The sequence below is a fragment of the Phoenix dactylifera genome, unplaced genomic scaffold, assembly GCF_009389715.1.
Source record: "Phoenix dactylifera cultivar Barhee BC4 unplaced genomic scaffold, palm_55x_up_171113_PBpolish2nd_filt_p 001513F, whole genome shotgun sequence".
NCBI classification, from domain to species: Eukaryota; Viridiplantae; Streptophyta; class Magnoliopsida; order Arecales; family Arecaceae; genus Phoenix; species Phoenix dactylifera.
In genome coordinates this window covers 1-72,089 of record NW_024068823.1, presented here as the reverse complement: position 1 = coordinate 72,089, position 72,089 = coordinate 1, and the positions used below count along the sequence as shown (strand labels likewise).

Here is a 72,089-nt window from a genome sequence, read left to right as displayed (position 1 = left end):
TCATGTTAGGATTGAGTCTTCTTTGCATTTCTCGGGTGGGCTTTGCATCATCTTCGAGATGAATTTGATGCATACAAACAGAGGGGTCAACCCCTTTCAAATCGGCTATAGACTATCCTATGGCATGTTTATTCTCTTCTAGCACCCTTAAAAGTTTACCCTCCTGTTCAGTAGATAAGTTGGCCGCGATGATTACAGGGAGGGTATCTTTTGGTCCTAGAAAGGCATACTTAAGAGTTGTCGGAAGTGGCTTTAACTCAAGTTTAGGTGGAGAATCAATGGAAGGACAAAGTGATGCGCTAGCAATAGGGGGAAGAGGTTCAGGTCGGATCTTCCAAGGAAGGGAACTCATGGGAGATTGATTGTCGAGTAAGATGTTAACTTCTTCTACGGCCTTGTCTATATCAAAGTTGTCAATGTCAAAATGGGCCAAACATGCCTCTAAGGGGTCATTTGCTAAGATATAGAGAAGGGCATTCTCTACTAGATCATCCATTTCGTCAATTAGGCAACACTCATCTTCCCTCACATGTTGGTCAGCGGCATGAAACACATTCAACTTAATTTTCATGTTCCCAAATGATATATCCATTGCCCCAGTTATACAGTTAATACATGCATTGGCTGTCGCTAAAAAGGGACGACCAAGAATCACAGGGATTTATTTTTTAAGGTTGGGCACATGTTCCATGTCAAGAACGATAAAATCTACTGAAAAATAGAATTTGTCTACCTTGACAAGAACATCTTCAATCATCCCCCTTGGCATCTTCACCGATCGATCAGCCAATTGTAAAGATACGGAGGTAGGTTTCAATTCACCCAACCCAAATTTTTTATAGATTGAATAGGGTAGAAGATTCACACTTGCCCCTAGATCTAAAAGTGCTCGATCAATGAAGTTATCTCCTATGACACAGGAAATAGTGGGAGCGCCAGGATCTTTGAATTTTGGAGGGGTGTTGTGTTGGAGAATGGAACTTACCTGTTCAGTAAGTATTTTTAGGCACATGTGTCCTAGATTTTCGCTTTTGGGTGCAAAGATCTTTGAGAAATTTGGCATAGGAGGGAACTTGTTTGATGGCATCAAGGAGTGGGAGGTTGATTTTAACTTGTTTGAAGACCTCCATCATCTCTTCTAATGAAGTTCCCTTCTTGCCAAAGGGAGAGTGTGCATTAAGTGCTTCAGGAAATGGGGCCTTTGGAATGTGGGTTGTAGCAGATGGTGAACTAGTTGAAGAAGGTTTTGGATTTTCATGTGATATGGTCTGTTCCTCTTCTTCACCTTTCTTATTGTTACCCTCCCCGACCTTATTATCTATTATACAGCCACTCCTCAGGGTAGTCAAAGCATTGGCTTGCTCATGATTTAGTTGAGTTCCTTGAGCCACGTATTGTCCCCTTGGATTACTCATTGGTTGACTTGGAAGCTTACCTTCCTCTCGTTTGTTTAATGCATTGGCTAGTTGACCCATTTGGGATTCTAGCTTAGCGATTGAATGCGTGTGAGAGTGCAATAGTTGTGTGTTTGCCTCCAAACCTTGAAGGGTAGTCAACACCTTCTCCTCAAAGGCTGTATTTCTTTCGGTTGGAGAAGGAGGGTGTTGAAATTGATTTGAGGGACGGTAGAGATGAAAATTTTGAAGGTTTTGAAAATTTTGGGAGAAGGGTTGGGAGGTATTAGAAGCTTGCTGCCTCCAAAAAAAATTTGGATGATTCCGCCAACCCGGGTTATATGTATTGGAAAATGGGTCATTATCCGGTCTGGGCTGTGTTTGGGCAGCATTGATGTGTTCTTGCACAAGTTCGGGGAATTGGGGCGCTGAGGGGCACTCATGAGTAGGATGCGATGGGCTAGAACAGATAGCACATACTTGTGCTTGGGAAGAGCTAACGACATGTCCTCCTATCATTAGTTGGTCAATCTTATGGGACAATGCATCTACCTTGCTAGACAGGTCCATAGAATGACTTATTTCACAAATGGCCCCTTTTTTTTGAAAATTCGGGGGTGCTTGACGAGAACATGAAGCATGGTGGAGGGAGTTTTCATTAAGATTTTCAAATAGTTGCCATGCTTCATGCTCATTTCGAAGCATGAAAGTCCCCCCGCATGCAGCATCGATCATCTAACGGTTTCGTTCAGTCAAACTGTCATAAAAACATTGCACTAGCTGCCACTTAGATATTTGATGATGAGGGCATTTACGGATTAGGTCTCGAAATCTCTCTCAAGTTTCATGAAATTCTTCTTCTTCAGTTTGGGAGAAGCTTGTAATGGCACGTCTAAACTGGTTCGTTCTTCCTATGGAAAAGTATTTTTTAAGGAATTCTTGTTGCATTTGATCCCAAGAACGAATCGAGTTGGCTTCTAAAGAATTCAGCCATTATTTGGCTCTATCTTTAAGGAAGAAGGGAAATAATCTAAGTTTTAGAGCATCATCAGTAAAGTTCTGAATCTTGACAGTGGTGCAAATCTCAAGGAATTTATCTAAGTGTTTATATGGGTCTTCATTGGTGAGCCCATAAAAAGATGAGAGCATTTGGATCACACTAGATTTTATTTCATATTGTACAGCTGCTACTTCAGGTAATCGAATGCAAGATGGGGAAGTGTAAATAGTGGGAGTAAAGTACTCCCTCAGGAGTTTGGGTTGTTCTTCAGCCATCTCAGGAGGTGGGGATGATCCTAATGTTTTGATCTTAGCTCGAATGTTCCTAAGGGTTCGTTCTATTTCAGGGTCAAAAGGTAATAGGTTTCTTACTCTAGAACGACTACCTTGCATACACTAGTGCTCGATCAATCAAGCATGCAATAAAAGAGAAAAGCATATCAATCCTAGTCTTTGTCCTAAAATCACTAGACAGCTCCTAACTAGTTTGAAGAGGGCACCTAAGCCTCCAATCCGGTCTAATGAACCGAGTTGACCAGGTAAGCTCCCAGGTAAGTGGAGGGGTCACGATGCGTTCGCAAAGGTCCCACTTAAAACCCACTTGCCTCGAACAGATGAACTGTCTCCCTTATAGGGACAAAGCTTGCCTAGACATCAACTAAGCCACAGAGCGAAATTAGTGCAACTTTCGGTGATCTTCGTCCTATTAAGCTCGAATGTCCCTAGGAGCCAATGTCTAATTGATTTTAATTAAAGTGACACTATGTGAGATTGAGTTCACCTAAGTTGGGCAAGAGTTCGGTGATGAAATTCGGCTCTTATCTTGTTGGGGTGATTGCCCTTACTATGTGCGGATTAATTTGTGTATGTGTATCAAGCATGCATTCACACTTTTGCTGAAATTAAAATCAAACAATCACCACAAAATTTCAAGCTAATAATTAATTTAAATAAGAAAGGTTTTAGAGGTTACCAAAGGAAATTTCTCCAGCAATTTAATTTTTTTTAAGCAAACCTCTAAAGCATTCCTTTTTGATAGCCCAGATCTTCTCTTCGATTCCTGATCAAATAAGACCAAAAGAAAAATAATAATAATAATAATAATAAATTAGTAGAAGAGAAAAAAGAAGATTAAAAAAAAATTACAATAATAGAACATATTTTTTTTTATTTTATTTTAGATATATATATATTTTGAAAGTTTGTTTTTAGTTAATTAAATTTTTTTAATGATAGAAAAAATAACTATTCTAGCAATCCCCGACAACGGCGCCAAAAATTGATCGGTTATTTCAATTTCAAAAATAAACCACGCAATAGCACGTATCCTGTAGGATAGTGATTACGGGTATCGGTCCACAGAAATTGGAAACAAGTTATTTTTCTTTTAAAAATAAATCACGAAGAAGAATTTGCTAACTTGATTTAACTAAATTAATCTATGAGTACGAATTGAAATTTATCAAAGTAGATGGATCTAGGGTTTGGAATCCACCGCGTAGCATGGCATTAGGGATTGTGTTCTTAATTTTTATCTTTTGGAGAGGCATGCAAATTGGCTACAAGCCTTTTAAAATAAAGACATAAAGAGTTTTAGAAAAATCCATCTTCGGTATAGCATGAAGTGTCTACCTAAGTATGCTAATCTAGGATGCAGCACACCTCATCTTCCTAGGCATGGATTATCTTAGACTACTTTAGCAAACACGAATAGTAAATGGCATGCTCAAGGTTAAACATCATAAAAGAAATATTTCATTGAAGATAAGAATTTAAACAAGCTCCAAAATAATAAAAAAAAATAAGAACCACAATGCCCTGATACATTGCTAGGGCTTCATCCAGCCCTAGATTAGACGTTTAGCCAAGCATGGCTTTCGGACGACCTCCCATCTTCAAATGAAATTGATCAACTCCCATTATTTCCAAAATATCAAAACTATTCTCTTTCCTCCCCTTTTTCTCTCTTTTTTTATTTCTTTTTCTCTCTTTCTCTCGGCTGGTGGCTTCTTTTCTTCACCGAAACAGGGGTCTCCCCTGTTTTTTTTTCTTCTCAACCGAGCTCTCTCCTCCACCGAACGCCTCAGCCCCCTCCTTTTATAGTCGTCCGGCGCACGCGGAGAGAGGGAAGAAGGGATCACGGCGGCTGATTTCGGGGCGTGGTGCCGGGATGCAGATCGCGGGAGAGGAGGAAGAGGGGCCGCGGGATCTGGTCGGTGATGGCGGAGAGAGGTGCCGACTGCTGAAGTGGCGGAGGATCTGGTCGCTCCGGATGCGCCACGGGCGGAAGACGGGGCGACGATGCTGGGATTTCGACGCGGCTGGGTCGCTGATCTTGGAGGAGAAGACGCCGCACGCGGTTGATGGCGGAGGACCCGGGGACGACGACGACGTTGGGGCGTTCGGCTGGGATGAGCTCCTTTGATCGCGCGGGGGAGGAGGAAGAGGCGTCGCGGGATCTGGTCGGTGAAGGCGAAAGAAAAGAAGCCAGCAGCCGAGAGAAAAAGAGAGAAAAAGAAATAAAAAAAGAGAGAAAAAGGGGAGGAAAGAGAATAGTTTTGATATTTTGGGAATAATGGGAGTTGATCAATTTCATTTGAAGATGGGAGGTCGTCCGGAAGCCATGCTTGGCTAAACGTCTAATCTAGGGCTGGATGAAGCCCTAGCAATGTATCAGGGCATTGTGGTTCCTATTTTTTTTATTATTTTGGAGCTTGTTTAAATTCTTATCTTCAATGGAATATTTCTTTTATGATGTTTAAACCTTGAGCATGCCATTTACTATTCGTGTTTGCTAAAGTAGTCTAAGATAATCCATGCCTAGGAAGATGAGGTGTGCTGCACCCTAGATTAGCATACTTAGGTAGACACTTGATGCTATACCGAAGATGGATTTTTCTAAAACTCTTTATGTTTTTATTTTAAAAGGCTTGTAGCCAATTTGCATGCCTCTCCAAAAGATAAAAATTAAGAACACAATCCCTAATGCCATGCTACGCGGTGGATTCCAAACCCTAGATCCATCTACTTTGATAAATTTCAATTCATACTCATAGATTAATTTAGTTAAATCAAGTTAGCAAATTCTTCTTCGTGATTTATTTTTAAAAGAAAAATAACTTGTTTCCAATCCCTGTGGACCGACACCCGTAATCACTATCCTACGGGATACGTACTATTGCGTGGTTTATTTTTGAAATTGAAATAACCGATCAATTTTTGGCGCCGTTGCCGGGGATGCAGATCGCGGGAGAGGAGGAAGAGGGGCCGCGGGATCTGGTCAGTGATGCGGAGAGAGGTGCCGACTGCTGAAGTGGCGGAGGATCTGGTCGCTCCGGATGCGCCACGGGCGGAAGACGGGGCGACGATGCTGGGATTTCGATGCGGCTGGGTCGCTGATCTTGGGGGAGAAGACGCCGCACGCGGTTGATGGAGGAGGACCCGGGGACGACGACGACGTTGGGGCGTTCGGCTGGGACGAGCTCCTTCGATCACGCGGGGGAGGAGGAAGAGGCGCCACGGGATCTGGTCGGTGATGGCGGAGAGCTGGATCCTGGATGAAGACAAACGGCCGTGATGATTACGGGAGGAAGAAGATGAATAGTGAGATGGTTTTGGTCTTCGTAACACTGTTCATTTGAACAGTGTTTTCACGGAACACTGTTCATTGAACAGTGTTTTCAGTAATTTTGGGAAAAAGTTGTTTTTCTTGCTTTATTTTGACATGAAAATAGGCATATATGAATTTAAAACAAGGGTTTCCTCTATTTTGCTTAGTTTGGAAACGTGATGCGGTGACGGAAGTTTCAGAACCGTTGGATTGCTTGGATAGTGGTCCGCGGGAAAGGAATGGGATTGGTTTGGGAATTGGCTTTGGATTTGAGGTGGGTTATGATCGTTGATTTGCTTGAACTTGTTCTCGAGCCCAATGTCATTTAAATTTAATTCTTGCTAAACTGCTTCAGACCAAACTCGATCAGATAAAATAACCAAGACTAAAACAAACCCGTGACGTAATAAAAAGGGTTAATTAAACCTTTTCCCCATACAAAATTAATTATAACTTTTAATCTAATCAGGACCAAAGCCCATTTAATTATAACCTTAGCTTGATTACAACTCCATCAGGTTACCGAACCGGGATCAACACAATCTCCTCCTTATATGTTTTTCTGTAGTTTTCATGAAAGATCGCAACCAAGAGAGAGAAAGTTCAGAGTCTGGTTTAAGAAAAGAATTATTTACTTATTACCATATTTTAAATTATTTTAATGTTTATTCATTTTCATGGTAAAGTATGTATTTATCAGTTTAAGAAACATTGATAAGTGCTATGAAAAGATAACTAAATTTTAAATTATTCAGCACTTATCAAAGGTTGATTCAAAGGAGAGGACCTCAGCCATCTAAAGCCATCTCTGCAAGGGAGCTGGCACCCCGGGGAGATCCAAAGGCTTCGATCGACTCACTACCTCGTGTGGATACCCGTAGAGGCCGGACGCATGTGCGGCTTCCATTGAACCTTCTACAAATCCACGTAAATCAGATTTGCGGAGACCATCTATCCGCACAAGGTGAAGATCTGATCTTCTTAATGATTTTAAAATGGTTTAAAATAATTTAATTCTAATCTATCTACAAACGAATGGTTTTAAAATACGTTCATGCGATGAACGGATCCCGCATAGTTTTTCCGCTGCAATCTGAAAATTATTTCGAATTTTCATGGCATATGTGGGATGCTAACAAAAATAGGCTACATACTCGATTCAGATATCCCCACACTACCAACACGTGCTACTGATGTTCAGCGGGAGATGCATCAAAAGTGGACGGATGACGACATCAGAGTCAAGTGCTATATCATGGCATCCATGTCCAATGAACTACATGCCAGCATGAAAATATGAAGACTGCTAGGGACATACTGGCACACCTGCAAGAGTTGTATGGTGAGCAGAGTCGCACAGCTCGTTTTGAAGTGTCCAAGAGGCTCATCAAAGCAAAGATGCGCGAGGGGCAGTCTATCCATGATCACGGTCTGACTATGATCAAGGACCTAGAGGAGCTTGAGAAGCTCGGTATGAACATGCACAAGAAATTGCAAAGTAGATCTGATCCTTCAATCCCTTCCTGATTCATTTGGACAGTTTATAGTAAACTACCACATGAATAAGATTGAATGCACTAAGACTGAACTGATAAATATGTTGGTAACTGCTGAGGGAGCCTTAAAAGGTTCAAGGGACAATGTCCTTGCTGCTGAGTTGACTTCTGGTTCCAAGAGAAAGTCTACTTGGAAGAAAAAGAAGCCTGCTAAGAAGCAGAAGAAAGACAAGAAGCCAAAGAAGGAAGTTCAAAAGAAAAAGACTAATGACAAAGAAAAATGTTTCCATTGCAATGTCGACGGCCACTGGAAAAAGAAACTGTCCTTCATACCTCGAGAGCCTGAAGAACAAGAAAGGTGACACACCTTCAGAAGGTATAGATTTGCTCATAATTGAAACTAATCTAACGGTTTTCTTCTACTTCTAGTTGGGTTATAGATTCTGGTTCTAGTGCTCATTTGTGCACTACCCATGCAGGGTCTAAAGAAAAGTAGAAGGCTGGCAGAAGGTGCGATAACCCTTCGGATTCACAATGGGGCAAAAGTTGCTGCTGTGGCTGTGGGCACCTACCATCTGCGACTACCGTCTGGTTTTAGTTTATTACTTAGAGACTGCTATTATGTACCTGCTGCCAGCAGAAATTTGATTTTTGTTTCATGTCTAGCACAGGAAGGTCATGTTTTTACATTTGACAAAGACTGCTGTTCTATTTATTTCAGAAATAAAATAGTCGCACATGGTTTTATAATTGACAGACTCTATCATGTGCATATGGATGTATCTGTAAATGTGTCTGAGCAAGAAGTGAGTGCCAAAGGATCCAAGAGATCTAGGGATGAGATAAACCAAAAATATTTGTGGCACCTTAGACTTGGCCATATTGGAGAGGACAGAATGAACAAAATGGATAAAGATGGGCTTCTCAGCTCATTGACTTCCGAGTCATATCTAGTTTGCGAGTCCTGTCTTCAAGAAAAAATAGCTAGATTGCCCTTTGTAGGACATGGGGAGAGGACCCACTAAAATACTTACCCTGGTACACACATATGTGTGTGGCCCATTCGATGTGCAAGCTAGGGACGTTATTCGTACTTCATTACCTTTACTGATGATTATTCATGGTATGGGTATGTGTATCTTATGAGACACAAATCTGAATCTTTTGAAAAGTTCAAAGAGTTCAGAAATGAAGTAGAAAAACAAACTGGAAAACCTCTTAAGGCTCTTCGATCAGATCGAGGAGGAGAATACCTTAGTGGAGAATTCCGGAACTATCTCAAGGACAATGGCATAGTCTCACAATGGACTCCTCCGGGTACATCTCAACTCAATGGGGTGTCAGAGAGAAGAAATCGGACTCTATTGGATATGGTTCGGTCCATGATGAGCTTCACTGATTTACCTATGTTTCTTTGGAGAGATGCCTTTACTTACCGCAGTATATCTACTGAATAGAGTTCCCTCTAAATCCGTTCCTACCACACCGTATGAGATATGGCATGGTAAGAAACCAAGTCTTGGTCATCTCAAGATTTGGGGATGTCCGGCCCACGTCAAAGACCACAGGCGGACAAACTAGAGACTAGGACCATAAGTGCTAGTTTTATAGGATATCCTAAAGAGTCATTAGGATACAATTTTTACGTCTCAGATGATCACAATGTGTTTGTGAGCCGTCATGCCATCTTCTTGGAAAACCAGTTTATTCTTGATAGAGGCAGTGGGAGGAAAATTGAGCTTGAAGAGAAAGTCTCTGAAAAGCAACGAGTCATGGATCCTATCGAACCCATTTATACAGAGCCAGTACACGATGTCCCTCAACCACCTCGCAGATCTAGTAGGGGTCTCCCATCCTCCCGATAGATACTTAGGTATACTAGAAGAGGATACCGAGGAAATGTTCCTAGTGGGAGATAGGGATCACATACAGGATCCCAAAACCTACAACGAGGCGATATCTGATATCGATTCCGAGAAATGGTTGGAAGCTATGAAGTCAGAGTTAGACTCCATGCATTCCAACCAAGTCTGGACCTTAGTAGATCCACCAAAAGGTATTGTACCTATTGGATGCAAATGGATCTACAAAAGAAAGATAGGTTCGGATGGAAAGGTAGAGACCTATAAAGCAAGGCTAGTGGCGAAAGGGTATAGTCAACGCGAAGGCATTGACTATCAGGAGACCTTTTCACCTGTAGCCATGCTAAAATCCATCCGAACATTGCTTGCCATTGCAGCATTTCATGATTATGAAATCTGGCAGATGGATGTGAAACTGCTTTCCTGAATGGATATCTTGATGAAGATATCTATATGGAACAGCCTTTGGGTTTCACTTCCAGTGATGGAGATCACAAGGTCTGCAAGCTGCAAAGATCCATCTATGGACTAAAGCAAGCATCTCGGAGTTGGAACACTCGTTTCGATGATGCAATCAAAACGTTTGATTTCATCAAAAACGAAGAGGATCCGTATGTTTACAAAAAGGTTAGTGGGAGTGCTGTCGTATTTCTCGTACTGTACGTAGACGACATCCTCCTGATAGGAAATGATATTCCATGCTAACCTCGGTCAAGGTCTAGTTGTCAAAAGAGTTCTCCATGAAGATCTTGGGGAAGCAACCTATATTTTGGAATAAAGGTCTATAGAGATAGATCTAAAAGGATTCTTGGCCTATCACAGAAGATGTACATAGAGGAAGTGCTGAAAAGGTTCACATGGAAAACTCTAAAAGGGGTCTTTTACTCCTAAGGCATGGAATTCATCTCTCCAAGAAGATGTACCCCAACACATTTGAAGAGATTCAACGCATGAGCAAGATACCCTATGCATCGGCAATAGGGAGCCTCATGTATGCCATGCTATGTACACGACCTGATATAGCCCTTACTGTGAGTGTCACAAGCAGATATCAGTCGAATCCAGGTGAAGAACACTGGGACAGCTGTGAAGAAATATTCTTAAGTACTTGAGAAGAACTAAAGATATATTTTTTGGTCTTTGGAGGATCATCAGAGTTAAAGGTAGAAGGGTACACAGATTCAAACTTCATGACTGATATTGATGAATAGGAAGTCAACATCTGGATATGTGTTCTTGTGCAATGGTGGTACGGTGAATTGAAAAGTTCTAAACAACCGATCATTTCTGATTCTACTATGGAAGCTGAATAACATCGCCGCCTCTGAAGCTGCTAAAGAAGGCTTCTGGTTCAAGAAATTCATTGCAGAGTTGGACGTGATAACATCAGATGCCATAACACTCTACTGCGATAATAATGGCGCCATAGCTTCTTGCTAAGGAGCCAAGGTCTCATCAGAAGTCCAAGCACATAGAGCGGCGCTTCCACCTCATACGCGACTATGTTGAGAAGAAGTATGTCGAGGTGCAGAGAGTAGACTCTGCGGACAATGTGGCAGACCCATTCACTAAGCAGCTGAGTCAGCAAAAGACTGAAGCCCATCTTGAGAAGATGGGCCTAAGATATATGACCAATTGGCTTTAGTGCAAATGGGAGATTGTTAGATGTATGCCTAGAAGCCAATCTGGCTGACACATTGTTAATTCTAGGGACATAATTTTGTACTTGACTATTTATTATTGAATAAATGAAAGGCATCTTTTTCATTCATATTGTTATTGTGTCTATGAATCATCCAAGGAATTAATAAGATGATGATGCATATTCTCAAGAGTTGAGAATTTGAGCCATGTATCATTAGTGATTAATTTCTAAACGCTCTTGATCGATGGATCATCACGAGGACGGTGATCGATCCGATAAGATCAGTGCACACATTACTTTCCCTATGGATGGACGAGACTCGAGTCTACGGTGTGGAGACACTGAAGTAATAAGTGCAGGTGCTTGTTAGAGAACAAGGGTACTGAGCGTGACCAAGACAAGAAGTCACTTGGATGTCTATCCACTCGTCAGTGACTTGCTTGATGTTGCAGTAGTGTGGACTGGTCCTTTGACCTGCGATGCTTCGGCTACTCACAGTGAGATTATTGTAGTTTGACTGCACATATACATGGTCTCTAGCCATATGGATCCATGCAGTGTGGATTGGCTGCCAGTAGGTTCACCGTAGGAGTAGGGTATGTACCTATAAGGAATCTATCGACCTTGATAGATAAGGAGAGATCCTATGTGATTTATAAGACTGAGTTCGTAAGACCTCGGCCGGGGCAGATTGCACAGTGGAGAAAGAGTTCTCCGCTCTCGAATTTAAGTCGAATAAATCTTGACATATGACAGGCGATGGGGTTTGACGAGTTGCCCATGACCTCCGTCCTGTAGGGATCCACGATAGTAGGACTGTATCACATGATAACTGCACCTAGAGGTTCATCATTCTATTCCACTGGGTAGCCACTACATGCTGCTAGGTGTCACTGGTGGATTGTGGGACTCATAGGGATTATCTCGATGATCGATAAATCCTAATGAGTAGAGTTGGAATCGTTCCAATCCATTGAAAGGAGTTTTCAATGATATTGTGATAAAGATCACAATATATCTCACTACCAGTTAGAGTAGAACCTATGGGGTCACACACACTAGAGGTATTGACCGATCCGATGGTTGAATCATGATTAGGAATCACAAATAATCAATTCGATTGATATTCAGTTGAAGAAGGAACAATGGAATTAATTAATTGGACTTAAACACAAATTCTACTTCGAGTAGGATTCCTAGAGTCCTAATTGGATTAGGACTGAAAAACCTAATTGGAGTAGGACTGGGATTCCTACTTGGAGTAGGATTCCTACATTCCTAATTAGATTAGAAGTTTTGAATTAAAATTGGATTCCTACTTGGAGTAGGATTCCTAGAGTCCTAATCGGATTAGGACTTCGGATTCAAATTAGAGTCCTAATTGGATTAGGACTAAAATTAAATAAGTCCTAATTGGATTAGGATCTCCTAAGCCCTAATTAATCATCAACCTAATGAATCAAGATGACTCCTAATTGGGTTAGGATTGAAGAGTTCAAATTAAGTTATGGGTTCATTCAAGTTCTAATTGGATTAGGACTTGTATAAAACCCAAATTGGTTAAACCTTGGACTAAGCCTAATTAGATCAGGACTTAGCCACTAGAAGACCTCCTAATCCTCCTTAGAGGAGGACTAGGGTTTGCCAAGAGGGAGGGGCGCCCCTCCTCTTTTCCCTTGTTGGTGCGGCAACACAAGAGGGGCCGGCGCCCCTCTTGGAAAACAATCAAGGGCTCCTAACTGTTAAGATCCCACATATGCCATGAAAATTCGAAATAATTTTCAGATTGCAGCGGAAAAACTATGCGGGATCCATTCATCGCATGAACGTATTTTAAAATCATTCGTTTGTAGATAGATTAGAATTAAATTATTTTAAACTATTTTAAAATCATTAAGAAGATCAGATCTTCACCTTGTGCGGGTAGATGGTTTCCGTAAATCTGATTTACGTGGATTTGTAGAAGGTTCGATGGAAGCCGCACACGCATCCGGCCTCTACGGGTATCCACACGAGGTAATGATTCGATCGAAGCCTACGTATCTCCCCGGGGTGCTAGCTCCCTTGCAAAGATGGCTTTTGGATGGATGAAGTCCTCCCTTTCAATCAACTCTTAAATGCTTAGGGAGGAAGAGGAAGAAGGATGGATCAAAAGGAACAAGAACAAAGCCCTACAGCCTTTTTCTTTTTCTTCCCTTTTAAAACCGAAATGAAGAAGGAAGAGGGCGATCAAGGCTCTTCTTTTTCTTCTCTTGATGGCGGCTCAAAGGAGGAAGATGGAGGAGAAAGGTTGTTGTCGAAATGCATCAGAAAAGGATGAAGAAGAGGGGTCACACGCCTCCTCTTTTAATCCCTAAAGTGATAAGGATGAGTTCCTATTTTTTAGGAACTCATCTTTATCTTTTGTTTTGGCCAACAAGGGAGGGGCGTGCGCCCCTCCTATTTCTCCCACGCACACCCCAAGGGGAGGGGCATGGGCCCCTCCCTCAAGTTCATTTAAATCTGCTATTTAAATAAATTAAAGGGGGATTTAATTTGGGTCCATTGCATGAGTCTAATCTTAGTCAAAATAGGATTTTTATGAACCCATTTCAATTTCCTCCAAATCCTAATCTAATTAGGATTTAATTGAACCATAACTCTATTGAACTCTTCAATTCTAATTCAATTAGGAGTCATGAAATTAATTAGATTAAATTTAAAATTAATTAGGACTTAAAATAATCCTAATCTAATTAGGACTTATTAAATTTCAGCCCTAAGACAATTAGGACTTTAGAAATCCTGTTCCAAATAGAATTCTAATTTAATTTGAAATCCTAATCCAATTAGGACTCCAAGGATCCTACTCCAAGTAGGACTCATGATCAAGTCCAATTAATTAAATTTAATTAAATTAAATTGAATTGCAATCCGATTGCAATTGTTCCTTCTTCTAACCACTAACTCTTAGTGGGTTTTTATTTATCAATCTAATTGATTATTTGTGATTCCTAATCACATTCAACCATCGGATCGGTCATTACCTCTAATGTGTGTGACCCCATAGGTTCCATTCTGACTGGTAGTGAGATATATTGCGATTTCTATCACAATATCATTGAAAACTCTTTTCAATGGGTTGAAACAATTTCAACTCAACTCATCAGGGTTTATCGACCATCAAGATGATTCCTGTGAGTCTCACCATCCACCAGTGACACCTAGCAGTATGTAGTGGCCACCCAGCAGAATAGAATGATGAACCTCTAGGTGCAGTTATCGTATGATACAGTCCTTCTATCGTGGATCCCTACAGACCGAAGGTCATGGATAACTCGTCAAACCCCGTCGTCTGTCATATGTCTAGATTTATTTGACTTGAGTTCGATTGTGGAAAACTCTTTCTCCACTGTATATTATTGCCCTGGTCAAGGTCTTAGAACTCTGTCTAATAAATCACATAGGATCACTCCTCTTCTATCAAGGTCGATAGATTTCATGTAAGTGCATACCCTACTCCTATAGTGAACCTACTGCAGCCAATCTACACAACAAGGACCCATATGACTAGAGACCATGTATATGTGCAGTCAAACTACAATAACCTCACTGTGAGTAGCCGAAGCACCGCAGGTCAAAGGACCAGTCATACTACTGCAACATCAAGTAAGTCACTGACGAGTGGATAGACATCCAAGTGACTTTTTGTCTTGGTCACGCTCAGTACCCTTGTTCTCTAACAAGCACCTGCACTCTCACTTCAGTGTCCCTACACTGTGAACTCGAGTCTCGTCCATCCATAAGGAAAGCGATCTGTGCACTGATCGGATCGATCACCGTCCTCGTGATGATCCATTGATCAGGAGCATTTAGAAATTAATCACCAATGATACATGGCTCAAATTCTCAACTCTTGAAAATATGTATCATCATCTTATTAATTTCTTGGACGATTCATAGACACATAAACATTATGAATGAAAAGATGCCCATTTATTATTCAATAATGATAAAGTCAAGTACAAATTTATGTCCCAGAATGAATAATGTGTCTGCCAGATTGGCTTCTAGGGCATACATCTAACAATCTCCCACTTGCGTTAAAGCCAATCAGCCATATATCTAAATCCCATCTTCTCAAGGTGGGCTTCAGTCTTCTGCTGGCTTAGCTGTTTAGTGAGCGGGTCTGCCACGTTGTCCGTGGAGTCTACTCTCTGCACCTCGACATATTTCTTCTCGAGGTAGTCGTGTATAAGGTGAAAGCGCCGCTTTATGTGCTTGGACTTCTGATGAGACCTTGGCTCCTTAGCAAGAGCTATGGCGCCATTATTATCGCAGTAGAGTGTGATGACATCTGATGGCATTACATCTAACTCTGCAATGAATTTCTTGAACCAGAAGGCTTCCTTTGCAGCTTCAGAGGCGGCGATATACTCAGCTTCCATGGTAGAATCAGCAATGATCGGTTGTTTGGAACTCTTCCAATTTACCGTACCACCATTGCACAAGAATACATATCCAGATGTAGACTTTCTATCATCAATATCAGTCATAAAGTATAAATCTGTGTATCATTCTACCTTTAACTCCGATGCTCCTCCAAAGATCAAGAACAAATCTTTAGTTCTTCTTAAATACTTAAGAATGTTCTTCACAGCTGTCTAGTGCTCTTCACCTGGATTCGACTAATATCTGCTAGTGACACTCACAGCAAGGGCTATATCAGGTCGTGTACATAGCATGGCATACATGAGGCTCCCTATTGCAGAAGCATAAGGAATCCTGCTCATGCGTTGAATCTCTTCAGATGTGTTGGGGCACATCTTTTTGGAGAGATGAATCCCATGCCTAAGGGGTAATAGACCCCTCTTGGAGTTTTCCATACTGAACCTCTTCAATACCTCCTCTATGTACATCTTCTGTGATAGGTCAAGCAACCTCTTAGATCTATCTCTATAAATCTTAATCCCCAAAATGTAGGATGCTTCCCTAAGGTCTTTCATGGAGAACTCTTTTGACAACCAGACCTTGACCGAGGTTAGCATGGGAACATCATTTCCAATCAAGAGGATGTCATCCACGTACAGTACAAGGAACACGACAGCACTCCCACTAACCTTCTTGTAAACACATGGTTCCTTTTCGTTCTTGATGAAATCAAACGATTTGATTGCATCATTGAAACGAGTATTCCAGCTCCGAGATGCTTGCTTTAGTCCATAGATGGACCTTTGCAACTTGCAGACATTGTGATCTCCATCACTGGAAGTGAAACCCAAAGGCTGCTCCATATAGATATCTTCATCAAGATATCCATTCAGAAAAGCAGTTTTCACATCCATCTGCCATATTTCATAATCATGAAACGCTGCGATGGCAAGCAATGTTCGAATGGATTTTAGCATGGCTATAGGTGAAAAAGTCTCCTGATAGTCAATGCCTTCGCGCTGACTATACCCTTTCGCCACTAGCCTTGCCTTATAGGTCTCTATCTTCCCATCCGAACCTATCTTCCTTTTATAGATCCATTTGCATCCAATAGGTACTATACCTTCTGGTGGATCTACTAAGGTCCAAACTTGGTTGGAATACATGGAGTCTATCTCTGACTTCATGGCTTCCAGCCATTTCTCAGAATCGATATCTGATATCGCCTCGTTGTAGGTATTGGGATCCTGTACATGTTCCCTATCTCCCATGAGGAACATTTTCTCAGTATCCTCTACTAGTATACCTAAGTATCTATCGGGAGGATGGGAGACCCTACTAGATCTACAAGGTGGAGGAGGTACAACGTGTGCTGGCTCTATATGAATAGGTTCTATAGGATCCATAACTCGTTGCTTTTCAGAGACTCTCTCTTCAAGCTCAATTTTCCTCCCACTGCCTCTATCAAGGATAAACTGTTTTTCCAGGAAGACGACATGTCGGCTCACAAACACATTGTGATCCTCTGAGATGTAAAAATTGTATCCTAATGACTCTTTAGGATATCCAATGAAACGAGCACTTATGGTCCTAGGCTCTAACTTGTCCGCCTGTAGTCGCTTGACGTGGGCCGGACATCCCCAAATCTTGAGATGACCAAGACTCGGCTTCTTACCATGCCATATCTCATACGGTGTGGTAGGAACGGATTTAGAGGGAACTCTATTCAATAAATAAATCGCGGATAATAAGGCATCTCCCTAAAGAAACATAGGTAGATCAGTGAAGCTCATCATGGATCGGACCATATCCAATAGAGTCCGATTCCTCCTCTCTGACACCCTGTTGAGTTGAGGTGTACCCGGAGGCGTCCATTGTGAGACTATGCCATTCTCCTTGAGATAGTTCCGAAATTCCCCACTAAGGTATTCTCCTCCTCGATCTGATCGAAGAACCTTAAGGATTTTTTCAGTCTGTTTTTCTACTTCATTTCTGAACTCTTTGAATTTTTCAAAAGACTCAGATTTGTATCTCATAAGATACACATACCCATATCGTGAATAGTCATCGGTAAAGGTAATGAAGTACGAATAACGACCCCTGACTGACACATCAAATGGGCCACATACATCAGTGTGTACTAGGGTAAGTATTTCAGTGGTCCTCTCCCCATGTCCTACAAAAGGTAATTTAGCCATTTTTCCTTGAAGACAGAATTCACAAAATGGATATGACTCAGAAGTCAATGGGCCGAGAAGCCTATCTTTCTCAATTTTGTTCATTCTGTCCTCTCCAATATGGCCAAGCCTGAGGTGCCACAAATACTTCTGGTTTATCTCATCTCTGGATCTTTTAGATCCTATGGCATTCACCACTTGCTCAGACACATTCACAAACACATCAATATGCAAGTGATAGAGACTGTCAATCATGAAACCACGTGCAACTAATTTATTTCTGAAATAAATAGAACAGCAGTCTTTATCAAATGTCATAACATGACCATCCTGTGCTAAACATGAAACAGAAATCAAATTTCTGCTAGCAGCAGGGACATAATAACAGTCTCTAAGTAATAAACTAAATTCAGACGGTAATCGCAGAGGATAGGTGCTCACAGCTACAGCAGCAACTCTTGCCCCGTTGCCAACCCGAAGGGTCACTGCACCTTCCGCCAGCCTCCTACTTTCCTTTAGACCCTGCATAGTAGTGCACAAATGAGCACTAGAACCAGAATCTATAATCCAACTAGAAGTAAAAGAAACCGTAAGGTTAGTTTCAATTACGAGCAAGTCTAACATACCTTCAGAAGGTGTGTCCTTTTTATTCTTCAGGCTCCCGAGGTATGAAGGGCAGTTCCTTTTCCAGTGGCCGTTGACGTTGCAGTGGAAAATTTTCCTTTGTCATCTGCCCTTTTCTTATGAACTTCCTTCTTAGGCTTTTTGTCTTTCTTGTACTTCTTTGCAGGCTTTTTTTTCTTCTAAGTAGACTTTCTCTTAGAACCAGAAGTCAGCTCAGCAGCCAGAACAGAGCCCCTTAAACCTTTCAAGGCCCCTTCAGCAGTTACCAACATATTCAACAATTCGGTCTTAGTGCATTCAATTTTATTCATATGGTAGTTTACTATAAACTGACCAAATGAATCAGGAAGGGATTGCAGGATTAGATCTATCTGCAGTTCCTTATGCATGGACATACCGAGCTTCTCAAGCTCCTCGAGGTCCTTGATCATAGTCAAACAGTGATTGTGGACAGACTGCCCCTCGTGCATCTTTGCCTTAAAGAGCCTCTTGGACACTTCAAAGCATGCAGTGTGGCTCTGCTCACCATACAACTCTTGCAGATGAGCCAGTATTTTCCTAGCAGTCTTCATGTTCTCATGCTGGCATTGAAGTTCGTTAGTCATGGATGCCATGATGTAGCACTTGACCCTAATGTCTGAAGGATTTTAGCATGTTATAATGCGCAGCGGAAGTTAGGAATTTTAAAAATTTCTTGATAAAGTTTCTTAACATAAAACCCTTATAAGCCAAGATCACCTTAATGAAAGCAATCAAATAATATAATATAAATGCAGAAATAGAAGAATACCTCTAACGCTAATCCAATATGCAGAATTTCCACTAGGTGCCCAAGTGTTCACCCTCCAACGTTGATCCACACGAAAACTTGATTTAAGTCTTAAGCTCCAAAGACTTTGATCCTTAATACAGAATTCTTAAAGAACTCTAATGGCTTGCTTTCCTTTCTTTCTATTTTTCTTTAACCTTCTAAAATCACTTCTAATCCTTTTGTCCTAAAGAAGACCACCTTGTCTTGGCTTAGGACACACTAGAAGCAATGCTAGAAAGAAAGAAACTAATGTAAGAAAGAAAGAAGAGAGGAGTGGGGTGGAGTTGGAATGGTGAAACCCATGGAGTGCTAGCCTATTTATAATAGGTGTAGGGATGCATCTCCAAGGGATGCATCCCATCCACACATCCTTTCATGAAAGGACATCATCTAAGGGCCATATCAAATAAGAGGAGGTGCAGATCAAGTGAAGAGGTGTATCAAATGATATGTCCTTTCATGTGGTGCCATATTTTGACCAAGTCAACATCACATGCTAATCACATGTCCCTCACGCCTCACCTCTTGATCTTTCATGATGATGATCCAAGGGCTCCAATGCAAGGCGCCATTCACTTGACCCATTATGTCTTCATCCAATGGTGGGATTAAGATCCAATGGTCAATTATGGTAGCCATCCTCTAACCCAATCCAATTGGGTTAAACCAACTCTCCATTATGTCTTCATCCAACGGTAGATCAAGATCTAACGGTCTAGATTGAATGATTTATTAAATCTAATCCAATTAGACTCAAACCAAGCCAATTAGGTGCCAACTCTTGGCTAACCCATATTAGAATATGATCTAATCAAATTAGATCAATTAAGAATCCGATTCGAATCCAATTCGAATCAGATTCGAATCCAATTCGAATTAGGAGCTAAAGTTTGCAACACCTGCTAGGATGTTTATCTTGCAAACATGATCTAATCCAATTAGACCCTTGATAAGTTTTCTTGTGTGTGACCCATTGGGTTCCATACTTAGCCAGCAATAGGTGTGAGTGCGAGTTGACCCAACTTGATTAGAACTCTTCTAATCGATTTAAGTCCAAACTGCGCGAACCCGAACTTAACAATTAGAATCCTTTCTAATTGGTGATCGAATTAACTCTTTAATTTGATCAAACCTATAAAACAAGATTGACGTCTAGCAACGTGTCATGTCTACCCGAAAAATATGGAATTTGGTGGAAATACCAAAAATACCCTTCAGTGGCAAGTTACCATGCAATTCAATCCTTTAATCAAACTGCATCCCAAATATGCATATGAGTATGAATATATGTCAAACCCAATTTCATATTCATATTTTTCTCAATCTTTTAATGATAATTCAAATAATGAAACATTAGAAACTCTTTCTAATTTTCATTCTACTTTGATCAAAGGTTTCCTGAATTATCATATGATTAGAATAAATAGGATGCTATCTTCTCTTACTAGAAGTGATTAATTCCTTGTTGACCTACTCATAATCTTCGTACACAATTCACCATATCCAGAAGACCTCGTACATAACTTATTGTCATGAATGAGTGTAAACCAAAATATGGGTTCATGTGCACAAGATACCATGGTGATCTCAGGTCATAGGATCAGTTGCACAACTCCCACTAAGAGAATCATCTTTTGACATGTAAGTAAGACTTCATAAGATTTCTCTTTGTAGGTCAATTCAGTGAACTCATTCCTCTAATGAGCACCCACATCTTTGTATTAGTGTCTCCACACAAATGATTGTGAGATCAATCATCCTCTGCATCGAGCATACATAAGACATGCCAGTCTTTCCGGTAATCATTGATCCCCGACTCAATGTACCAATGACTGGGAATATTTAAGATTAGAATTTTAGGATTTTAAGTCTCACTAGTATGATCTCATCATAGTCTTAAAACCATTGCCCTAAACTAAGGAGTTTATCATAAATATAATCAACAGCATATGATAAAACATAACGCCTTTATTCATATTTAAATGTCATGTACATGATTTGGACAAATCAAAAGAAAAAACCTTTCGCAATACATATTGCGATTGGCTTGTAGGGCATCTACTCTTTCAATCTCCCACTTGCACTAAAGCCAATCGCTCTTATATTTTATCCCCATACAATCGAGGTGGCGATCGAACTGCTGTTGTGGTAGAGCTTTAGTGAACGGGTCTGCTAAGTTGTTCTTTGTGTCTACTCGTTCAATGACTATGTCTTGTCTCTCGACGATCTCTCGAACGAGGTGGAAGCGTCTTAGAATGTGCTTGGATTTGTGATGAGATCTTGGTTCCTTTGCTTGAGCAACAGCTCCAGTGTTGTCACAATAAACTGAAACTGGTCCAGCAATCTCAGGAACTACTCCCAACTCAGCGATGAACTTCTTCATCCAGACAGCTTCCTTAGCGGCTTCACTTACAGCGATGTATTCTGCCTCAGTAGTTGAGTCAGCTACAGTTTGCTGCTTGGAACTCTTCTAGCTCACTGCACCACCATTTAGGGTAAAGACATACCCTGAAGTGGACTTGCTATCATCTGGATCTGATTGAAAACTAGAATCAGAAAATCCTTCTAGTTTCAACTCAGATCCTCCATAAACTAGAAAAATATCTTTAGTCCTTCTTAAGTACTTAAGAATATTTTTCACAGCTATCCAATGATTTTCCCCTGGATCAGCCTGGAATCTGCTTGTTATGCCTAAGGCATAAGCAACATCAGGCCTAGTACATAGCATAGCATACATAATTGATCCTACTGCCGAAGCATAGGGAATAGAATTCATTCTATTCCTCTCTTCAGATGTCTTAGGAGACATCTTCTTAGAGAGACGTATGCCATGACTCATAGGTAAGTAACCTCTTTTACTTCCTTCCATGCTGAATCTTTTTAGCACACGATCTATGTACTTAGACTGGGACAAGCCTAGCATCCTTTTAGATCTATCCCTATAGATCTTTATACCAAGTATATAGGATGCTTCTCCCAAGTCTTTCATGGAAAAGCTTTTTGATAGCCAAGTCTTGACCGATTGTAACATTGGAATATCATTTCCAATGATTAGTATGTCATCTACATACAATATTAAGAAGACAACAGCACTCCCACTAGTCTTCTTGTACACACATGGTTCATCCACATTTTTGATAAAACCAAACTCTTTGACTGTTGTATCAAAACGGATGTTCCAACTCCTCGATGCTTGCTTTAATCCATAAATGGATCTCTTAAGCTTGCATACTTGATTTGCTCTCCCACTTGAGACAAATCCTTCTGGCTGTGTCATGTAAACCTCTTCCTCAAGATAACCATTAAGGAAGGCGGTTTTGACATCCATCTGCCAAATTTCATAATCATAGTATGCAGCTATTGCAAGCAAAATCCGAATAGATTTAAGTATGGCAACTGGTGAAAAAGTTTCATCATAGTCAATTCCTTGCTTTTGCCTGAAACCTTTTGCCACCAATCTAGCCTTGTAGGTTTCTACTTGGCCATCTGCTCCAATCTTCTTCTTATAGACCCATTTGCAACCTATAGGGTTAACACCTTCTGGTGCATCAACCAAAGTCCATACTTGGTTGGTATACATAGAGTCTATTTCGGATTTCATAGCTTCTAACCATTTGTTAGAGTTATTACTCATGATAGCTTCCGAATAGGTCAGAGGATCATCATTTTCGATGATGTGGGCTTCATCATTCTCAATGATAAACCCATACCTCTTAGGTGCATTTCGCACTCTATCTGACCTTTGGAGAGGAGATGTGTGTTGTGGTTGTACTTCATCAATGGGTACATTTGGTTGAAGAATTTCTTGTGTTTCTATTTGTAGGTCTTGAACTTCATTAAGTTCAATTCTTCTTTCACTGCCCTTTTCTAAGATAAACTCTTTTTCTAAGAAAGTGGCATGCCTACTAACAAATACCTTTTGTTCAGTAGGGTGATAGAAGAGATATCCAATACTTTCTTTGGAATAACCTATAAATGTACATTTATCTGATCTAGCACTTAGCTTATGTCCAAAATTTCTTTTGACATATGCTTGGCAGCCCCATATTTTAAAATATTTAAGATTGGGCTTTCTACCTCTCCATATCTCATATGGAGTACTAGATACAGATTTTGAAGGTATCCTGTTTAGCACATATGTAGCAGTTTCTAAGGCATAACCCCAGAAGGAAATAGGAAGATCTGTAAAGCACATCATGGATCTTACCATATCTAATAGAGTACGATTCCTCCGTTCAGCTACACCATTTAGTTGTGGCGTATACGGAGGTGTCCATTCAGAGAGAATGCCCTTTTCTTTAAGATGATTTAAAAATTCACTAGAAAGGTATTCACCTCCTCGATCAGATCGAAGGATTTTAATACACTTTCCGGTTTGTTTTTCAACCATACTTTGATACTCTTTAAACTTATCAAAGGCTTCGTATTTATGTTTCATAAGATACACAAATCCGAACCTTGATAAATCATCAGTGAATGTGATGAAGTAAGAGTATCCACCTCTAGCTGGAGTTGTCATAGGACCACATACATCTGTATGTATAAGTCCTAATAACTCACTTGCCCTTTCTCCATGTCCAGTGAATGGAGACTTGGTCATTTTTTCCCATAAGACAAGATTCACAAGTTCCTAATGATTCATAATCATAAGGATCAAAGAACTCTTCTTTGTATAACTTGTTAATTCTTGATTCACTTATGTGACCAAGTCGGCAATGCCAAAGGAGGGTATTATTCACTTCCTCTCTCTTTCTTTTATTGCTTTTATTAATATGAAAGACATTGTCATTAATTAATAAAACTAGAAGACCATTTTCCATAATGCCATTGCAAAGATGCTTATTAGAAAAATAAATAGAGCAACCATTGCCCTTTCCATTAATTTCAAAACCTTTCTTTAACAACAAAGGAATGGAAATTACATTTCTAATAATTTTGGGCATATAATAACAATCTTCTAATTGTAGGAGCTTTTCCGAAGGCAATTCCAAGTTGTAGGTTCCAACAGCTTCAGCCTGGATGGACTCTCCTCCAGCGCCATACAGCTCGAAGTCACCTTTCTTCAAAATTTTAATTTTCTGTAGTCCATGCAAAGATTTGCAAATGTGAAAACCACAGCCGGTATCCAATACCCATGAATTTGAATTTGAAGAACTTAATGACAAGTTGGCATGTAACATAAACATACCTTTTGATGCAACTCTTGCATCGGTCTTCATACTTGCAAGAAAACTCTTGCAATTCCTTTTCCAGTGGCCAGCTTTGCCGCAATGAAAACAGGTACTTGATCCGGAGTTTTTCTTTCCTTTTTTCTTTTTGATGCTACTCTTGGGGTTCAATCGTTTCTTAGAACCCTTATTTCCCGATTTCCTCATAGAGGTGCTATTTATAAGAAGGAGTGGACCTTTATCCTTCTTAATATGCCCTTCAGCTGTTTTGAGCATATTTAACAGCTCGGGCAGGGAGGTGTTCAGCTTGTTCATGTGAAAGTTCACAACAAACTGAGAGAATGAATCAGGCAGTGATTGCAGGATCAAATCCTGACTGAGCTCACTATCCATAGCAAAACCTAATTGACTTAATCTGGTGATCAAGTCTATAACCATAAGAACATGGTTTTGCACTGGAGTTCCTTCATTCATTCTAGCACGGAACAACTGCTTAGATATCTCATACCTAGCAGTCCTGCTTTGTTCTCCATACAACTCTTTTAAATTGAGAAGTATGGATTGAGTATCCATGCCTTCATGTTGCCTCTGTAATTCATTGTTCATAGAGGCAAGTATGATACATTTGACAGTCACACTGTCATTTTTCCACATCTTATGTGTGGCAACCTCCTCTTCTGTAGCATCATCCCCTAGATCTCCAAGATCAGGGGTTTCAAGTATATAGGAAATTTTCTCCTGAGTGAGTACTATCTTTAAATTCCTCAACCAGTCCACATAGTTTGGTCCGGTCAACTTGTTGGCATCTAAGATGCCTCTTAGTGAAAGTGAAGAAACCATTTAATAATTCTACATATGCAAAACAAAACTAATATAAGCAGACCAATCATGATGACATGTTTGCAACTAGATAAGGACTTTAATCTAATTTGTCTCCTACTATTTTTATCGAATATCATAGCCCTCTCCTATGATAAACGTGAAAATATAATTTTTCTTAGTAGGGTTGAGATCCTAATTCATCATAAAAAGCCTTGTGTTTACACAACAAACTCTTATGAGTTCAAAGGTAGGAAACTCTTTTCAATTGCATCTCATGCAATTCTCAACTTTATCTTGTCCTCTTAAAATACTTATTGCCTTGTGTTAGCACAACAAACAATAATATTTTAGTTAAGTCAAACCCTTCATTTCCATATAGTCATATTCGAATAATATTGCCCTTGTGGTTGCACAACAAGGCAATATATTAAAATATGCCATAAGCATCTTAATGCACCAAGACAGTATAACATCAGTCCCCATTGCAAGTCTTGTGTTAGCACAACAAACTAGCATGGATCTTGACATAATAATATCGAGGCATGAAGGAAGGCTATCAATAGTGTTATATCAATATTAAGCTTATCCATAATAGGCAATCAAACAATTGGCCAGGTAAGCAGGTGGGAGGCTCCCCTTACTCAGAGAGTAAGGTCCTAATTAAGTAACCACCTTTAGTACTTTCCTTAGACACCAATTAGATTAATTGTTCTAAAATGGGTTAGCTCAAAGTTTTTCAACACTATGACTTAATATAATTTTTATTGAGGGCTTACTAGTCTCTAGCACATTCTTTAATTGTAACATACATTTAACATGTCTAAAATAAACTATTATGCATCATGGCTATCTCATAGCATGTATAAATCATAAGCAATTAATTAACATGCTTCAACATATTTTCATATGAAAAATTTCATATCATGATATTTTATTACATAACATATCATATATTAATCATACATTTCAGCATTTCTCTAAGCATATGACATTACTATCTCATAGTAAATTAATAATCATACATCATACATAATTATTTGATTGAACCAATTAAGGATGGCTCTGATACCACTTGAAGGATTTTAGCATGTTATAATGCGCAGCGGAAGTTAGGAATTTTAAAAATTTCTTGATAAAGTTCCTTAACATAAAACCCTTATAAGCCAAGATCACCTTAATGAAAGCAATCAAATAATATAATATAAATGTAGAAATAGAAGAATACCTCTAACGCTAATCCAATATGCAGAATTTCCACTAGGTGCCCAAGTGTTCACCCTCCAACGTTGATCCACACGAAAACTTGATTTAAGTCTTAAGCTCCAAAGACTTTGATCCTTAATGCAGAATTCTTAAAGAACTCTAATGGCTTGCTTTCCTTTCTTTCTATTTTTCTTTAACCTTCTAAAATCACTTCTAATCCTTTTGTCCTAAAGAAGACCACCTTGTCTTGGCTTAGGACACACTAGAAGCAATGCTAGAAAGAAAGAAACTAATGTAAGAAAGAAAGAAGAGAGGAGTGGGGTGGAGTTGGAATGATGAAACCCATGGAGTGCTAGCCTATTTATAATAGGTGTAGGGATGCATCTCCAAGGGATGCATCCCATCCACACATCCTTTCATGAAAGGACATCATCTAAGGGCCATATCAAATAAGAGGAGGTGCAGATCAAGTGAAGAGGTGTATCAAATGATATGTCCCTTCATGTGGTGCCATATTTTGACCAAGTCAACATCACATGCTAATCACATGTCCCTCACGCCTCACCTCTTGATCTTTCATGATGATGATCCAAGGGCTCCAATGCAAGGCGCTATTCACTTGACCCATTATGTCTTCATCCAATGGTGGGATTAAGATCCAATGGTCAATTATGGTAGCCATCCTCTAACCCAATCCAATTGGGTTAAACCAACTCTCCATTATGTCTTCATCCAACGGTAGATCAAGATCTAACGGTCTAGATTGAATGATTTATTAAATCTAATCCAATTAGACTCAAACCAAGCCAATTAGGTGCCAACTCTTGGCTAACCCATATTAGAATATGATCTAATCAAATTAGATCAATTAAGAATCCGATTCGAATCCAATTCGAATCAGATTCGAATCCAATTCGAATTAGGAGCTAAGGTTTGCAACACCTGCTAGGATGTTTATCTTGCAAACATGATCTAATCCAATTAGACCCTTGATAAGTTTTCTTGTGTGTGACCCATTGGGTTCCATACTTAGCCAGCAATAGGTGTGAGTGCGAGTTGACCCAACTTGATTAGAACTCTTCTAATCGATTTAAGTCCAAACTGCGCGAACCCGAACTTAACAATTAGAATCCTTTCTAATTGGTGATCGAATTAACTCTTTAATTTGATCAAACCTATAAAACAAGATTGACGTCTAGCAACGTGTCATGTCTACCCGGAAAATATGGAATTTGGTGGAAATACCAAAAATACCCTTCAGTGGCAAGTTACCATGCAATTCAATCCTTTAATCAAACTGCATCCCAAATATGCATATGAGTATGAATATATGTCAAACTCAATTTCATATTCATATTTTTCTCAATCTTTTAATGATAATTCAAATAATGAAACATTAGAAACTCTTTCTAATTTTCATTCTACTTTGATCAAAGGTTTCCTGAATTATCATATGATTAGAATAAATAGGATGCTATCTTCTCTTACTAGAAGTTATTAATTCCTTGTTGACCTACTCATAATCTTCGTACACAATTCACCATATCCAGAAGACCTCGTACATAACTTATTGTCATGAATGAGTGTAAACCAAAATATGGGTTCATGTGCACAAGATACCATGGTGATCTCAGGTCATAGGATCAGTTGCACAACTCCCACTAAGAGAATCATCTTTTGACATGTAAGTAAGACTTCATAAGATTTCTCTTTGTAGGTCAATTCAGTGAACTCATTCCTCTAATGAGCACCCACATCTTTATATTAGTGTCTCCACACAAATGATTGTGAGATCAATCATCCTCTGCATCGAGCATACATAAGACATGCCAGTCTTTCCGGTAATCATTGATCCCCGACTCAATGTACCAATGACTGGGAATATTTAAGATTAGGATTTTAGGATTTTAAGTCTCACTAGTATGATCTCATCATAGTCTTAAAACCATTGCCCTAAACTAAGAAGTTTATCATAAATATAATCAACAGCATATGATAAAACATAACGCCTTTATTCATATTTAAATGTCATGTACATGATTTGGACAAATCAAAAGAAAAAACCTTTCGCAATACATATTGCGATTGGCTTGTAGGGCATCTACTCTTTCAATGTCGTCATCTGTCCACTTTTGATGCGTCTCACGCTGATCATCAGTAGGACGTGCTGGTAACCTAGGGATATCGTTCTCAAGCACATACCCTAGTTTCTTACAATTCAAAACAATTTTCAGGTTTCTTAGCCAGTCTTTATAGTTGGTTCCGGTCAGTCGATTGGTCTCAAGGATACGGGTCAAAGGTTTTGAAGCTGACATTGTGATCTGTAGAGAGTAAAGATTCTAGTTAGACTTTGTACTTGAACTTAATTTGTTCTAGGAACTTTTAAAACAAATATGCTCCCACTATTTTCTCGAATTCCTCATACTCCCCTGATGGAGAAACGAAAAACCTACGCGACTAGGATTTTTAGTGGGTACTGCGGTCTCACCGATTTACATGCCGCCTCACCTAACAGTTATTGGTGACATATAAATGGATGAGTGTACAACTCTTGTACAATGCTTCTCAAGCATATTGCAGTGATACTTGGTCTCTAAGTGATGAAGACCTCACCTAACAGTTATTGGCCCCATTACTTAGTTAAGTCGGACCCACCGTATAACCGCAGAAATAAAGTCGTCATTGGGTCCTCACCTAACAGTTATTGGTGCCCAACCCCACCTTTATCCCACAACATCTCATGTCTAATAGAGAGGTCCAGTCCCCCGATGCAACTTGCCCACTGTGTCCAGCTGAGACAAATCAACACTGAAAAGACCTTAGCAGCTCTACTACGGTGGAAGACCTATGGACTTAATATTGCATAATCAAGTCTTAGTGTTTGCAACTTGAGTTCTTCATAAGAGGTAATCGAACAATTGGCCAGGTAAGCAGGTGGGAGGCTCCCCTTACTCAGAGAGTAAGATCCTAATTAAGTAACCACCTTATAGGCTTGCCTAGACACCAATTAGATCAATTAATCTAATATGACTAACTCATGTTGGTTCACCCTCGACTGATTAGGGAGGTTTTGATTTAGGTCTCACTCGATCACGTATTCACATTTCATGCAAATATAAATCTACCCACATAAACATAAGCATTAAACATCCAGGCATTTATCAAAAATAAAATTAAATGGTGACGATCATGGATCCAGGATGGGGTCATTTTACAAGCACATGCACGTCAATTGGTTTGATCGTCTTCAACTCTTGACTCGATCTTGATCCTCTAGGTCCAATTGTGATCAACTCCTTGATCCATCTTCAATCAACCCTTGATCTCGATCCGCGCATGTTGAGCTTGTTGATGTACATATCGATCAACCATCGACGTGCAACACACATCACAGATTACATCCCAGATTGCTTTAAAAAGTAAAATTAAAATAAAAGAATAAATTACAATCCTTTTCATGAGACACGCAGGTCTCTAATACATGAATTTAAGATGCACGCAGGCATCTGATAATTAAAATTACATGCATCACAGAACATTGCAAAACATTTCAGCACATTCAAAGGGTCCATCCATGATCATCACCATACGCATCACATGCATAAAAATTATTTTCAGATCTGATATTTAACTGATTATTTCATCTCATGACTTGCTGATTATGCAAGATATGATTCTAAACATTTGTAATCACATTATCAAAGTATTAGAATCATTAATCCAAGCATCCAATAATTAGTATGCAGAAAATCAGCAAGCTGAAAATTCTGCATACATAAATTTCAGCAAGCATAATCCCTTAAATTTCAGATCTAAAATGCCTTGAAAAATTTAATTCTAATCTTCATCTACATAACCATGGCTCTGATACCACTGTTAAGATCCCACATATGCCATGAAAATTCGAAAATAATTTTTAGATTGCAGCGGAAAAACTATGCAGGATCCGTTCATTGCATGAACGTATTTTAAAACCATTCGTTTGTAGATAGATTAGAATTAAATTATTTTAAACTATTTTAAAATCATTAAGAAGGTCAGATCTTTACCTTGTGCGGGTAGATGGTCTCCGCAAATCTGATTCACGTGGATTTGTAGAAGGTTCGATGGAAGCCGCACACGCGTCCGGCCTCTACGGGTATCCAGACGAGGTAATGATTCGATCGAAGCCTACGTATCTCCCCAGGGTGCTAGCTCCCTTGCAGAGATGGCTTTTGATGGCTGAAGTCCTCCCTTTCAATCAACTCTTAAATGCTTAGGAAGGAGGAGGAAGAAGGATGGATCAAAAGGAACAAGAATAAAGCCCTACAGCCTTTTTCTTTTTCTTCCCTTTTAAAACCGAAATGAAGAAGGAAGAGGGCGATCAAGGCTCTTCTTTTTCTTCTCTTGATGGCGGCTCAAAGGAGGAAGATGGAGGAGAAAGGTTGCTGTCGAAATGCATCAGAAAAGGATGAAGAAGAGGGGTCACACGCCTCCTCTTTTAATCCCTAAAGTGATAAGGATGAGTTCCTATTTTTTAGGAACTCATCTTTATCTTTTGTTTTGGCCAACAAGGAGGGGCGTGCGCCCCTCCTCTTTCTCCCACGCACACCCCAAGGGGAGGGGCGTGGGCCCCTCCCTCAAGTTCATTTAAATCTGCTATTTAAATAAATTAAAGGGGGTTTTAATTTGGGTCCATTGCATGAGTCTAATCCTAGTCAAAATAGGATTTTTATGAACCCATTTCAATTTCCTCCAAATCCTAATCTAATTAGGATTTAATTGAACCATGACTCTATTGAACTCTTCAATCCTAATCCAATTAGGAGTTATGAAATTAATTAGATTAAATTTAAAATTAATTAGGACTTAAAATAATCCTAATCTAATTAGGACTTATTAAATTTCAGCCCTAAGACAATTAGGACTTTAGAAATCCTATTCCAAATAGGATTCTAATTTAATTTGAAATCCTAATCCAATTAGGACTCCAAGAATCCTACTCCAAGTAGGACTCATGATCAAGTCCAATTAATTAAATTTAATTGATTAAATTAAATTGCAATCCGATTGCAATTATTCCTTCTTCTAACCACTAACTCTTAGCGGGTTTTCATTTATCAATCTAATTGATTATTTGTGATTCCTAATCACATTCAACCATCGGATCGGTCATTACCTCTAATGTGTGTGACCCCATAGGTTCCATTCTGACTGGTAGTGAGATATATTGCGATCTCTATCACAATATTATTGAAAACTCTTTTCAATGGGTTGAAACAATTTCAACTCAACTCATCAGGATTTATCGACCATCAAGATGATCCCTGTGAGTCTCACCATCCACCAGTGACACCTAGCAGTATGTAGTGGCCACCCAGCAGAATAGAATAATGAACCTCTAGGTGTAGTTATCGTATGATACAGTCCTTCTATCCTGGATCCCTATAGACCGAAGGTCATGGATAACTCGTCAAACCCCGTCGTCTGTCATATGTCTAGATTTATTTGACTTGAGTTCGATAGTGGAAAACTCTTTCTCCACTGTATATTATTGCCTTGGCCAAGGTCTTAGAACTCTATCTAATAAATCACATAGGATCACTCCTCTTCTATCAAGGTCGATAGATTCCATATAAGTGCATACCCTACTCCTACAGTGAACCTACTGCAGCCAATCTACACAACAAGGACCCATATGACTAGAGACCATGTATATGTGCAGTCAAACTACAATAACCTCACTGTGAGTAGCCGAAGCACCGCAGGTCAAAGGACCAGTCACACTACTGCAACATCAAGTAAGTCACTGACGAGTGGATAGACATCCAAGTAACTTCTTGTCTTGGTCACGCTCAGTACCCTTATTCTCTAACAAGCACCTGCACTCTAACTTCAGTGTCCCTACACTGTGGACTCGAGTCTCGTCCATCCATAAGGAAAGCGATCTGTGCACTGATCGGATCGATCACCATCCTCGTGATGATCCATTGATCAGGAGCATTTAGAAATTAATCACCAATGATACATGGCTCAAATTCTCAACTCTTGAGAATATGTATCATCATCTTATTAATTTTTTGGACGATTCATAGACACATAAACAATATGAATGAAAAGATGCCCATTTATTATTCAATAATAATAAAGTCAAGTACAAATTTATGCCCCAGAATAAATAATGTGTCTGCCAGATTGGCTTCTAGGGCATACATCTAACACTAACTTGTAGGAGCTCTTCATACTTAAAAGAGGATGTGGGCGACACCCTAGGGCAGATGATGTGAAGCCCTCTTCCTTCTCAACCCGTGAGCCCCCTCTCCTCCTCTTGTTTCAGCCGCAAGCAAAGGGAAAAGCCAAGAGGAGTCTTGGCGGCATCCTCTTCCTCCTTTCCTTCTTCCAACGCAGGCAAAGGAAAAAGGGCTGCAAGGCTTGGTGATCTTCTTCCATGGTTGCTCCTTCTTCTGCAAGGGAGGACATCAGCCACCAAGTTTTCTCTGCAAGGGAGCTAGCACCCCGGGGAGAAAAAAAAGCTTGGATCGGTTTTCTGCTTCGTGTGGATACCCGTAGAGGCCGGGCACTTGAACGGCTTCAAGCGAACCTTCATCCAAAAACCACGATCATCAGTTTGTGGTGATCATCTACCCGCACAAGGTGAAGATATGATCTTCTAATGTTTTTAAAAAGTTTTTAATCCTTATCTATCTACGAACGGTTTTAAACAACGTTCATGCGATGAACGGTTGATCCCGCGCATGCCTCTTCCACTGCATCTGAAATTTTTGAAATTTTTCTGTGGCATGGGCGGGTTCTCTAACACTTTCTTGTCACGAATTTCTAGGTCAAATTCTTGTAGTAAAAGAATCCATCGAATCAGACGGGATTTGGTATCCTTCTTTGCAAGGAGGTGTCGAAGGGCAGCATGATCAGTGAATACGGTAACCTTGGATCCTAATAGGTAAGATCGAAACTTGTCTAGCGCAAATACTACAGCTAGCAATTCTTTCTCAGTGGTGGTGTAGTTCAATTGTGCATCTGAGAGTGCTTTACTAGCGTAGTAGATGACATGAGGTACCTTATCTAGCTGTTGCCCTAAAACTGCCCCAATGGCATAGTCAGATGCATCACACATCAATTCAAATGGAAGGGTCCAATTAGGAGGCCGTATGATAGGTGCAGTGGTCAATTTCGAGCGAAGATTTTCAAATGCCTCTTTGCATTCTTCATTAAAAACAAAAGGAGTGTCCTTGGCAAGAAGATTGCACAAGGGTTTGGAAATTTTACTGAAATCCTGAATGAAGCGACGATAGAAGCTAGCATGGCCAAGGAATGATCGGATTTGTTTCACAGTTTTGGGTGGAGGGAGATTGGAAATAAGATCGACTTTGGCTTTATCTACTTCAATGCCCCTCTTGGACACGACGTGTCCTAAAACTATGCCTTCTTGAACCATGAAATGGCTCTTTTTCCAACTTAATACTAGGTTGGTCTCCTTACATCTTTTCAAAACTAAGGTCAAATTGTCCAGACAATCGCCAAAAGATAGGCCAAAAATTGAGAAATCATCAATGAACACTTCTAGAAAGTTTTCCACCATATCTGAAAAAATGGCCATCATGCATCGTTGAAAAGTTGCGGGTGCATTGCATAGTCCAAAAGGCATCCTCCTATATGCAAATGTCCCAAATGGGCAAGTAAAAGTGGTTTTGTCTTGATCGTCCGGGTAAACAGGTACTTAATTATATCTAGAATAACCATCAAAGAAGCAGTAGAAACCTTGACCAGCCAACCATTCCAAAATTTGATCTATGAAAGGTAGAGAAAAATGGTCCTTCCTAGTCATTGAATTAAGTTTCCTATAGTCATGCACACGCGCCAACTCGTGTTGTGCGTGTTTGTATCAATTCTCATTCCGTATTTTCAACCACAGTGATACCTGATTTCTTGGGTACCACTTGTGTCGGACTCACCCACTTACTATCAGAAATTAGATAAATGATTCCTGCTACGATTTTAATCTTGCTCTTTTAAAAAAAGAAAATTAAACGTAGGATACCCCAAGTATAGGGTGTAGCAAAGTAATATTCTCGGTGAGACCGAGATCGAATCCACAGGGATTTGACAGTGAACAAAACTAAAGGCTAAATAATATTCGAATTGACAAAATATAACTAAGGCATCAGGATTCAGCCTAGCACTTCATCATGGTTTTCTTAAAATCATCTATTATCTCAGTTAAATAGATTTAGTTTTATGGGCAGCATTACAGTAATTCTATTTTAAACTACAGGGATTTCTAAGCATCTGTTATACCCGGGGGAAATAACAAATCAAAGAAAATATATAAGTTTGAAATAATTTCTATAAATTTACTGCACCATAAATCAAAAAGAAAAACATTAAAATCTCATTGATGATTAAATGAAATACATGAAGAAATTGCTAGGCTTTTCCCTAGCCTTAGCTAGAGAAGATTTAGCTACTCATATGAAATGGAAACATTTTTATAAAAAGGAATTGTAAAGAATAACTTAAAATAAACATAAATCCCTTTTTCCTTTTTTTTTTCTTTGGTTCAGAAAACAGGATGCTCTGTTTTCTTCTCCCAGTTGCTTCCTCCCTTCCGTGGCCTCTTCTCCTCTCTCGCTCGGCTGGGAAAGAAATGGATGTTGGCTTCCCTGGTTCCATGGCTTCCCCTCGCTTCCTCCTTTTCCTCCATCGTGTGGTTCTCTCCTTCCTCGTCGGCTGATTTCCCTCCTTTCGTCCGGCTGGAAAGATTGGAAGAGGAGATGCTCCCTTCTCGCCTCCCCCTGGTTGCTTGCTCAGCTGCCTTCTTATAGCATGTTGAAGAGGCCGGATGAAACGCGGCTGAGATGCGGGGTGGAGGGAGTTGCGAATATGGGAAGACTCCTCGTGGATGGAATTAATTTGCTGGGAACGGCTGGAAAACGATCGGATGCATGGAATACGTGGATGGCCGTTGGGGTGTTGAGAAGACTCCTCGGCTGGAAGCTCTATTCCGAAATGGATGATCCGATTGCATGTGCTGGGAGGTCACGGACGGTTGGAAGATGCTGGGAAGCTCCTCGGCGTTAGGAGTTTGAACATTGAAGAAGTTTGAGCTGCAGTCATTGATGTTGGATTTGTGGATAAGCTGAGAAGAAACGGGGGAGACGGAAGGACTCTGATGAATGCTGGGACGTTGCAGACGTTTGGGAAGTTAAGAAGACTCGGCTTGGGACTCTTCTCCTTCGATGGCTGCTGGCCTCCTCCCTTTCCGTCGCACGCTCCACGCTTGGATGAGCTGGGAAGAAACAGGGGAAGCGGAAAGATGCTGATGAGATGCCATTTGGAATTGAAGAGCTGGTTTAGCTTAGGTCTCTTGGATTAATTTCACTCAAACACAAATAAAATATTAATTAATTAATTTTATTAATAAAAATTAACTATAATACTAATTAAGATAATATGAAAATTATACTTTTGTACTCTCATCACACCCCCCAACTAACTTATTGCTAGTCTCTAGCAATTTAGTGTGAAAATGATAAAATGAGAGTGCAAAAGTATTGTTTATAATATGCATGAATTAAAATAAATACTCACTTTCGTAGAGCATTACGATTGCACTTAGCACGTGCAACAAGCCGTTAAACCCCTAGGTTACCCTAGTGGACGAGTGTTGTCTCGTGAGGGTTTGCAGTGATGTTACCCACAAACATCGTTTTTTAAGTTATAAGATACATAGCAACCCTTAAGGCAAATGTAAATGTGACGTCTCAGAATACCTATACCTCCACCACAATTGGGTACCCATTGAGTTCTAGGTGCACTACTCAAATTCACAAATGTTAACTACTATTTGTTAGCTCCCGATCCACTAAATTTTCTGAATATCACATGTTATTTATCCAGAATGGTTCGCATATAAAAATGAAGCTATCAATCCCAACTAGACCATCCCAGGTACACAGAGTTCTAAAACAATGGAGTCAAACCAGTCATCCACACGTCACTTGGTTTAAGTTTAACTAACTTACTCATTTTAATTTAATTTTATTATTATTATTATTATTGTTGCTGGTGGTCCAAACCGAGAACGATTGACACGACGGTGGTGAACGGGGTTCCGCCTGAGTTGTCTTGGTTGGTGCTGGTTGCGCTCCACCTTCCGCCAAGGAACCTGCAAACAAGCCTTGCACCACCACCAGGTGGTGATGGCCCTCCGACGGTCAAGTCAGAGGAGATTGGAGGAGGAGAGATGATAATCCCAAGTGGGAGAGAGTGCTCTGGGAGGTATTGCTTACCCCCCCCTTCTCCCCCCAGCCGCATATATACCTGGCTGGGAGGTCTCTCAGGGGGGTTTGTCGTCGTGGGGCACGATAGAATGGCCACTGACATGGCCGTTACGGGGCGTCGTGGAGCAGCGCTGGGGTACGGTCATGGCAGGGCGTAGTGGAGCTCCGCTTTGTACGGTTGATACAGGAGATCGTGGGCAGCATCGGGTACAGCCGTTGCAGGGAGTAGTGGAGCAGGAGGCCGCGGCGTGCCTCTGGAGAATAGCCTGTCGTTATCAAAAGATCTCCGACTCGGGGTCGGAATGCTGGATCATAGGGCAGCCGACCCGGGGTCGGGCTGCGAAAGCCGAGGAGGTCCGACTCGGGGTCGGAGTGCTGGATCATAGGGCAGCCGACCCGGGGTCGGGCTGCGGAGCCGAGGAGGTCCGACTCGGGGTCGGAGTGCTGGATCATAGGGCGGCCGACCCGGGGTCGGGCTGCGGAGCCGAGGAGGTCCGACTCGGGGTCGGAGTGCTGGATCATAGGGCAGCCGACCCGGGGTCGGGCTGCGGAGCCGAGGAGGTCCGACTCGGGGTCGGAGTGCTGGATCATAGGGCAGCTGTAGCTTTCCTGGATACGCGTGCCGATCACGTGGGGCATGGCGGCTCAATTCCCCCATAACAGTAGCCCCCCACTTCCGAGCCTGGAACCAGAAGGGGAACAGGTGAAGGGAGTGATGTTTCGAGATTGCCGCCATCCTTCGGAGAGGCGCGCGCGCTTCAAGCTTCCCGCCTTCTTTATGGCGTTATGGCGGTTGCTGCTGGACCTGGCAACCTGAGGATTTCGGCGGACATCCTTCCTTAATGGTGTCGATTCGCCTTTGGGGTGCGAGCGACCCTTCGGCGGCCAGGCGTCTTCTGGCGTCATCGAGGTGTCACTTGCCCTTTCGCCTATTTAATCGGGGCCCTCCCCCCGTCCGTCTTCTCTTTACGGACATTTTCGAGTTTCTCCTTTGCGCTACCATTGTTGCCGCCGAAACGTTCGCTTGCTTTTCCTTTGACGCTCTCGGAGCCGTTCTTCCTCCTCTTCAAGTGAGTTTCCCACTCTTCTACTTTGAGCTCTTCATACTTTTTCTTTTGTACTAGTGCACCCCAGTCGTTCCGGCCTTTCCCTCCTTCTTGACCCCGTCCTGACCGTAGATTGGGCCATTAGGGGATGGGCGAAGTGGGAGCAGATAGCATCAAGTCAAAACTGGGTCGCCGAGGACTTAGACGGATTTGTGGCTCGGGTACCACCTTCCCGAGGCCTGCAATGTCACGCTCCCAGGGCCTGAGGAGAGGATGTCTCATCCTCCTCGAGGGAAGATCGCCATCAATGAGGGCATCCTCCAGGCCGGGTTCCGCTTTCCCCCTTCAGACCTAGTCTTACAGGTGCTCCGGGGTTTAGGAATGGCACCGACGCAACTGGTGCCGAACTCCTCTGTCGCTTGCATGCGATTCCCGCCACCTTGAACGTTTTCTGGGAGCTCTACGGCCTGAGCGGCCACCCCCAGGACAAAGGGTGGGGTGGCTTTCTTCGCAGCCGCGGCGAGGGGTGCGGCCTGTCAAGGAGGGTCCTACCTCCATTGACCACTGGAAGGAGCGCTTCTTTTTCGTTGATGCAGACCCCTCCGGGGAAATCAGGGCAATCTGGCGGACGCCGCGTGAAGTCCCCCAATTGGGCCTGTCGAAGTTGTCGAAGGGAAGGAATCCGAGGGCGTCGCCGCCTTGAAGGGGTTGGTCGCCGAGGGCCAGGCATCTCCCGGTGGGCCCGCCCTTATTTCTGAGGTATACGCTTGGTGAACGTCGGTTTGAGCTCGTCCCCCACCAGAGCCGTGCAGTCCGCCAATCCGTTTTCTTTAGTTCTTTTTCTTCTCTTTCGTTCCTTCTTCCCTTTACGGTTTTCTCAATCCCTGACCAGTCCCGTCCTTCTGCAGAGGTTCGACGCGTCATGCGGTCGGTGAAGTCGAAGGCTGTTGGTAGGGCGTCCCTGCTGGAAGCAGTCCGGAGGAGGAAACGAGCTCTTCCGAGCGGGGCCCCACCGGCGAAGAAGTCCCGTAAGGAGATACCTCCGATGCCGACCGACGAGTCCGGGCCCACCGGTCAGGGAGATGTCGTGGGCACCGACCGGCCAGCTGACGCTGTATCAGCCCTCCGGTGGTAAGGTTGCCGCTACTCCGGAGGTGCCACCTGAGCCTGCTCAAGACGGACGGGTCGGACGTGATCGGTCCCCGACCCGGCCTTCGACTCGGTCGGCTCCTGATGACTCGAGGAGGGACGCGCCGAGGCCCCGGCCGAGCGGGACCCTATCAATTCCTGGGGCGACCCCCGCCCCGAGCGCGATCAGCCGGACTCTTCCCCAGGCGATGGATAAGGGTAAGGCTGCAGAACCACCATCCGGCTCCGGGGAGAAATCGGGTCTGCCTTCACTACCGATGGCGCCCGAATCTCATCGAAATAGTGTTGCTGGAGAAGGACCGTCGGCGGGTCCGGGAGTTGGATGTCTCTGACGTTGGGGCCGCCAGCTGCGTCTGTCTCATGTCGGTGAGTGTTCTTCTGGCCGTCTTTCACCATTTATTGGCTCTGTTGTTCTCCGCCTGACTCCCTTATTTTTCCTATTTCTTAGCTCGCCCAGTACATGATCCGTCTGGAGGAGTGCTACAAGGAACAGGCGGGGCTTTTGGCGAAGGCCGAGGACCGGCTGAAAGCAATGGAAGAGGTAGGCCGGGCTGCGGCAGGCAGGACGACCGGGGACCTCGAGGCGAGGCTCCGGGAGGCCGAAGAGCGGGCACTCGGCTTCGCCGCCCTGGAGGAGCAACAGTCAGAGGCTCGGGAGCAACTCAAAGCCGCCTCGGGCCTCGAAAGCAGGGTCAAGAAGGCGGAGGAATGGGCTGAAAAGCAGTCCCGGAAGATCGCGGACTATCGAGAGCGGTGGGAGAAGGCCCAGCGGTCTGCCGACAACGCCTGCGACCGAATCCGCTCTTTTGAAGCCAAACTAGGCGAACTGGAGTCGGCCCTGGAGAAGTCATGCACGGACGTCCAAGAGCTCCGTTCGCCGCCTGAAGGAAGCCGAGGCTGCTCGGGTTGCTACCGAGGCGAAGCATAAAGAGGCTCAGGCTGATCTGCTGAGGGTCTCCTCTGAGGCCGAAGGCCGGATTGTGGCGAAGGTCTTGGAGACCAAGGCTCAGATTATGGAGCGAGCTGAGGCGGAGCTGGCCGAGAAGAGGGCGGAAATCGGGCGTCAGGCGGTAGAGGCTTATCGCCAGTCCGCCGAGTTCGCCCATGATATGTCGGAGGCAGTGCGGACCTATCGCCAGTCTGACGAGTTTGTCCATGACGCGTCGGACGCGGGGGCCGAAGCCTTCACCTTGGGCTTCGAGGAGGGCCTGGCAAGGGTGTCGGCTAAGTATCCCGAAGTTGACCTGAGCGAGATCTCCCTCCTGGACTCCTCTCCGGCGCCATCGCCTGCTGGTTCTCCTGCTGCTTCCCTACCTCCCGCGGACGAGCCCGGCGTTCCCGACCCGGGAGTTCCTCCAAGCTGACCTCTTGTACCTTTCATTGTCTTTTTTATTTTTTGTATGTCGGCGTTTTGCCCAATTGTATGGGCCTCGGCCCTGAAAATTAATGCACGTTGAATATTTCTTCATCTCGCCCTCGTCCTCTTTTTTTTTTTTTTTTTTTTTTTTTTTTTTAGCTCTTGGTTGCTTCTTGCTGACTTTTGATTCCCGAAGTTCTTCCGGCGCTAGGCCAGGCATCCGAGGGTTAAACCTCAGGAAACTCTTCCGGCGCTAAGCCAGGCATCCGAGGGTTAGGCCTCAGGAAATTCTTCCGGCGCTAAGCCAGGCATCCGAGGGTTAGGCCTCAGGAAATTTTTCCGGCGCTAAGCCAGGCATCCGAGGGTTAGGCCTCAGGAAACTCTTCCGGCGCTGAGCCAGGCATCCGAGGGTTAGGCCTCAGGAAACTCTTCCGGCGCTAGGCCAGGCATCCGAGGGTTAGGCCTCAGGAAATTCTTCCGGCGCTAAAGCCAGGCATCCGAGGGTTAGGCCTCAGGAAACTCTTCCGGCGCTGAGCCAGGCATCCGAGGGTTAGGCCTCAGGAAACTCTTCCGGCGCTAGGCCAGGCATCCGAGGGTTAGTCCTCAGGAAATTCTTCCGGCGCTAAGCCAGGCATCCGAGGGTTAGGCCTCAGGAAATTCTTCCGGCGCTAGGCCAGGCATCCGAGGGTTAGGCCTCAGGAAATTCTTCCGGCGCTAAGCCAGGCATCCGAGGGTTAGGCCTCAGGAAATTCTTCCGGCGCTAAGCCAGGCATCCGAGGGTTAGGCCTCAGGAAATTCTTCCGCTCGCTGGTCGGCCAAGGCTGGCGCAAGCCGAAGCGACCGGTCGGGGCTTCCGGCTAGTCTGCTCCCGGGATGATCATCGGGTTAGCCAGGCATCTGAGGGTTGTCAAGCCTCAGGGAAATTCCGCTCGTTGGTCGGCCAAGGCTGGCGCAAGCCGAGGCGACCGGTCGGGGCTTCCGGCTAGTCTGCTCCCGGGATGATCATCGGGTTAGCCAGGCATCCGAGGGCCGAGCCTCGGGAGATTCCACTCGTTGGTCGGCCTAGGCTGGCGCAAGCCGAGGCGACCGGTCGGGGCTTCCGGCTAGTCTGCTCCCGGGATGATCATCGGGTTAGCCAGGCATCTGAGGGTTGTCAAGCCTCAGGGAAATTCCGCTCGTTGGTCGGCCAAGGCTGGCGCAAGCCGAGGCGACCGGTCGGGGCTTCCGGCTAGTCTGCTCCCGGGATGATCATCGGGTTAGCCAGGCATCTGAGGGTTGTCAAGCCTCAGGGAAATTCCGCTCGTTGGTCGGCCAAGGCTGGCGCAAGCCGAGGCGACCGGTCGGGGCTTCCGGCTAGTCTGCTCCCGGGATGATCATCGGGTTAGCCAGGCATCCGAGGGCCGAGCCTCGGGAGATTCCACTCGTTGGTCGGCCTAGGCTGGCGCAAGCCGAGGCGACCGGTCGGGGCTTCCAGCTAGTCTGCTCCCGGGATGATCATCGGGTTAGCCAGGCATCTGAGGGTTGTCAAGCCTCAGGGAAATTCCGCTCGTTGGTCGGCCAAGGCTGGCGCAAGCCGAGGCGACCGGTCGGGGCTTCCGGCTAGTCTGCTCCCGGGATGATCATCGGGTTAGCCAGGCATCTGAGGGTTGTCAAGCCTCAGAGAAATTCCGCTCGTTGGTCGGCCAAGGCTGGCGCAAGCCGAGGCGACCGGTCGGGGCTTCCGGCTAGTCTGCTCCCGGGATGATCATCGGGTTAGCCAGGCATCCGAGGGCCGAGCCTCGGGAGATTCCACTCGTTGGTCGGCCTAGGCTGGCGCAAGCCGAGGCGACCGGTCGGGGCTTCCGGCTAGTCTGCTCCCGGGATGATCATCGGGTTAGCCAGGCATCCGAGGGTTGTCAAGCCTCAGGGAAATTCCGCTCGTGGGTCGGCCAAGGCTGGCGCAAGCCGAGGCGACCGGTCGGGGCTTCCGGCTAGTCTGCTCCCGGGATGATCATCGGGTTAGCCAGGCATCCGAGGGCCGAGCCTCGGGAGATTCCACTCGTTGGTCGGCCTAGGCTGGCGCAAGCCGAGGCGACCGGTCGGGGCTTCCGGCTAGTCTGCTCCCGGGATGATCATCGGGTTAGCCAGGCATCCGAGGGTTGTCAAGCCTCAGGGAAATTCCGCTCGTGGGTCGGCCAAGGCTGGCGCAAGCCGAGGCGACCGGTCGGGGCTTCCGGCTAGTCTGCTCCCGGGATGATCATCGGGTTAGCCAGGCATCCGAGGGCCGAGCCTCGGGACATTCCACTCGTTGGTCGGCCACTTGTCGCTCGCCGCCCATCGGGGTTTCTCTGTGCCCAGCCGCGACCGTGTTTCTCCTCTCCTCCAAGCGTTGCCTGGGGGGAACACGAGAAGGGTATTAAACGCTAATTAATGCGTTACCTGGGAAATCGGATCGCCAGTTGCTGCTGGTGAGAAGTGTTAGTTGAGCGGCCGCGATACGCGGGTTCTTCGAGGAGGATGCGGCCTGGGCGCGAGCGGAGACACGTGGACCTAGGGGTATACGTCACCCGGATCGTCCTGCACAAAGAATGCGATTTAAGGAGAATGACGCTTAGGAAATCGCGGAGAGATACGCCTCGGGAGCCGGAACGGCTCCGGATTCAGTGCGCCTGCATTTATTGGAGCCACCCGTATCGGAACTACCAGGGGGCCGCAGCTTGGCTATAAATACAGGTGCAGGTACGATGGAATTTGCCAAGCCGGAGCTGCAGGTTGCCATGGATCGCGGACCTCCTCCTTGGCATATGACTGAGAGACTCCTGTCGAAGGAAAGGGGAGGCGCTCCCCTTACAACTTCAGCCAACTAGCCGTTTCATCTGGGATCAACAAGGAGGGTCTCCCCGGCGGAACTCCGCTCTAGGCGTTTCATCCGGGATCACATCTCCCCTCCTTGAAGTTCAGCCTCCCGGTTGAGCTCTGCGCCGGACGCTCAATCCGGGACCGCGCCTCCATATACTCTTCCCCCTTGAATCCCTTCTCTTCCCTACCACTGGGGAAGATGGGAATATCCTTTGGAGGCGGCGTTCCCCTGGGGGCAGCGGGAGCTTCTTCTGCGGCGGCTCCTCCTCTTTTTGGTGAGGTGCTGGATGGCGCCTCCGGTTAGAAGCACCCACTTCTGGTGGGACTGCAGCCGCCCTGGGTTGAGGGTTTGGGTCCCCACCTCTTCTTTACTTTCTTTACTCCCTAATTCCCCTCTGGGAATTCCTTGTAATCACACGAGCACGCCACTGTAACCAGAAATTATTGAAATGAAAAGTATTGCACCTTTTTAAATTGTCTTTCTGGCCTTGTTGAAGCGGGTGAGATAATCCCGCAGGCTCTCTCCCTCGTTCTGCCGGACATCGAAGAGGGAGTCGGAGACCAGTCTTCGCCGGCTACTGACGGCGAAATGGCTGATGAAGAGACGGGTGAACTGGTGGAAGGACTGGATGGAATTAGCCTCCAGGCCGGCGAACCACGCCCTTGCCGGGCCGCGGAGGGTCGCCGGGAAGGCCTTGCAGAGGAGAGGATCCGATGCTCCATGGAGGAGCATAAGAGTCCTGAAACTCTCCACGTGGTCCCGTGGGTCCGCCGCCCCGTCGTAGGGTTCGATCGCCGGCATTTTGAACCCCGGCGGGTTTAGGGTTCGCAGGATCCTTGAGGCAAGCGCCGGCTGGGAGGAGATTTCCAAGTCGGCGAAGGGATCTTTGGAGTGGCCCTTCAGGACCTGGAGCTGTCTGTGGAGATCGTCCACCCGCCGGTCCAGGGAGCGCGACCGGTGGGTGGGAGACAAGGAGCGGCGCGAGGGGGACCGACTGGAGTGCGGGCCCCTCGAGGACTGGGGTGTCTGAGAACGCGCCCGGGTCCGCCTCTCGTACCCCGCGCAGCTCCGATGAGAAGGTCCTGGCAGAATGGACCGCACTCGAGAATCCTCCCCGCGCCGGCGCTCCTCTCCATGGGAGAGGAAGGAGCGCGGGTTGTGAGGAAGAGGCGAGTGCTCGGGGAGCAGCGGCTCCTGAGCCCGCTGCGGCACCCGAGAGATCACACCCTGCAGATTCTGCACTGCCTCCGCGAGGGTGCGAACCTGCTGGGCTAGCTGGTCGAACTGAGCAGGTTCGACCGTCTGAATGGGAGGAGAAGCGGTGGAATGCTGCTGAGAGTGTGTTGGGGACGCAGCAGCCTCCTGGCCAGAGGCGCGAGAGGCTCCGCGACCGGAAGCATTGGAAGCTCCGCGACCACCTCGCCGTGCCATTACGATCGTTCTGAGATTCGGCCCTTCCTCTAGCGCCAACTGTTGCTGGTGGTCCAAACCGAGAACGATTGACACGACGGTGTGAACGGGGTTCCGCCTGGGTTGTCTTGGTTGGTGCTGGTTGCGCTCCACCTTCCGCCAAGGAACCTGCAAACAAGCCTTGCACCACCACCAGGGTGGTGATGGCCCTCCGACGGTCAAGTCAGAGGAGATTGGAGGAGGAGAGATGATAATCACAAGTGGGAGAGAGTGCTCTGGGAGGTATTGCTTACCCCCCCTTCTCCCCCCAGCCGCATATATACCTGGCTGGGAGGTCTCTCAGGGGGGTTTGTCGTCGTGGGGCACGATAGAATGGCCACTGACATGGCCGTTACGGGGCGTCGTGGAGCAGCGCTGGGTACGGTCATGGCAGGGCGTAGTGGAGCTCCGCTTTGTACGGTTGATACAGGAGATCGTGGGCAGCATCGGGTACAGCCGTTGCAGGGAGTAGTGGAGCAGGAGGCCGCGGCGTGCCTCTGGAGAATAGCCTGTCGTTATCAAAAGATCTCCGACTCGGGGTCGGAATGCTGGATCATAGGGCAGCCGACCCGGGGTCGGGCTGCGAAGCCGAGGAGGTCCGACTCGGGGTCGGAGTGCTGGATCATAGGGCAGCCGACCCGGGGTCGGGCTGCGGAGCCGAGGAGGTCCGACTCGGGGTCGGAGTGCTGGATCATAGGGCGGCCGACCCGGGGTCGGGCTGCGGAGCCGAGGAGGTCCGACTCGGGGTCGGAGTGCTGGATCATAGGGCAGCCGACCCGGGGTCGGGCTGCGGAGCCGAGGAGGTCCGACTCGGGGTCGGAGTGCTGGATCATAGGGCAGCCGACCCGGGGTCGGGCTGCGGAGCCGAGGAGGTCCGACTCGGGGTCGGAGTGCTGGATCATAGGGCAGCTGTAGCTTTCCTGGATACGCGTGCCGATCACGTGGGGCATGGCGGCTCAATTCCCCCATAACAATTATTATTTTTCTTACATAGTGACTACAAGAGTCCAACTCCATTAGGCTCTAGTAAGGTCCATGTAACGAGCTTTGGGTCAATGACTCTTGATCCAGTTGGCTCAAGGCATTAGGTGAAACACCCCTCGGACTTAATTACTCGAACCAGACTACGCCACGAGGCCAGACTAGTCACTTATTTCAGTCATTTTCACCTTTTTACGCGAACACTCGCTGCTTTGTAGGCAAGAGGCCCGGTTACTCAGTGAAGACAAACTGTATTATTTCTCTCTTCTTTTTTTTTATTTTTTTTTTATTTTTTTTATGTAACGTGACTGTATTGTGACTATAGATCAACCAAGGTCAGAACATAAGGCACCCAGGTGATCTAGCCGGGAATTTCAAAACTCAATCTTTATGTGAAAACCAAATCATGAACTTTAAGATAAGGACACTCGTACTTCTTTTGCGAATAAGATCAACAAACAAGTAGGTAAAACAAGTGAACTCCTGAGGCTTTCCTATTGTCATTGAATACTTGTGTGGGGATCTAATAATAGGTCTCTAATAAGTCATAATATGCTCCTTGCCTTAATAGCTGCACATGTTTATTTGCTCAGAAAATTAAAGTGGTAATTAAATGCAACAAAATATATTTTTGTTATTATTATTACTCTTATTATTATTATTATTTATTTTTTTATAGATTTTTTTTTTAAGAGATGATATGACAATTGGTATGATATATAGAAAAATATAGTAATCTCTCCCCCCCAACTTAATTTCAACATTGTCCCCAATGTTGCAACATGAATGCATTAAATATGATAGTATGAAGGATAATAAGGCTGAAGGTTAGAATTTACCTGATAGAATGACTGCACACTGTTGTTGCTCACCAATTGTCATATGAAAGAAAGAAAAATTATGTACAAACAAAGGATCTTTAGCAGATATGGAGATCAATCCTGATAAACAGGATCTCCCAGATTGGTCGATTCAACTTCTGAGGTAAAGTTGTCCAAAAATAACTTCAAACGTTGGCCATTTACTTTAAAAATATTACCGGTGTTTGGATTCTCTATCTCAACAGTTCCATACGGATAAACAGTTTTAACTATAAATGGACCAGTCCACCTAGATCTTAATTTTTCTGGAAATAAATGAAGTCTTGAATTATACAATAGAACTTTCTGGGAAGGCTCAAATGTTTTTCTCATAATATTTCTATCATGAAATACTTTCATTTTGTTCTTATAAATTCGAGCATTCTCATATGCTTCATTCCTGATTTCCTCTAGTTCATTAAGTTGAAGTTTGCGTAGTGAACTAGCCTTATCCATATCAAAATTAAATCTCTTAATAGCCCAGTAGGCTCTATGCTCCAATTCCACAAGCAAGTGACAAGGTTTGCCAAAAATAAGACGGTACGGAGACATACCAATCGGAGTTTTAAAAGCAGTACGATAAGCCCCAAGTGCATCAGTTAAACGCAAAGACCAGTATTTGCGATTTGGGTTAACCGTTTTTTCCAGAATATTCTTAATTGATCGATTTGATACTTCAACTTGTCCACTTGTCTGTGGATGATAAGGGGTGGCGACTTTATGGGTGATCCCATATTTTCGCATTAAAGCCTCAAAAGGCTGTTGGGAACCCGCCCATGCCGCTGATGTTTCAAAAATTTTTCAGATGGCAGCGGAATCGGCATGCACGAGTTCGACGTTCATCTCATGAACGTTGTTTCGAGACCTTTCGTAATTAGGTAAGAATTAAAACTTTTAGAACTAATAGGAAGATCAAATCTTCACCTTGCGCGGGTAGATGATCACCGCGAATCTGAATTCGTGGTTTTGGAAGAGGGTTCGTTTGAAGCCGTTCAAACGTCCGGCCTCTACGGGTATCCACACGAAGTAGAGAACCGATCAAAGCTTTCTTGTCTTCCCGGGGTGCTAGCTCCCTTGCAAAGACTCCTTTGATGGCTGATCTCTTCTCTTTCTTTCAACTCTTGAAAGTGCTTGAGAGGAGGAGGAAGAAGAAGGGACTCAAGGAAGAAGAACACAGCTTCTGCAGCCTTCTTTCTTTTCCCTGCGTTGGAAGAAGGATTGGAGGAAGAGGATGACGCCAACGCTTGGACTTTGCTCTCCCTTTGCTTGCGGCTGAACCAAGAGAGGAGGGGGCTGGTGGCGGCAGCAAGAGGAGGAAGAGAGCTCTTGGCTAGGGCGCCGGCCTCATGCCTCCTTATAAAGCCATCTAGGGCTCCTACAATCTAGGAGCCCTAGACATATTGCCTAAGAGGGAAGGGGGGCGCCGGCCCTTCTCTTCATGCCGCACACAAGGAGAGGAGGAGGGGCGTGAACCCTCCTTCTTGTGATGCCCTAATCCTCTTCCAAAGAGGATTGGGTGCCTCTCTTATGGTTTAATCCCAATCCAATTAGGATTAGCCAAATTGGGTTCAATCTATGCTAGTCCTAATCCAATTAGGATTTGGATGAATCATGACTCAATTGAACTCTTCAATCCTAATCCAATTAGGAGTCATGTTGATTCATTAGATTATTAATTAATTTAGACTTGAGGAATCCTAATCTAATTAGGATTTGTTTAATTTTAGTCCTAATCCAATTAGGACTCTATTTGAATCCAAAGTCCTAATCCAATTAGGATTTCTAGGAATCCTACTCCAAGTAGGAATCCAATTTTGATTCAAAACTCCTAATCTCATTAGGATTGAGGAATCCTATTCCAAATAGGAATCCCAGTCCTACTCCAACTAGGATTCCCAGTCCTAATCCAATTAGGACTCTAGGAATCCTACCCGAAGTAGGACTCTTGTTTCAAGTCCAATTAATTAATTCCTTTTTCCTTCTTCAACTTCTTATCAATCAAATTGATTTCTTGTGATTCCTAATCACGATTTCAACCATCGGATCGGTCAATACTTCTAGTGTGTGTGACCCCATAGGTTCTATTCTGACTGGTAGTGAGATATATTGTGATATCAATCACTATATCATTGAAAACTCCTTTCAATGGGTTGGAACGATTCCAACTCAACTCATTAGGGTTTATCGATCATCAAGATAATCCCTATGAGTCCCACCATCCACCAGTGACACCTAGCAGCATGTAGTGGCTACCCAGCAGAATGGAATGATGAACCTCTAGGTGCAGTTAACATGTGATACAGTCCTACTATCGTGGATCCCTACAGGACGGAGGTCATGGACAACTCGTCAAACCCCATCGTCTGTCATATGTCAAGATTTATTCGACTCGAGTTCGATAGTGAGAACTCTTTCTCCACTGTGCATACTGCCCCGGCCGAGGTCTTACGAACTCAGTCTTATAAATCACATAGGATCTCTCCTTATCTATCAAGGTCGATAGATTCCATATAGGTGCATACCCTACTCCTACAGTGAACTTACTGCAGCCAATCTACACTGCATGGACCCATATGGCTAGAGACCATGTATGTGTGCAGTCAAACTACAATAACCCCACTGTGAGCAGCCGAAGCACCGCAGGTCAAAGGACCAGTCACACTACTGCAACATCAAGCAAGTCACTGACGAGTGGATAGACATCCAAGTGACTTCTTATATTGGTCACGCTCAGTACCCTTGTTCTCTAACAAGCACCTGCACTATCACTTCAGTGTCCCTACACTGTGGACTCAAGTCTCGTCCATCCAGAAGGAGAGTGATCTGTGCACTGATCGGATCGATCACCGTCCTCGTGATGATCCTTTGATCAGGAGCATTTAGAAATTAATCACCAATGATACATGGCTCAAATTCTCAACTCTTGAGAATATGTATCATCATCTTATTAATTTCTTGGACGATTCATAGACACATAAACAATATGAATGAAAAGATGCCTTTTATTTATTCAATAATAAATAGTCAAGTACAAAATTATGTCCCTAGAATCAACAATGTGTCAGCCAAATTGGCTTCTAGGGCATACATCTAACAATCTCCCACTTGCACTAAAGCCAATTGGTCATATATCTTAGGCCCATCTTCTCAAGGTGGGCTTCAGTCTTTTGCTGACTCAGCTGCTTAGTGAAAGGGTCTGCCACGTTATCCGCGGAGTCTACTCTCTGCACCTCTACATATTTCTTCTCCACATAGTCGCGTATGAGGTGAAAGCGCCGCTCTATATGCTTAGACTTCTGATGAGACCTTGGCTCCTTAGCAAGGGCTATGGCGCCATTGTTATCGCAGTAGAGTGTTATGGCATCTGATGTCATCACATCCAGCTCTGCAATGAATTTCTTGAACCAGAAGCCTTCCTTAGCAGCTTCAGAGGCGGCGATGTATTCGGCTTCCATAGTAGAATCAGCAATGATCGGTTGTTTAGAACTCTTCCAATTCACCGTACCACCATTGCACAAGAACACGTATCCAGATGTTGACTTCCTGTCATCGACATCAGTCATGAAGTCTGAATCTGTGTACCCTTCTACCTTTAACTCTGATGATCCTCCAAAAACCAAGAATAAATCTTTAGTTCTTCTCAAGTACTTAAGAATATTCTTCACAGCTGTCCAGTGTTCTTCACCTGGATTCGACTGATATCTGCTTGTGACACTCACAGCAAGAGCTATATCAGGTCGTGTACATAGCATGGCATACATGAGGCTTCCTATTGCTGATGCATAAGGAATCTTGCTCATGCGTTGAATCTCCTCAGATGTGTTGGGGCACATCTTCTTGGAGAGATGAATTCCATGCCTTAGGGGTAAGAGACCCCTCTTGGAGTTTTCCATGCTGAACCTCTTCAGCACCTCCTCTATGTACATCTTCTGTGAAAGGCCAAGCATCCTTTTAGATCTATCTCTATAGACCTTTATTCCCAAAATATAGGATGCTTCCCCAAGGTCTTTCATGGAGAATTCTTTTGACAACCAGACCTTGACCGAGGTTAACATGGGAATATCATTCCCAATCAGGAGAATGTCATCTACGTACAGTACGAGAAAAGCGACAGCACTCCCACTAACCTTTTTATAAACACATGGTTCCTCCTCGTTTTTGATGAAATCAAACGTTTTGATTGTATCATCGAAACGAGTGTTCCAACTCCGAGAGGCTTGCTTTAGTCCATAGATGGACCTTTGCAGCTTGCAGACCTTGTGATCTCCATCACTGGAAGTGAAACCCAAAGGCTGTTCCATATAGATATCTTCATCAAGATATCCATTCAGGAAAGCAGTTTTCACATCCATCTGCCAGATTTCATAGTCATGAAATGCTGCAATGGCAAGCAATGTCCGGATGGATTTTAGCATGGCTACAGGTGAAAAGGTCTCCTGATAGTCAATACCTTCGCGCTGACTATACCCTTTCGCCACAAGCCTTGCCTTATAGGTCTCTACCTCTCCATCCGAACCTATTTTCCTTTTGTAGATCCATTTGCATCCAATAGGTACAATACCTTCTGGTGGATCTACTAAGGTCCAGACTTGGTTGGAATGCATGGAGTCTATCTCTGACTTCATAGCTTTCAGCCATTTCTCGGAATCGATATCAGATATCGCCTCGTTGTAGGTTTTGGGATCCTGTATGTGATCCCTATCTCCCACTAGGAACATTTCCTCGGTATCCTCTTCTAGTATACCTAAGTATCTATCGGGAGGATGGGAGACCCTACTAGATCTACGAGGTGGTTGAGGGACATCGTGTACTGGCTCCTTATGAATAGGTTCTATAGGATCCATGACTCGTTGCTTTTCAGAGACTTTCTCTTCAAGCTCAATTTTCCTCCCACTGCCTCTATCAAGGATAAACTGATTTTCCAAGAAGATGGCATGACGGCTCACAAACACATTGTGATCCTCTGAGACGTAAAAATTGTATCCTAATGACTCTTTAGGATATCCTATAAAACGAGCACTTATGGTCCTAGCCTCTAACTTGTCCGCCTGTAGTCGCTTGACGTGGGCCGGACACCCCCAAATCTTGAGATGACCCAGACTTGGTTTCTTACCATGCCATATCTCATACGGTGTGGTAGGAACGGATTTAGAGGGAACTCTATTCAATAAATAAATCGCTGTGAGTAAGGCATCTCCCCAAAGGAACATAGGTAAATCAGTGAAGCTCATCATGGACCTGATCATATCCAATAGGGTCCGATTTCTCCTCTCTGACACCCCGTTGAGTTGAGGTGTACCCGGAGGTGTCCATTGTGAGACTATGCCGTTTTCTTTGAGATAGTCCCGGAATTCCCCACTAAGGTATTCTCCTCCCCGATCTGATCGAAGAGCCTTAAGAGGTTTTCCAGTTTGTTTTTCTACTTCATTCTTGAACTCTTTGAACTTTTCAAAGGATTCAGACTTGTGTCTCATAAGATACACATACCCATACCGTGAATAATCATCGGTAAAGGTAATGAAGTAAGAATAACGTCCCCTGGCTAGCACATCGAATGGGCCACATACATCTGTATGTACTAGGGTAAGTATTTCAGTGGTCCTCTCCCCATGTCCTACAAAGGGTAGTCTAGCCATCTTTCCTTGAAGACAGGACTCGCAAACTGGATATGACTCGGAAGTCAATGAACCTAAAAGCCCATCTTTATCCATTTTGTTCATTCTATCTTCTCCAATATGGCCAAGTCTGAGGTGCCACAAATATTTTTGGTTTATCTCATCTCTGGATCTTTTGGATCCTTTAGCACTCACATCTTGCTCGGTAACATTCACAGATACATCCATATGTAAATGGTAGAGACTGTCAATCATAAAACCACGTGCGACTATTTTATTTCTTAAATAAATAGAACAGCAGTCTTTGTCAAATGTAAAAATATGACCTTCCTGTGCTAGACATGAAACAGAAATCAAATTTCTGCTAGCAACAGGTACATAATAACAGTCTCTAAGTATTAAACTAAATCCAGACGGTAGTCGCAGATGGTAGGTGCCCACAGCCACAGCAGCAACTTTTGCCCCGTTGCCAACCCGAAGGGTTACCGCACCTTCCGCCAGCCTTCTACTTTCCTTTAGACCCTGCATGGTAGTGCACAAATGAGCACTAGAACCAGAATCTATAACCCAACTAGAAGTAAAAGAAACCGTTAGATTAGTTTCAATAATGAGCAAGTCTATACCTTCTGAAGGTGTGTCACCTTTCTTGTTCTTTAGGCTCTCGAGGTATGAAGGACAGTTTCTCTTCCAGTGGCCTTCGACATTGCAGTGGAAACATTTTCCTTTGTCGTTAGCCTTTTTCTTTTGAACTTCCTTCTTTGGCTTCTTGTCTTTCTTCTGCTTCTTTGCAGGCTTCTTTTTCTTCCAAGTAGACTTTCTCTTGGAACCAGAAGTCAACTCAGCAGCGAGGACATTGCCCCTTGAACCTTTCAAGGCTCCCTCAGCAGTTACCAACATGTTGATTAGTTCAGTCTTGGTGCATTCAATCTTATTCATGTGGTAGTTTACTATAAACTGACCAAATGAATCAGGAAGTGACTGTAGGATCAAATCCACTTGCAATTCCTTGTGCATGTCCATACCGAGCTTCTCAAGCTCCTCTAGGTCCTTGATCATGGTCAGACCGTGATCATGGACAGACTGCCCTTCGCGCATCTTCGCTTTGAAAAGCCTCTTGGACACTTCAAAACGAGCTGTGCGACTCTGCTCACCATACAACTCTTGTAGGTGTGCCAGTATGTCCCTAGCAGTCTTTATATTTTCATGCTGGCATTGGAGTTCATTAGACATAGATGCCATCATATAGCATTTTACTCTAATGTCATCGTCCAACCACTTTTTATGCATCTCACGCTGAACATCAGTGGGACGTGCTGGTAATGTGGGGATATCTGAATCGAGTATATAGCCTATCTTCTCACAGTCCAAAACTATTTTGAGATTTCTAAGCCAGTCCTTGTAATTGGTTCCGGTCAGTCGGTTGGTCTCAAGAATACGGGTCAAAGGGTTTGAAGCCGACATTGTATCTGCAGAGAGTAAAGATTCTAGTTAGACTTTTGTACTTGATCCTAATCTGTCCTAAGGTCTTTTAGAACAAATGTGACTCCCACTATTTTCTCGAATTCCTCACACTCCCCTGGTAGGAAAACGGAAATCCCACACGACTAGGGTTTCTAGTGGGTACTGCGGTCCCACCAATTCACATGCCACCTCACCTAACAGTTATTGGTGACACATAGATGGATGAGTGTACAACTCTTGTACAATGCTTCTCAAGCATGTTGCAGTGCAACTTGGTCTCTAAGCCATGAAGACCTCACCTAACAGTTATTGGTCCCATTTCTTAGTTAAGTCAGACCCACCGTATAACCGTAGGAATAAAGTCGTCATTGGGTCCTCACCTAACAGTTATTGGTGCCCAACCCCACCTTTACCCTACAACATCTCATGTCTATAGAGAGGTCCAGCCCCCCAATGCAACTTGACCACTGTATCCAGCCGAGACAAGTCAACATCAGAAAGGCCTTAGCAGCTCTACTACAGTGGAAGACCTATTGACTTAATATTGGTTAATCAGGTCTTAGTGTTTGCAACTTGAGCCTTTCATAAGAGGTAATCGAACAATTGGCCAGGTAAGCAGGTGGGAGGCTCCCCTTACTCAGAGAGTAAGGTCCTAATTAAGTAACCACCTTTCATGCTTTCCTAGACACCAATTAGATCAATTAATCTAATATGACTTGCTCATGTCGGTTCACTCTCGACTTGATTGAGGAGGTTTTGATTTAGGTCTCAATTGGGTTTGCTACATCACATGTAGACCTATCTACCCGACTCTCATTCACATCACATGCAAACGGCGCATTGCAGGCAGTTATAATCGCGGCAATAATTAAAGCTAAACTTTAACTAGGTGATGATCATGGATTCTAATTAGGTCGTATTACAAGCACATGCACATCAATTGATCAAGTGGTCTTCAACTCTTGAATTGGTTCCAAGCCTCCTTGATTCGATCCTTGATCAACCCTTGATCCCATCGCCATCAACCGCTTGGATCACCTTTCATCTCATGCCTTTGCTTCAACTTGATCGTTGATGTACATCACATCACAGAAATACAACCAGATGTAAAATAAAAATAAAAATAATTTACATCTCCTTTTAGGAGGCACGCAGGCCTCTCAAAACATCAAATAAGATGCATGCAAGCATCTGAAAAATTACATGACATCGCAGATCACATCGCAGGTCATTACATTTGATACCAAAAGGGGTTGAATCCTATGATCATCACCGTATGCTACAATTATAATTTTCAGATCTGAAACTTAACTGATTATATCATGACATAGGTCGCTGATCATGCTAATCATGATTCTAAACTTTGTAATCCCATTAACAATGCAATTAGAATCATCTTTTTATCACATAAAAATCAGCATGTAAAAATCAGCACCCCTGAAAAATCTGCATGCAGAATTTTTCAGCATGCATGATCATTTAATTTTCAGATCTAATATGCCTTTAGATATTTAATTCTTACCTTAATCTACGAAGCCTAGGCTCTGATACCACTGTTGGGAACCCGCCCATGTCGCTGATGTTTCAAAAATTTTTCAGATGGCAGCGGAATCGGCATGCACGAGTTCGACGTTCATCTCATGAACGTTGTTTCGAGACCTTTCGTAATTAAGTAAGAATTAAAACTTTTAGAACTAATAGGAAGATCAAATCTTCACCTTGCGCGGGTAGATGATCACCGCGAATCTGAATTCGTGGTTTTGGAAGAGGGTTCGTTTGAAGCCGTTCAAACGTCCGGCCTCTACGGGTATCCACACGAAGTAGAGAACCGATCAAAGCTTTCTTGTCTTCCCGGGGTGCTAGCTCCCTTGCAAAGACTCCTTTGATGGCTGATCTCTTCTCTTTCTTTCAACTCTTGAAAGTGCTTGAGAGGAGGAAGAAGAAGAAGGGACTCAAGGAAGAAGAACACAGCTTCTGCAGCCTTCTTTCTTTTCCCTGCGTTGGAAGAAGGATTGGAGGAAGAGGATGACGCCAACGCTTGGACTTTGCTCTCCCTTTGCTTGCGGCTGAACCAAGAGAGGAGGGGGCTGGTGGCGGCAGCAAGAGGAGGAAGAGAGCTCTTGGCTAGGGCGCCGGCCTCATGCCTCCTTATAAAGCCATCTAGGGCTCCTACAATCTAGGAGCCCTAGACATATTGCCTAAGAGGGAAGGGGGGCGCCGGCCCTTCTCTTCATGCCGCACACAAGGAGAGGAGGAGGGGCGTGAACCCTCCTTCTTGTGATGCCCTAATCCTCTTCCAAAGAGGATTGGGTGCCTCTCTTATGGTTTAATCCCAATCCAATTAGGATTAGCCAAATTGGGTTCAATCTATGCTAGTCCTAATCCAATTAGGATTTGGATGAATCATGACTCAATTGAACTCTTCAATCCTAATCCAATTAGGAGTCATGTTGATTCATTAGATTATTAATTAATTTAGACTTGAGGAATCCTAATCTAATTAGGATTTGTTTAATTTTAGTCCTAATCCAATTAGGACTCTATTTGAATCCAAAGTCCTAATCCAATTAGGATTTCTAGGAATCCTACTCCAAGTAGGAATCCAATTTTGATTCAAAACTCCTAATCTCATTAGGATTGAGGAATCCTATTCCAAATAGGAATCCCAGTCCTACTCCAACTAGGATTCCCAGTCCTAATCCAATTAGGACTCTAGGAATCCTACCCGAAGTAGGACTCTTGTTTCAAGTCCAATTAATTAATTCCTTTTTCCTTCTTCAACTTCTTATCAATCAAATTGATTTCTTGTGATTCCTAATCACGATTTCAACCATCGGATCGGTCAATACTTCTAGTGTGTGTGACCCCATAGGTTCTATTCTGACTGATAGTGAGATATATTGTGATCTCTATCACTATATCATTGAAAACTCCTTTCAATGGGTTGGAACGATTCCAACTCAACTCATTAGGGTTTATCGATCATCAAGATAATCCCTATGAGTCCCACCATCCACCAGTGACACCTAGCAGCATGTAGTGGCTACCCAGCAGAATGGAATGATGAACCTCTAGGTGCAGTTAACATGTGATACAGTCCTACTATCGTGGATCCCTACAGGACGGAGGTCATGGACAACTCGTCAAACCCCATCGTCTGTCATATGTCAAGATTTATTCGACTCGAGTTCGATAGTGAGAAACTCTTTCTCCACTGTGCATACTGCCCCGGCCGAGGTCTTACGAACTCAGTCTTATAAATCACATAGGATCTCTCCTTATCTATCAAGGTCGATAGATTCCATATAGGTGCATACCCTACTCCTACAGTGAACTTACTGCAGCCAATCTACACTGCATGGACCCATATGGCTAGGGACCATGTATGTGTGCAGTCAAACTACAATAACCCCACTGTGAGCAGCCGAAGCACCGCAGGTCAAAGGACCAGTCACACTACTGCAACATCAAGCAAGTCACTGACGAGTGGATAGACATCCAAGTGACTTCTTGTATTGGTCACGCTCAGTACCCTTGTTCTCTAACAAGCACCTGCACTATCACTTCAGTGTCTCTACACTGTGGACTCAAGTCTCGTCCATCCAGAAGGAGAGTGATCTGTGCACTGATCGGATCGATCACCGTCCTCGTGATGATCCTTTGATCAGGAGCATTTAGAAATTAATCACCAATGATACATGGCTCAAATTCTCAACTCTTGAGAATATGTATCATCATCTTATTAATTTCTTGGACGATTCATAGACACATAAACAATATGAATGAAAAGATGCCTTTTATTTATTCAATAATAAATAGTCAAGTACAAAATTATGTCCCTAGAATCAACAATGTGTCAGCCAAATTGGCTTCTAGGGCATACATCTAACAAAGGCTTATTACAGAAGTGTGAACCCCCATCACTGATGATGGCTCGAGGTGTTCCAAATCTGGAAAGAATGTTTTTCTTTAAAAATTTTAGAACAGTTTTGTGGTCATTATGTTTGCAAGGAATTGCCTCAATCCATTTGGAGACATAATCTACAGCTACTAAGATGTACAAATTTCCGAATGAAGGAGGAAATGGGCCCATAAAATCTATTCCCCAACAATCAAATATTTCGATAATTAAAATTGGGTTGAGAGGCATCATATTCCTACGAGTTATCCCACCTAACTTTTGACAACGCTCGCAAGCTTGCAAAAGTTATGGGAATCTTTAAACAAGGTGGGCCAATAGAAACCGCACTGTAAAATTTTTGCAGCTGTTTTCTTAGCAGAGAAATGACCACCGCAAGCTTCAGAATGACAAAAGGAAATGACACTAATAAATTCGTCATTAGGTACACATCTCCTAATAATTTGGTCTGGGCAGTATTTGAAAAGATAAGGATCATCCCAGAAAAAATTTTTTATTTCAGTCAAAAATTTTCTTTTGTCTTGTTTATTCCAATGACTTGGTAGTTCACCTGTGACTAGAAAATTTGCAATGTCTGCAAACCAGGGTGAAGATGTGATCTCAAACAGTTGCTCATCAGGAAAAGTGTCTTTTATGGGTGAATTGTCTAAGGAATCTGGAAGAGTCAGACGGGACAAGTGATCAGCTACTACATTTTCTACCCCCTTTTTATCTCTTATTTCTAGAAAAAATTCTTGGAGCAGAAGGATCCACCTAAGCAAACGCGCTTTAGCATCCTTTTTTGAAAGAAGGTACTTAAGGGCAGCATGGTCAGTGTAGATAATGATTTTGGATCCAATCAAGTAAGACCTAAATTTGTCTAGTGCAAATACTACGGTGAGTAGTTCTTTTTCCGTAGTGGTGTAATTCATTTGTGCACTATTTAAAGTCTTACTTGCATAGTAGATAACATAAGGTTTCCTTTCTTTTCTTTGCCCTAGAACTACCCCAACTGTATATTCACTAGCATCACACATAATTTCAAAAGGAAGTGACCAGTCAGGTGGTTGCATGATGGGAGCAGAGGTCAGCAAGCTTTTAAGTTTATCAAAAGCTTTTTGACATTCTTCAGACCACACAAATTGGGTTTCCTTTTGAAGGAGATTACATAAGGGTTTAGATATTGAGCTAAAATCTTTAATGAATCTCCTATAAAATCCTGCATGACCCAAAAATGAGCGTATGTCTTTGATAGTTTTTGGGTTGGGTAAATTAGCAATTAAGTCAATTTTAGCCTTGTCTACTTCAATTCCTTCAGATGAAATGACATGCCCGAGAACAATTCCCCTAGTTACCATGAAATGGCACTTTTCCCAATTTAAGATTAGATTCTTCTCCTCACACCGAATTAAGACTAGTCTTAAATGGTCCACACAGTTTTCAAAAGAGGAGCCAAAAACCGAAAAATCATCCATGAAAACTTCCAAAAAGCGCTCAACCATGTCGGAGAAAATACTGAGCATGCATCTTTGGAAGGTTGCAGGAGCATTACATAATCCAAAAGGCATTCTCTTGTAAGCAAATGTACCAAAAGGACATGTAAAAGTGGTCTTTTCCTGATCTTCAGGATCAATTGCAATTTGGTTGTAACCTGAATAGCCATCTAGGAAGCAATAATATTTATGACCTGCTAACCTTTCTAAAATTTGATCAATAAAAGGTAGAGGAAAATGATCCTTCCTAGTGACAGAATTAAGTTTCCTATAGTCAATGCATACACGCCAACTAGTGGGGACCCTAGTTAGAACTAATTCATTGTTGGCATTTTTGACTACAGTAACACCAGATTTTTTCGGGACCACTTGGGTTGGACTTACCCATTTACTATCTGAAATTGGGTAGATCATACCCGCATCCAGAAGTTTCAGAACTTCTGCTCTAACCACATCCTTCATGTTTGGGTTTAATCGACGTTGAGGTTGACGAGAAGGTTTGGCATCAGCTTCTAAGTGGATTCTACGAGTGCAAATTGAGGGACTAATTCCCTTGATATCAGCAATTGTCCAGCCTAATGCTCCCTTATGCTTTTTGAGAATTTCTAATAATTTTAGTTATTGACTTTGTTCGAGTTGGGATGATATGATCACAGGAAAAGTTTCTTCTTGACCAAGGTATGCGTACTTGAGCTCAGATGGCAAAGGCTTTAGCTCAAGTTTAGGTGCTTGAACACTAGATGGTAGAGGACTATTGTTGCGTGTGGGCAATTCTTCAAAACGAGATTTTCACCTATCTGTATCCAACAAAGGAGCTGAATCTAATATAGCACTGATTTCTCTAAAGTTTTGGTTGATATCTGTATTTCCAAAATGAGTTAGGCATGTTTCTAAAGGATCAGAAGAAAGAGATGGGACAAGAGCATCTTCTACAATGGAGTTGATCAGATTAACTCCATGAATTTCATCATTTTCGTTGTCATTATCGGGTTGTTTACAAATGTTAATATATTGAAATCTATAGTCATATTCCCGAATGACATTTTCATTATTCCATTTCGACAGTTGATCAAAGCATTAGAAGTAGCTAGAAATGGGCAGCCTAGAATGACAGGTATTGGAGTGGTACAGTTCATGACAGGCTGGGTATCTAATACTATGAAGTCGACTGGAAAATAAAATTTATCAATTTGGACAAGTACATCCTCGACTACTCCTCTTGGTATCTTTATAGATCGATCAGCAAGTTGGAGAGTAACCTTGGTGGGTTTTAGTTCACCAAGTCCTAATTGTTCATAAACTGAATAGGGCAGTAAGTTAACACTAGCACCTAAATCCAGAAGGGCTCGTTGTATCCTGAAGTTTCCTATGATGCAAGATATGGTAGGACAACCAGGATCTTTATATTTAGGTGGGGTGTTGTGTTTGAGAATAGCACTCACCTGTTCAGTTAGAAAAGCTTTCTTTTGTACGTAAAGCTTTCGCTTTATGGTACAAAGATCTTTTAAAAATTTTGCATAAGATGGAATCTGCTTAATGGCATCTAATAGAGGAATGTTAATCTTTACTTGTTTAAAGATTTCCAGAATTTCTTGATCAGGTACTCCTTTTTTAGCTGCAAGCAAGCGCTGAGGAAATGGAGCAACTATCTTGTGATGCAGTATTGGATCATTTTGTTCATTATCATCTTCATCATTCTTTTCAATAGATTTTTTAGGTTTGTCATCTTTTATTTGAATTTCTTTGTTAATTATTTTTCCACTCCGAAGGGTTGTGACAGACTTTACTTGCTCAAATTTAGGTTGGGATGAACTTGCTTCATGGACCTCATGTTGACCCTTTGGGTTAGATTGAGGTTGGGCTGGAAATGTCCCTCTTTCCCTAACATTAAGTTGAGCCTCAATTCTACCTACAGAATTTTTAAGTTCTTGGAGTGATTGCATTGTATTCTGATTTATTTGAGTCTGCCCTTGCATGAAGGTTTGCAAAGTATCTTCAAGGGATTTCCTATGTGGTGGCACATAAGGAGTAGGAACAGAATTTCCTTGAGATTCATTGGCAGTGGGTCCATGTCTCCAACTAAAGTTAGGATGGTTTCGCCAACTAGGATTATATGTTTCTGGAAATGGTCTTTTATAAGTATTGGTGAAATTTGCTTGATCATGCAACACTTCTTGAAAAGCAGGGATTGTAGGACAATCCTTGGTTACATGTGCATTACTCTCACAAATTCCACATATACTTTCAACAATAGTTTGTGCTTTTCCTATATTGGATTTGCTTAATTCCATGGCTTCAACCTTCCTAGTCAGATTAGCAATTTTTACATTGACATCATTATCATCTTTAATAAGATATATTCCTCCTTTTGCATTAGGTGCTATTTTTGATTTTTCATTTTTATCTGTTGTATCCCAAGCTTGTGCATTTTCTGCTAAAAGATCAAAATAATCCCAAGCTTCATTTGGTTCCTTACTCATGAATTCACCATTACACATCATTTCTACAAATTGTCTCATATTGGAGGACAAACCATCATAAAAGAAACTAATGACCCTCCAAATTTCATATCCATGATGTGGGCAAGCAAGGAGAAGGTCCTTAAATCTTTTCCAACACTGAAAAAATGTTTCTCCATCTTTTTGTGCAAAGTTCATGATATTTCTTCTAAGTGTGTTTGTTTTATGTGTTGGGAAGAATTTCTTTAAAAATTCTCTTGTCATTTCTTGCCAGGTAGCTATGGTCCTAGGCCTTAAGGAGTGTAACCATGACTTAGCTTTTTCCTTTAAAGAAAAAGAAAATAACTTAAGCTTAACTACCTCTTCAGTGACATCATTGAAATGAAGTGTTGAACATACTTCATCAAATTCTTTTAGATGCAAATAGGGACTTTCAGAATCAAGTCCGTGAAACTTTGGAAGTAATTGGATTATTCCTGGTTTCATGTCAAAAGCTCCCGCAGCAGTAGGAATAACCATACAGGATGGGGTACTGGTCCTAGTGGGTTGTAGATAATCACGAAGCGTTCTAATAGGTAAGTCATCTTGAAATTCATTATCTCCCTGATTACTACCATTATCTTCCATTTGATTATCTGAACTTTTATCCCTAGATTCAACTCGGAATAATCTTTTCGTTTTATCCCTTTGCCACAACCGCATATACTGACCAATTAACCAGTTGACTTTTTATTATTATATTATTATTATTATTTATTTATTTATTTATTTTGTATATATATATATATTTTTAGAGTTTTGGATGAGTATGAATATTACCTAAAGCTATGAATATTGACACCCTGCTGCTAAAATTATTCACAATCAAATAGTATCAAAGCATAGCACCCTTATTTCTAATGTTTTCCTAAAAATTTCTAGACAGCTCCTAACTGGTTTGAAGAGTACACTTAAGCCTCCAATCCGGTCTAATAACCTAATCGACCAGGTAAGCTCCCAGGTAAGTGGAGGGGTCACGATGCGTGTAGCAAAGGTCCCACTTAAAACCCACTTTCCTCGAACAGAAACTGTCTCCCTTTAATCACTTAGAGGGACAAAGCTTGCCTAGACATCGACCGGGGTCATAGAGCGAAATTGGTGCAACTTTCAGTGGTCTTCGTCCTATTGAGCTCGATTATCCTTAGGGGCCAACGTCTAGTTGATTTTAATTAGGCTTAGGATATTTATGCACTTGGATGATTTTTGGGCTAAGGACGAGTGATGAAATCCCGACCTTATCTTGTTAATGGGTTCAGCCCTTAGATTATTTTATGCAAATGCTTTATACTATATGCAACAATCAAGAAGATTTTTAACATTTTATGTCATGACATTAAATTGCATTTGAATAGTTGATCAAGCAAACTAGCTAAATTTTTTTCTTCTTTTTATTTATTTATTATTTTTATTGTTTTATTATTATAATTAAAAATAAATTTTTTTTTTAATTTTTTTTTAAAACAAGAGTAAAATTCTTATCTAGGAAAAATAGGACTAGTATGAGCAAAACAGAAAAATTAATTTAAATACTCACGGCCGGAGTTCGTTCACTCCGGGAATCCAAAAATGTGATCTTGAACTTCCTCGTTACTGGTCCTGCTTTGTGTCGCCCTTGAATCTGAAAAGATTTAAAATTTCAGCTGTATTAAAAATAAAGAAAAATTGAAGAACTAAAAATAAAAAATTGAAATTTTCAGCCTTGTTCTCGTTCGCACGTTGCAAATCCCCGGCAACGACGCCAAAAACTTGCTACGATTTTAATCTTGCTCTTTTAAAAAAAGAAAATTAAACGTAGGATACCCCAAGTATAGGGTGTAGCAAAGTAATATTCTCGGTGAGACCGAGATCGAATCCACAGGGATTTGACAGTGAACAAAAACTAAAGGCTAAATAATATTCGAATTGACAAAATATAACTAAGGCATCAGGATTCAGCCTAGCACTTCATCATGGTTTTCTTAAAATCATCTATTATCTCAGTTAAATAGATTTAGTTTTATGGGCAGCATTACAGTAATTCTATTTTAAACTACAGGGATTTCTAAGCATCTGTTATACCCGGGAGAAATAACAAATCAAAGAAAATATATAAGTTTGAAATAATTTTTATAAATTTACTGCACCATAAATCAAAAAGAAAAACATTAAAATCCCATTGATGATTAAATGAAATACATGAAGAAATTGCCAGGCTTTTTCCTAGCCTTAGCTAGAGAAGATTTAGCTACTCATATGAAATGGAAACATTTTTATAAAAAGGAATTGTAAAGAATAACTTAAAATAAACATAAATCCCTTTTTCCTTTTTTTTTTCTTTGGTTCAGAAAACAGGATGCTCTGTTTTCTTCTCCCGGTTGCTTCCTCCCTTCCGTGGCCTCTTCTCCTCTCTCGCTCGGCTGGGAAAGAAATGGATGTTGGCTTCCCTGGTTCCGTGGCTTCCCCTCGCTTCCTCCTTTTCCTCCACCGTGTGGTTCTCTCCTTCCTCGTCGGCTGATTTCCCTCCTTTCGTCCGGCTGGAAAGATTGGAAGAGGAGATGCTCCCTTCTCGCCTCCCCCTGGTTGCTTGCTCGGCTGCCTTCTTATAGCATGTTGAAGAGGCCGGATGAAACGCGGCTGAGATGCGGGGTGGAGGGAGTTGCGAATATGGGAAGACTCCTCGTGGATGGAATTAATTTGCTGGGAACGGTTGGAAAACGATCGGATGCATGGAATACGTGGATGGCCGTTGGGGTGTTGAGAAGACTCCTCGGCTGGAAGCTCTATTCCGAAATGGATGATCCGATTGCATGTGCTGGGAGGTCACGGACGGTTGGAAGATGCTGGGAAGCTCCTCGGCGTTAGGAGTTTGAACATTGAAGAAGTTTGAGCTGCAGTCATTGATGTTGGATTTGTGGATAAGCTGAGAAGAAACGGGGGAGACGGAAGGACTCTGATGAATGCTGGGACGTTGCAGACGTTTGGGAAGTTAAGAAGACTCGGCTTGGGACTCTTCTCCTCCGATGGCTGCTGGCCTCCTCCCTTTCCGTCGCACGCTCCACGCTTGGATGAGCTGGGAAGAAATAGGGGAAACGGAAAGATGCTGATGAGATGCCATTTGGAATTGAAGAGCTGGTTTAGCTTAGGTCTCTTGGATTAATTTCACTCAAACACAAATAAAACATTAATTAATTAATTTTATTAATAAAAATTAACTATAATACTAATTAAGATAATATAAAAATTATACTTTTGTACTCTCATCAATTCCGGCATCTAATAACTTCACCACTTCTTTCTTGACTACCTCCTTCATGTTAGGATTGAGTCTTCTTTGCATTTCTCGGGTAGGCTTTGCATCATCTTCGAGATGAATTCGATGCATACAAACAGAGGGGTCAACCCCTTTCAAATCGGCTACAGACCATCCTATGGCATGTTTATTCTCTTCTAGTATCTTAAAAGTTTACCCTCCTGTTCAGTAGATAAGTTGGCTGGGATGATTACAGGGAGGCTATCTTCTGGTCCTAGAAACGCATACTTAAGATTTGTCGGAAGTGGTTTCAACTCAAGTTTAGGTGGAGAATCAATGGAAGGACAAAGTGGTGTGCTAGCAATGGGGGGAAGGGGTTCAGGTCGGATCTTCCAAGGGAACTCATAGGAGATTGATTGTCGAGTAAGATGTTAACTTCTTCTACGGCCTTGTCTATATCAAAGTTGTCAATGTCAAAATGGGCCAAACATGCCTCTAAGGGGTCATTTGCTAAGATATAGGGAAGAGCATTCTCTACAAGATCATCCATTTCGTCAATTAGGCAACACTCGTCTTCCCTCACATGTTGGTCAGCGGCATGAAACACATTTAACTTAATTTTCATGTTCCCAAATGATATATCCATTGCCCCAGTTCTACAGTTGATACATGCATTGGCTGTCGCTAAAAAGGGACGACCAAGAATCACAGGAATTTATTTTTTTAGGTTGGGCACATGTTCCATGTCAAGGACGATAAAATCTACTGAAAAATAGAATTTGTCTACCTTGACAAGAAAATCTTCAATCATCCCCCTTGGCATCTTCACCGATCTATCAGCCAATTGTAAAGATACCGAGGTAGGTTTCAATTCACCCAACCCAAATTTTTCATAGACTGAATAGGGTAGAAGATTCACACTTGCCCCTAGATCTAAAAGTGCTCGATCAATAGAGTTATCTCCTATGACACAGAAAATAGTGGGAGCGCCAGGATCTTTGAATTTTGGAGGGGTGTTGTGTTGGAGAATGGAACTTACCTGCTCAGTTAGGAGGATCTTTTTAGGCACATGTGTCCTAGATTTCCGCTTTTGGGTGCAAAGGTCTTTGAGAAATTTGGCATAGGAGGGAACTTGTTTGATGGCATCAAGGAGTGGGAGGTTGATTTTAACTTGTTTGAAGACCTCCATCATCTCTTCTAATGAAGTTCCCTTCTTGCCAAAGGGAGAGGGTGCATTAAGTGCTTCAGGGAATGGAGCCTTTGGAATGTGGGTTGTGGCAGATGGTGGACTAGCTGAAGAAGGTTTTGGGTTTTCATGTGATACATTCCTCTCCTCTTCTTCATCTTCCTTATTGTTACCCTCCCCAACCTTATTATCTATTATACGTCCATTCCTTAGGGTAGTCAAAGCATTGGCTTGCTCATGATTTAGTCGAGTTTCTTGAGCCACGTATTGTCCCCTAGGATTACTCATTGGTTGACTTGGAAGCTTACCTTCCTCTCGCTTGTTTAATGCATTGGCTAGTTGACCCATTTGGGATTCTAGCTTAGCAATTGATTGCGTGTGAGAGTGCAATAGTTGTGTGTTTGCCTCCAAACCTTGAAGGGCAGTCAATACTTTCTCCTCAAAGGCTGTATTTCTTTGGGTTGGAGGAGGAGGGTGTTGAAATTGAGTTGAGGGACGGTAGAGATGAAAATTTTGGAAGTAGGGTTGGGCATTATTCGAAGCTTGCTGCCTCCAAGAAAAATTTGGATGATTCCGCCATCCCGGATTATATGTATTCGAAAATGGGTCATTACCCGGTCTAGGCTGTGTCTGAGCAGCATTGATGTGTTCTTGCACGAGTTCGGGAAATTGGGGCGCTGAGGGGCACTCATGAATAGGGTGCGATGGGCTAGAACAGATGGCACACACTTGTGCTTGGGACGAGCTAACGATATGTCCTCCTATCATCAATTGATCAATCTTATGGAACAATGCATCTACCTTGCTAGACAGGTCCATGGAATGACTTATTTCACAAATGGTCCCTTTTCTTTGAGAACTCAGGGGTACTTGACGAGAACAGGAAGCATGGTGGAGGGAGTTTTCATTAAGATTTTCAAATAATTGCCATGCTTCATGCTCATTTTGAAGCATGAAAGTCCCCCCGCATGCAGCATCGATCATCTGACGGTTTCATTCAGTCAATCCGTCATAGAAACATTGCACTAGCTACCACTTAGGTATTTGATGATGAGGGCATTTACGGATTAGGTCCCGAAATCTCTCCCAAGTTTCATGAAATTCTTCTCCCTCAGTTTGGGAGAAGCTTGTAATGGCACGTCTAAACTGGTTCGTTCTTCCTATGGGAAAGTATTTTTTAAGGAATTCTTGTTGCATTTGATCCCAAGAATGAATCAATTAGCTTTTAAAGAATTCAGCCATTGTTTGGCTCTATCTTTAAGGGAGAAAGGAAATAATCTAAGTTTCAGAGCATCATCAGTGAAGTTCTGAATCTTGACAGTGGTGCAAATCTCAAGGAATTCATCTAGGTGTTTATATGATTCTTTGTTGGTGAGCCGATAAAAAGATGGGAGCATTTGGATCACATGGGGATGAAGACGATGTCGTAGCTACCTGGATGCGGAAAACGCCTGGCGGGATGCATCGCGGGAGAAGAGGAATGGAAGGCTGGTGGGAGCTGATCACGGCTTGGAGCTGGGAATCGATCGCGGAGGATTTGGGAGCGTTACTTTGAAACGAGGATCTGTGTGTGTTGCTTTGAAACGAGGATCTGGGTGTGCTGGGGAGGATTTGAAATCAACGGCATAAAAGTCTCCCCTGTTTCAGCTAGTAAAGAAAGAATGGCAAGTCCGTTGGATGGCTGCTGATCTGGGAAGAATAGGGGAATTGGCTTTGGATTGGAGGTGGGTCATGATCATTGACTTGTCCTCGAGTCCAACGTCATTTAAATTTAATTCTCGCTAAACTGCTTCAGACTGAACTCAACCAGATAAAATAAACAAGACCATGACTTAATAAGAAGGGTTAATCAAACATTTTTTCCATATAAAAATAATTAATTATAACTTTCAATCTACTCAGGACCAAAACCTATTTAATTATAACCTTAGTTTGATTACAACTCTATCAGGTCACCAAACCGGGTCAAAACAAGATTGCAACCAAGAGGGAGACAAGTTCAGAGTCTGGTTTAAGAAAAGAATTATCTACTTCTTACCATATTTTAAATTTATTTAAATGATTATTCAATTTCATGGTAAAATACGTATTTATCAGTTTAAGAACATTGATAAGTGCTATGGAAAGATAACTAAATTATAAATTATTCAGCACTTATCACTTACTCTCTGAGTAAGGGGAGCCTCCCACCTGCTTACCTGGCCAATTGTTCGATTATCTCTTATGAAGAGCTCAAGTTGCAAACACTAAGATATGATTAACCAATATTAAGTCTATAGGTCTTCCACCGTAGTAGAGCTGCTAAGGTCTTTCTGGTGTTGACTTGTCTCGGCTGGACACAGTGGGCAAGTTGCATCGGGGGGCTGGACCTCTCTATAGATATGAGATGTTGTAGGGGTAAAGGTGGGGTTGGGCACCAATAACTGTTAGGTGAGGACCCAATGACGACTTTATTTTTATGGTTATACGGTGGGTCTGACTTAACTAAGGAATGGGACCAATAACTGTTAGGTGAGGTCTTCATGACTTAGAGACCAAGTAGCACTGCAACATGCTTGAGAAGCATTGTACAACAGTTGTACACTCATCCATTTATGTGTCACCAATAACTGTTAGGTCAGGTGGCATGTAAATCGGTGGAACTGCAGTACCCACTAGAAACCCTAGTCGTGTAGGTTTTCCGTTTTCCTACCAGGAGAGTATGAGGAATTCGAGAAAATAGTGGGAGGTACATTTGTTCTAAAAGACCCTAGAACAAATTAGGATCAAGTACAAAATTCTAACTAGAATCTTTACTCTCTGAGGATTATAAAGTCAGCTTCTAGATTTTTAACTCATATCCTATAGAACAACCGTTTGACCAAACCCAATTATAAAGACTGGCTCAGCAAATTACAAAATAGTTTTGAATTATGAGAAATTAGGATATGTGCTAGACCATGGAATCCCTGTGTTACCAATCTGTCCAATCACTGATTAGCGTAAGACGCATGTTAAGTGGACGAACAATGACAATAAAGTTAGGTGCTGCACAATGGCATGTATGTCCAATGAATTACAATGCCAGCATGAGAACATGAGACTGCCAGGGACATATTAAATCACCTGCAAGAGTTGTATGGTGATCAGAGTCGCGCAGCATGTTTTGAAGTGTCCAAGAGGCTCTTCAAGGCAAAGATACGTGAGGGGCAGTCTGTCCACGATCACTGTTTGACTATGATCAAAGATCTAGAGGAGCTTGAGAAGCTCGGTATGACCATGTATAAGGAATTGCAAATAGATCTGATCCTACAATCCCTTCTAGATTCATATGAACAGTTTATAGTAGACTACCATATGAACAAGATTGTATGCACCAAAACAAAATTGTTAAATAAATTGGTAACTACCTTAGGGACCTTGAAGAGTTCAAGGGGCATCATTCTCGCTGTCGAGTTGGTTTCTACTTCCAAGAGAGAGTCTATCTGGAAGAAAAAGAAGCCTGCAAAGAAGCAGAAAAAGAACAAGAAGCCAAGTAAGGAAGTTCCAAGAAAAAGGCCAATTGCAAGGAAAAGTGTTTCCATTGCATAATGGACGGCCATTGGAAGAGGAACTGTCCTACATACATGGAAAGCATAAAGAACATGAAGGGTGACAGATCTTCAGAAGGTATGTCAGAAATGCTCAGGATACTTAGGGACTGTTACCTATTGCTAGCAGAAATTTAATTTCTGTATCTTGTTTAGCACAAAAAGATTTTTATAAGACTACTGTTCCATTTATTTGAGAAATAAATTGGTTCAACGTGGTTTTATGATTGACAATCTCTATCACATACATATGGATGTATCTATGAATGTATCTGAGAAAACAATGAATACCATAGGATCTAATAGATCCAGAAATGAGATAAATTTAAAGTATTTGTGGCACCTCAGGCTTGGCCATATAGGAGAAGACAGAATAAACAAATTGGAGAAACATGAGCTTTTGGGCTCATTGACTTTCGAGTCATATTCGATTTGTAAATTCTGCCTTCGAGGAAAGATGGCTAAATTATCCTTTGTAGGACACAGGGAGGTCCACTGAAATACTTACCCTAGTACACACTGATGTGTGTGGCCTATTCGATGTGCAGGCTAGGGGTTGTAATTTTTTACTTCATTTACCGATAATTACTCACGGTATGGATATGTGTATGATACACAAATCTGAAATTTTTGAAAGGTTCAAAGAGTTGAGATATGAAGCAGAAAAATAAACAGAAAAACTCATTAAGGTTCTTCGATTAGATCGAGGAAGTGAATATCTTAGTGGAGAGTTCTGTAATTATCTCAAGGAGAATGGTGTAGTTTCATAATGGACTCCTTCTGGTACACCTCAGCTCAACGAAGTGTCAGAAAGGAGGAATCAGACTTTATTGGATATGGTCCGGTCCATGATGAGCTTCACTGATTTATCCTTGTTTCTTTAGATAAATACTCTATTTTCAGCTATTTACTTATTGAATAGAATTTCCTCTAAAGTCCGTTCCTACCACCATATGAGATATGACATGGTAAGAAGCCGAGTCTTGGTAATCTCAAGATTTAGGGATGTCCAGCTCAACTCAAGCGACAACAGGCGGACAAGTTAGAGGATAGGACAATTAATGCTCGTTTTATAGGATATCCTAAAGAGTCATTAGGATACAACTTTTTGTCCCAAAGGATCACAAAGTGTTTATGAGCCTAGATGCTATCTTCATGGAAAATAGTTTATCCTTGACAGAGACAGTGGGAGGAAAATTGAGCTTGAAGAGAAAGTCTCTAAAGAGCAACGAGCCATTGTGCCTATATAACCTATTAAGCCAGTACACGTAGTACCTTCTCCACCTCGTAGAGGAAGTGTTCCTCATGGGAGATGGGGATCAAGGTAAGGATCCCAATACCTACAACGAGGCGATGTTAGACATCGATTTCGAGAGATGGCTAGAAGCGATGAAGTCAGAGAAGGACTCCATGCATTCCAACCAAGTCTGGCCCTTGGTAGATCCACCAGAAGGTATAGTACCTATTGGGTGTAAATGGATCTACAAGAGAAGAATTAAGTTTGGATGGCTAGATAGAGACCTATAAGGCAAGGCTAATGGTGAAAGATTATAGTCAGTGCGAAGGCTTTCATCTGAACGGTTTGATTGAGATTCTGAAATTTTTAAGACCATTAGATTAATACGAAATCTTGTTGCTTCCTGTTTTTAATTTTCTGCATTTAATCTTTTTTAGAATCAGAATTTTAGTGTTATCATATCTCATTAACCCTTGTTGCTAATTAAAAATTTAAGAAAAAAAACTTTAAGAAAAGATCAAGGGTGATTATTCAAAAATTTAAAAAAAAATAAAGAGGAAAAACCTAAAATTTCAAATTTCAAATTTCAGAATTCAAATTTCAAACTTCAACTCATAAAATTTAAAAATAATAATAATAATAAATAAATAATTTGCTTGATCACCTATTCAATGAAATTTAATGCCATGTCATAAAACATTAAAAAAAAAAATCTCTTGATTGTTGCATATAGTATAAGGCATCAGCATAAAATATTCTAAGGGCTGAACCCATTTAAAAAGATAAGGTCGGAATTTCATCACTCGTCCTTAGCCCAAAAATCACCCCATTGCATAAGTATCCTAAGCTTAATTAAAATCAACTAGACGTTGGCCCCTAAGGACATTCGAGCTGGACGAAGACCACCGAAAGTTGCACCAATTTCGCTCTGTGGCTTAGTTGATGTCTAGGCAAGCTTTGTCCATATAAGGGAGACAGTTCATCTGTTCAAGGCAAGTGGGTTTTAAGTGGGACCTTTGCGAATGCATCGTGACCCCTCCACTTACCTGGGAGCTTACCTGGTCAACTCGGTTCATTAGACCGGATTGGAGGCTTAGGTGCCCTCTTCAAACCAGTTAGGAGATGTCTAGAAATTTAAGAAAAATATTAGAAATTGAGGTGTAATGTTTAGTTGCATGTTTGATTGTGAATAGATTTTTGTTTTAGGGTGTAGTTTTAGGATATCTTTAGTTGGTACTTATATTTATATTTTTTTAAAAAAAACATAAAAAAAAATAATTAAATTTTGTATGCTAGGTTGGAATAGGAACGACACCGGTCGATTAAGTCGTACAACTTTAGATCATCCTTTAGGACACATCCTTGAAATTCCTTCGCAGTATCTCACACCTTTTGAGATGGCAAATTTTTCTGATGATGTAGGAAGTCACCATGGTGATGAAGGTAGACCCCCAGTTATGACACTTCGATAATACTTACACCCCACTAGGACTAGTCAACCTTCATGCATGATTATTCCTGAAAATGTAGGACACTTTGAAATCAAACGAGGAGTAATTCAATTGCTGCCAAAGTATCATGGAATGGAATCCGAGAACCCTTATCTTCACCTTAAGGATTTTGAGGAAATTAGCATCACATTTAGAGTGCCAAATGTATATGAAGATGTCCTTAAATTGACCTTGTTTTTTTTTTCCTTAAAGGATAAAGCCAAAACATGGCTG

General features: G+C 42.6%; 3 non-coding genes across 3 annotated transcripts; all 3 read left to right on the top strand.

The window, feature by feature from the left end:
* The first annotated feature begins 2,187 nt into the window (after positions 1-2,187).
* LOC120108719 lies at positions 2,188-2,293 on the top strand. The gene has a single exon (XR_005509954.1). It is a non-coding gene; the product is annotated as a small nucleolar RNA R71 (small nucleolar RNA).
* Positions 2,294-61,214: 58,921 nt separating this feature from the next.
* Positions 61,215-61,321, top strand: LOC113461408. Its single transcript, XR_003383667.2, has one exon. It is a non-coding gene; the product is annotated as a small nucleolar RNA R71 (small nucleolar RNA).
* A 5,280-nt stretch (positions 61,322-66,601) lies between these two features.
* Positions 66,602-66,707, top strand: LOC113461650. The gene has a single exon (XR_003383947.1). It is a non-coding gene; the product is annotated as a small nucleolar RNA R71 (small nucleolar RNA).
* Positions 66,708-72,089: the final 5,382 nt, after the last annotated feature.